The sequence below is a fragment of the Oncorhynchus clarkii genome, unplaced genomic scaffold (assembly GCF_045791955.1).
Source record: "Oncorhynchus clarkii lewisi isolate Uvic-CL-2024 unplaced genomic scaffold, UVic_Ocla_1.0 unplaced_contig_811_pilon_pilon, whole genome shotgun sequence".
Lineage (NCBI taxonomy): Eukaryota > Metazoa > Chordata > Actinopteri > Salmoniformes > Salmonidae > Oncorhynchus > Oncorhynchus clarkii.
The window spans coordinates 13471-85559 of record NW_027260964.1 but is presented as its reverse complement, the minus strand read 5'-3'; the positions used below and the strand labels follow the sequence as shown (position 1 = coordinate 85559).

The 72089-nt window shown below is 44.8% G+C and overlaps 1 protein-coding gene and 1 pseudogene across 1 annotated transcript; one reads left to right on the top strand and one right to left on the bottom strand.

Annotated features, from left to right (window-relative positions):
• Positions 1-24052: 24052 nt before the first annotated feature.
• LOC139402698 (gamma-crystallin S-like) lies at positions 24053-31796 on the top strand (annotated as a pseudogene).
• A 230-nt stretch (positions 31797-32026) lies between these two features.
• On the bottom strand, positions 32027-63844 carry LOC139402699 (voltage-gated delayed rectifier potassium channel KCNH8-like). Its single transcript, XM_071146598.1, has 15 exons — positions 63537-63844; positions 57096-57329; positions 56678-56824; positions 56331-56470; positions 53697-53958; positions 51169-51326; positions 48271-48478; positions 44827-45222; positions 41620-41819; positions 40801-41050; positions 39763-39977; positions 33951-34225; positions 33239-33339; positions 32908-32960; positions 32027-32752 (listed from the first exon to the last, which is right to left on the bottom strand). The coding sequence occupies exons 2-15, from the start codon at positions 57223-57225 to the stop codon at positions 32357-32359; spliced, it is 2931 nt and encodes a 976-aa protein (XP_071002699.1). The 5' UTR covers positions 57226-57329; positions 63537-63844; the 3' UTR covers positions 32027-32356.
• Between the last annotated feature and the right edge of the window lie 8245 nt (positions 63845-72089).

The window sequence follows — 72089 nt, the reverse complement described above, 5'->3', positions numbered from 1 at the left end:
ATGTCATTCTAATGGAATCTGAACAAAACCCTGTCCCTTTCTCTGTGATGTCATTCTAATGAAATATAGAAATGGAATCCAGATAGAACAAAACCCTGTCCCTTTCTCTGTGATGTCATTCTAATGGAATCCAGATAGAACAAAACCCTGTCCCTTTCTCTGTGATGTCATTCTAATGGAATCCAGATAGAACAAAACCCTGTCCCTTTCTCTGTGATGTCATTCTAATGGAATCCAGATAGAACAAAACCCTGTCCCTTTCTCTGTGATGTCATTCTAATGGAATCCATGTCCCTTTCTCTGTGATGTCATTCTAATGGAATCCAGATAGAACAAAACCCTGTCCCTTTCTCTGTGATGTCATTCTAATGGAATCCAGAAAGAACAAAACCCTGTCCCTTTCTCTGTGATGTCATTCTAATGGAATCCAGATAGAACAAAACCCTGTCCCTTTCTCTGTGATGTAATTCTAATGGAATATAGAAAGAACAAAACCCTGTCCCTTTCTCTGTGATGTCATTCTAATGGAATCCAGATAGAACAAAACCCTGTCCCTTTCTCTGTGATGTCATTCTAATGGAATCCAGATAGAACAAAACCCTGTCCCTTTCTCTGTGATGTCATTCTAATGGAATATAGAAAGAACAAAACCCTGTCCCTTTCTCTGTGATGTCATTCTAATGGAATCCAGATAGAACAAAACCCTGTCCCTTTCTCTGTGATGTCATTCTAATGGAATCCAGATAGAACAAAACCCTGTCCCTTTCTCTGTGATGTCATTCTAATGAAATATAGAAAGAACAAAACCCTGTCCCTTTCTCTGTGATGTCATTCTAATGGAATCCAGATAGAACAAAACCCTGTCCCTTTCTCTGTGATGTCATTCTAATGGAATCCAGATAGAACAAAACCCTGTCCCTTTCTCTGTGATGTCATTCTAATGAAATATAGAAAGAACAAAACCCTGTCCCTTTCTCTGTGATGTCATTCTAATGGAATATAGAAAGAACAAAACCCTGTCCCTTTCTCTGTGATGTCATTCTAATGGAATCCAGAAAGAACAAAACCCTGTCCCTTTCTCTGTGATGTCATTCTAATGGAATATAGAAAGAACAAAACCCTGTCCCTTTCTCTGTGATGTCATTCTAATGGAATCCAGATAGAACTAAACCCTGTCCCTTTCTCTGTGATGTCATTCTAATGGAATCCAGATAGAACAAAACCCTGTCCCTTTCTCTGTGATGTCATTCTAATGGAATATAGAAAGAACAAAACCCTGTCCCTTTCTCTGTGATGTCATTCTAATGGAATTCAGATAGAACAAAACCCTGTCCCTTTCTCTGTGATGTCATTCTAACATTCTAATGGAATCCAGATAGAACAGAACCCTGTCCCTTTCTCTGTGATGTCATTCTAATGGAATCCAGATAGAACAAAACCCTGTCCCTTTCTCTGTGATGTCATTCTAATGGAATCCAGATAGAACAAAACCCTGTCCCTTTCTCTGTGATGTCATTCTAATGGAATCCAGATAGAACAAAACCCTGTCCCTTTCTCTGTGATGTCATTCTAATGGAATCCAGATAGAACAAAACCCTGCCCCTTTCTCTGTGATGTCATTCTAATGGAATCCAGATAGAACAAAACCCTGTTCCTTTCTCTGTGATGTCATTCTAATGGAATCCAGATAGAACAAAACCCTGTCCCTTTCTTTGTGATGTCATTCTAATGGAATCCAGATAGAACAAAACCCTGTCCCTTTCTCTGTGATGTCATTCTAATGGAATATAGAAAGAACAAAACCCTGTCCCTTTCTCTGTGATGTCATTCTAATGGAATATAGAAAGAACAAAACCCCGTCCCTTTCTCTTTGATGTCATTCTAATGGAATCCAGATAGAACAAAACCCTGTCCCTTTCTCTGTGATGTCATTCTAATGGAATCCAGATAGAACAAAACCCTGTCCCTTTCTCTGTGATGTCATTCTAATGGAATCCAGATAGAACAAAACCCTGTCCCTTTCTCTGTGATGTCATTCTAATGGAATCCAGATAGAACAAAACCCTGCCCCTTTCTCTGTGATGTCATTCTAATGGAATATAGAAAGAACAAAACCCTGTCCCTTTCTCTGTGATGTCATTCTAATGGAATCCAGATAGAACAAAACCCTGTCCCTTTCTCTGTGATGTCATTCTAATGGAATCCAGATAGAACAAAACCCTGTCCCTTTCTCTGTGATGTCATTCTAATGGAATATAGAAATAACAAAACCCTGTCCCTTTCTCTGTGATGTCATTCTAATGGAATCCAGATAGAACAAAACCCTGCCCCTTTCTCTGTGATGTCATTCTAATGGAATATAGAAAGAACAAAACCCTGTCCCTTTCTCTGTGATGTCATTCTAATGGAATATAGAAAGAACAAAACCCTGTCCCTTTCTCTGTGATGTCATTCTAATGGAATCCAGATAAACAAAACCCTGTCCCTTTCTCTGTGATGTCATTCTAATGGAATCCAGATAGAACAAAACCCTGTCCCTTTCTCTGTGATGTCATTCTAATGAAATATAGAAAGAACAAAACCCTGTCCCTTTCTCTGTGATGTCATTCTAATGGAATATAGAAAGAACAAAACCCTGTCCCTTTCTCTGTGATGTCATTCTAATGGAATCCAGATAGAACAAAACCCTGTCCCTTTCTCTGTGATGTCATTCTAATGGAATATAGAAAGAACAAAACCCTGTCCCTTTCTCTGTGATGTCATTCTAATGGAATCCAGATAGAACAAAACCCTGTCCCTTTCTCTGTGATGTCATTCTAATGGAATATAGAAATAACAAAACCCTGTCCCTTTCTCTGTGATGTCATTCTAATGGAATCCAGATAGAACAAAACCCTGTCCCTTTCTCTGTGATGTCATTCTAATGGAATATAGAAAGAACAAAACCCTGTCCCTTTCTCTGTGATGTCATTCTAATGGAATATAGAAAGAACAAAACCCTGTCCCTTTCTCTGTGATGTCATTCTAATGGAATCCAGATATAACAAAACCCTGTCCCTTTCTCTGTGATGTCATTCTAATGGAATCCAGATAGAACAAAACCCTGTCCCTTTCTCTGTGATGTCATTCTAATGAAATATAGAAAGAACAAAACCCTGTCCCTTTCTCTGTGATGTCATTCTAATGGAATATAGAAAGAACAAAACCCTGTCCCTTTCTCTGTGATGTCATTCTAATGGAATCCAGAAAGAACAAAACCCTGTCCCTTTCTCTGTGATGTCATTCTAATGGAATATAGAAAGAACAAAACCCTGTCCCTTTCTCTGTGATGTCATTCTAATGGAATCCAGATAGAACTAAACCCTGTCCCTTTCTCTGTGATGTCATTCTAATGGAATCCAGATAGAACAAAACCCTGTCCCTTTCTCTGTGATGTCATTCTAATGGAATATAGAAAGAACAAAACCCTGTCCCTTTCTCTGTGATGTCATTCTAATGGAATTCAGATAGAACAAAACCCTGTCCCTTTCTCTGTGATGTCATTCTAACATTCTAATGGAATCCAGATAGAACAAAACCCTGTCCCTTTCTCTGTGATGTCATTCTAATGGAATCCAGATAGAACAAAACCCTGTCCCTTTCTCTGTGATGTCATTCTAATGGAATCCAGATAGAACAAAACCCTGTCCCTTTCTCTGTGATGTCATTCTAATGGAATCCAGATAGAACAAAACCCTGTCCCTTTCTCTGTGATGTCATTCTAATGGAATCCAGATAGAACAAAACCCTGTCCCTTTCTCTGTGATGTCATTCTAATGGAATCCAGATAGAACAAAACCCTGTCCCTTTCTCTGTGATGTCATTCTAATGGAATCCAGATAGAACAAAACCCTGTCCCTTTCTCTGTGATGTCATTCTAATGGAATCCAGATAGAACAAAACCCTGTCCCTTTCTCTGTGATGTCATTCTAATGGAATATAGAAAGAACAAAACCCTGTCCCTTTCTCTGTGATGTCATTCTAATGGAATATAGAAAGAACAAAACCCTGTCCCTTTCTCTGTGATGTCATTCTAATGGAATATAGAAAGAACAAAACCCTGTCCCTTTCTCTGTGATGTCATTCTAATGGAATCCAGATAGAACAAAACCCTGTCCCTTTCTCTGTGATGTCATTCTAATGGAATCCAGAAAGAACAAAACCCTGTCCCTTTCTCTGTGATGTCATTCTAATGGAATCCAGATAGAACAAAACCCTGTCCCTTTCTCTGTGATGTAATTCTAATGGAATATAGAAAGAACAAAACCCTGTCCCTTTCTCTGTGATGTCATTCTAATGGAATCCAGATAGAACAAAACCCTGTCCCTTTCTCTGTGATGTCATTCTAATGGAATCCAGATAGAACAAAACCCTGTCCCTTTCTCTGTGATGTCATTCTAATGGAATATAGAAATAACAAAACCCTGTCCCTTTCTCTGTGATGTCATTCTAATGGAATCCAGATAGAACAAAACCCTGCCCCTTTCTCTGTGATGTCATTCTAATGGAATATAGAAAGAACAAAACCCTGTCCCTTTCTCTGTGATGTCATTCTAATGGAATATAGAAAGAACAAAACCCTGTCCCTTTCTCTGTGATGTCATTCTAATGGAATCCAGATATAACAAAACCCTGTCCCTTTCTCTGTGATGTCATTCTAATGGAATCCAGATAGAACAAAACCCTGTCCCTTTCTCTGTGATGTCATTCTAATGAAATATAGAAAGAACAAAACCCTGTCCCTTTCTCTGTGATGTCATTCTAATGGAATATAGAAAGAACAAAACCCTGTCCCTTTCTCTGTGATGTCATTCTAATGGAATCCAGAAAGAACAAAACCCTGTCCCTTTCTCTGTGATGTCATTCTAATGGAATATAGAAAGAACAAAACCCTGTCCCTTTCTCTGTGATGTCATTCTAATGGAATCCAGATAGAACTAAACCCTGTCCCTTTCTCTGTGATGTCATTCTAATGGAATCCAGATAGAACAAAACCCTGTCCCTTTCTCTGTGATGTCATTCTAATGGAATATAGAAAGAACAAAACCCTGTCCCTTTCTCTGTGATGTCATTCTAATGGAATCCAGATAGAACTAAACCCTGTCCCTTTCTCTGTGATGTCATTCTAATGGAATCCAGATAGAACAAAACCCTGTCCCTTTCTCTGTGATGTCATTCTAATGGAATCCAGATAGAACAAAACCCTGTCCCTTTCTCTGTGATGTCATTCTAATGGAATATAGAAAGAACAAAACCCTGTCCCTTTCTCTGTGATGTCATTCTAATGGAATATAGAAAGAACAAAACCCTGTCCCTTTCTCTTTGATGTCATTCTAATGGAATCCAGATAGAACTAAACCCTGTCCCTTTCTCTGTGATGTCATTCTAATGGAATCCAGATAGAACAAAACCCTGTCCCTTTCTCTGTGATGTCATTCTAATGGAATCCAGATAGAACAAAACCCTGTCCCTTTCTCTGTGATGTCATTTTAATGGAATATAGAAAGAACAAAACCCTGTCCCTTTCTCTGTGATGTCATTCTAATGGAATCCAGATAGAACAAAACCCTGTCCCTTTCTCTGTGATGTCATTCTAATGGAATCCAGATAGAACTAAACCCTGTCCCTTTCTCTGTGATGTCATTCTAATGGAATCCAGATAGAACTAAACCCTGTCCCTTTCTCTGTGATGTCATTCTAATGGAATCCAGATAGAACTAAACCCTGTCCCTTTCTCTGTGATGTCATTCTAATGGAATCCAGATAGAACAAAACCCTGTCCCTTTCTCTGTGATGTCATTCTAATGGAATCCAGATAGAACAAAACCCTGTCCCTTTCTCTGTGATGTCATTCTAATGGAATCCAGATAGAACAAAACCCTGTCCCTTTCTCTGTGATGTCATTCTAATGGAATCCAGATAGAACAAAACCCTGTCCCTTTCTCTGTGATGTCATTCTAATGGAATCCAGATAGAACAAAACCCTGTCCCTTTCTCTGTGATGTCATTCTAATGGAATCCAGATAGAACAAAACCCTGTCCCTTTCTCTGTGATGTCATTCTAATGGAATCCAGATAGAACAAAACCCTGTCCCTTTCTCTGTGATGTCATTCTAATGGAATCCAGATAGAACAAAACCCTGTCCCTTTCTCTGTGATGTCATTCTAATGGAATCCAGATAGAACAGAACCCTGTCTCTTTCTCTGTGATGTCATTCTAAAATCCAGATAGAACTAAACCCTGTCCCTTTCTCTGTGATGTCATTCTAATGGAATCCAGATAGAACAGAACCCTGTCCCTTTCTCTGTGATGTCATTCTAATGGAATCCAGATAGAACAGAACCCTGTCCCTTTCTCTGTGATGTCATTCTAATGGAATCAGATAGAACAAAACCCTGTCCCTTTCTCTGTGATGTCATTCTAATGGAATCCAGATAGAACAGAACCCTGTCCCTTTCTCTATGATGTCATTCTAATGGAATCCAGATAGAACAGAACCCTGTCCCTTTTTCTGTGATGTCATTCTAATGGAATCCAGATAGAACAAAACCCTGTCCCTTTCTCTGTGATGTCATTCTAATGGAATCCAGAAAGAACAAAACCCTGTCCCTTTCTCTGTGATGTCATTCTAATGGAATATAGAAAGAACAAAACCCTGTCCCTTTCTCTGTGATGTCATTCTAATGGAATATAGAAAGAACAAAACCCTTTCCCTTTCTCTGTGATGTCATTCTAATGGAATATAGAAAGAACAAAACCCTGTCCCTTTCTCTGTGATGTCATTCTAATGGAATATAGAAAGAACAAAACCCTGTCCCTTTCTCTGTGATGTCATTCTAATGGAATCCAGATAGAACAAAACCCTGTCCCTTTCTCTGTGATGTCATTCTAATGGGATCCAGAAAGAACAAAACCCTGTCCCTTTCTCTGTGATGTCATTCTAATGGAATATAGAAAGAACAAAACCCTGTCCCTTTCTCTGTGATGTCATTCTAATGGAATATAGAAATAACAAAACCCTGTCCCTTTCTCTGTGATGTCATTCTAATGGAATCCAGATAGAACAAAACCCTGTCCCTTTCTCTGTGATGTCATTCTAATGGAATCCAGATAGAACAAAACCCTGTCCCTTTCTCTGTGATGTCATTCTAATGGAATCCAGATAGAACAAAACCCTGTCCCTTTCTCTGTGATGTCATTCTAATGGAATCCAGATAGAACAAAACCCTGTCCCTTTCTCTGTGATGTCATTCTAATGGAATCCAGATAGAACAAAACCCTGTCCCTTTCTCTGTGATGTCATTCTAATGTAATCCAGATAGAACAAAACCCTGTCCCTTTCTCTATGATGTCATTCTAATGGAATCCAGATAGAACACAACCCTGTCTCTTTCTCTGTGATGTCATTCTAATGGAATCCAGATAGAACAAAACCCTGTCCCTTTCTCTGTGATGTCATTCTAATGGAATCCAGATAGAACAAAACCCTGTCCCTTTCTCTGTGATGTCATTCTAATGGAATCCAGATAGAACAAAACCCTGTCCCTTTCTCTGTGATGTCATTCTAATGGAATATAGAAAGAACAAAACCCTGTCCCTTTCTCTGTGATGTCATTCTAATGGAATATAGAAAGAACAAAACCCTGTCCCTTTCTCTGTGATGTCATTCTAATGGAATCCAGATAGAACAAAACCCTGTCCCTTTCTCTGTGATGTCATTCTAATGAAATATAGAAAGAACAAAACCCTGTCCCTTTCTCTGTGATGTCATTCTAATGGAATCCAGATAGAACAAAACCCTGTCCCTTTCTCTGTGATGTCATTCTAATGGAATCCAGATAGAACAAAACCCTGTCCCTTTCTCTGTGATGTCATTCTAATGGAATCCAGATAGAACAAAACCCTGTCCCTTTCTCTGTGATGTCATTCTAATGGAATCCAGATAGAACAAAACCCTGTCCCTTTCTCTGTGATGTCATTCTAATGGAATCCAGATAGAACAAAACCCTGTCCCTTTCTCTGTGATGTCATTCTAATGGAATCCAGATAGAACTGTCCCTTTCTCTGTGATGTCATTCTAATGGAATCCAGATAGAACAAAACCCTGTCCCTTTCTCTGTGATGTCATTCTAATGGAATCCAGATAGAACAAAACCCTGTCCCTTTCTCTGTGATGTCATTCTAATGGAATCCAGATAGAACAAAACCCTGTCCCTTTCTCTGTGATGTCATTCTAATGGAATCCAGATAGAACAAAACCCTGTCCCTTTCTCTGTGATGTCATTCTAATGGAATCCAGATAGAACAAAACCCTGTCCCTTTCTCTGTGATGTCATTCTAATGGAATATAGAAAGAACAAAACCCTGTCCCTTTCTCTGTGATGTCATTCTAATGGAATATAGAAAGAACAAAACCCTGTCCCTTTCTCTTTGATGTCATTCTAATGGAATCCAGATAGAACTAAACCCTGTCCCTTTCTCTGTGATGTCATTCTAATGGAATCCAGATAGAACAAAACCCTGTCCCTTTCTCTGTGATGTCATTCTAATGGAATCCAGATAGAACAAAACCCTGTCCCTTTCTCTGTGATGTCATTTTAATGGAATATAGAAAGAACAAAACCCTGTCCCTTTCTCTGTGATGTCATTCTAATGGAATCCAGATAGAACAAAACCCTGTCCCTTTCTCTGTGATGTCATTCTAATGGAATCCAGATAGAACAAAACCCTGTCCCTTTCTCTGTGATGTCATTCTAATGGAATCCAGATAGAACAAAACCCTGTCCCTTTCTCTGTGATGTCATTCTAATGGAATCCAGATAGAACAAAACCCTGTCCCTTTCTCTGTGATGTCATTCTAATGGAATCCAGATAGAACAAAACCCTGTCCCTTTCTCTGTGATGTCATTCTAATGGAATCCAGATAGAACAAAACCCTGTCCCTTTCTCTGTGATGTCATTCTAATGGAATCCAGATAGAACAAAACCCTGTCCCTTTCTCTGTGATGTCATTCTAATGGAATCCAGATAGAACAAAACCCTGTCCCTTTCTCTGTGATGTCATTCTAATGGAATCCAGATAGAACAAAACCCTGTCCCTTTCTCTGTGATGTCATTCTAATGGAATCCAGATAGAACAAAACCCTGTCCCTTTCTCTGTGATGTCATTCTAATGGAATCCAGATAGAACAAAACCCTGTCCCTTTCTCTGTGATGTCATTCTAATGGAATCCAGATAGAACAAAACCCTGTCCCTTTCTCTGTGATGTCATTCTAATGGAATCCAGATAGAACAGAACCCTGTCTCTTTCTCTGTGATGTCATTCTAATGGAATCCAGATAGAACTAAACCCTGTCCCTTTCTCTGTGATGTCATTCTAATGGAATCCAGATAGAACAGAACCCTGTCCCTTTCTCTGTGATGTCATTCTAATGGAATCCAGATAGAACAGAACCCTGTCCCTTTCTCTGTGATGTCATTCTAATGGAATCCAGATAGAACAAAACCCTGTCCCTTTCTCTGTGATGTCATTCTAATGGAATCCAGATAGAACAGAACCCTGTCCCTTTCTCTATGATGTCATTCTAATGGAATCCAGATAGAACAGAACCCTGTCCCTTTTTCTGTGATGTCATTCTAATGGAATCCAGATAGAACAAAACCCTGTCCCTTTCTCTGTGATGTCATTCTAATGGAATCCAGAAAGAACAAAACCCTGTCCCTTTCTCTGTGATGTCATTCTAATGGAATATAGAAAGAACAAAACCCTGTCCCTTTCTCTGTGATGTCATTCTAATGGAATATAGAAAGAACAAAACCCTTTCCCTTTCTCTGTGATGTCATTCTAATGGAATATAGAAAGAACAAAACCCTGTCCCTTTCTCTGTGATGTCATTCTAATGGAATATAGAAAGAACAAAACCCTGTCCCTTTCTCTGTGATGTCATTCTAATGGAATCCAGATAGAACAAAACCCTGTCCCTTTCTCTGTGATGTCATTCTAATGGAATCCAGATAGAACAAAACCCTGTCCCTTTCTCTGTGATGTCATTCTAATGGAATCCAGATAGAACAAAACCCTGTCCCTTTCTCTGTGATGTCATTCTAATGGAATCCAGATAGAACAAAACCCTGTCCCTTTCTCTGTGATGTCATTCTAATGGAATCCAGATAGAACAGAACCCTGTCTCTTTCTCTGTGATGTCATTCTAATGGAATCCAGATAGAACAAACCCTGTCCCTTTCTCTGTGATGTCATTCTAATGGAATCCAGATAGAACAGAACCCTGTCCCTTTCTCTGTGATGTCATTCTAATGGAATCCAGATAGAACAGAACCCTGTCCCTTTCTCTGTGATGTCATTCTAATGGAATCCAGATAGAACAAAACCCTGTCCCTTTCTCTGTGATGTCATTCTAATGGAATCCAGATAGAACAGAACCCTGTCCCTTTCTCTATGATGTCATTCTAATGGAATCCAGATAGAACAGAACCCTGTCCCTTTTTCTGTGATGTCATTCTAATGGAATCCAGATAGAACAAAACCCTGTCCCTTTCTCTGTGATGTCATTCTAATGGAATCCAGAAAGAACAAAACCCTGTCCCTTTCTCTGTGATGTCATTCTAATGGAATATAGAAAGAACAAAACCCTGTCCCTTTCTCTGTGATGTCATTCTAATGGAATATAGAAAGAACAAAACCCTTTCCCTTTCTCTGTGATGTCATTCTAATGGAATATAGAAAGAACAAAACCCTGTCCCTTTCTCTGTGATGTCATTCTAATGGAATATAGAAAGAACAAAACCCTGTCCCTTTCTCTGTGATGTCATTCTAATGGAATCCAGATAGAACAAAACCCTGTCCCTTTCTCTGTGATGTCATTCTAATGGGATCCAGAAAGAACAAAACCCTGTCCCTTTCTCTGTGATGTCATTCTAATGGAATATAGAAAGAACAAAACCCTGTCCCTTTCTCTGTGATGTCATTCTAATGGAATATAGAAATAACAAAACCCTGTCCCTTTCTCTGTGATGTCATTCTAATGGAATCCAGATAGAACAAAACCCTGTCCCTTTCTCTGTGATGTCATTCTAATGGAATCCAGATAGAACAAAACCCTGTCCCTTTCTCTGTGATGTCATTCTAATGGAATCCAGATAGAACAAAACCCTGTCCCTTTCTCTGTGATGTCATTCTAATGGAATCCAGATAGAACAAAACCCTGTCCCTTTCTCTGTGATGTCATTCTAATGGAATCCAGATAGAACAAAACCCTGTCCCTTTCTCTGTGATGTCATTCTAATGTAATCCAGATAGAACAAAACCCTGTCCCTTTCTCTATGATGTCATTCTAATGGAATCCAGATAGAACAGAACCCTGTCTCTTTCTCTGTGATGTCATTCTAATGGAATCCAGATAGAACTAAACCCTGTCCCTTTCTCTGTGATGTCATTCTAATGGAATCCAGATAGAACAAAACCCTGTCCCTTTCTCTGTGATGTCATTCTAATGGAATCCAGAAAGAACAAAACCCTGTCCCTTTCTCTGTGATGTCATTCTAATGGAATATAGAAAGAACAAAACCCTGTCCCTTTCTCTGTGATGTCATTCTAATGGAATATAGAAAGAACAAAACCCTGTCCCTTTCTCTGTGATGTCATTCTAATGGAATCCAGATAGAACAAAATCCTGTCCCTTTCTCTGTGATGTCATTCTAATGAAATATAGAAAGAACAAAACCCTGTCCCTTTCTCTGTGATGTCATTCTAATGGAATCCAGATAGAACAAAACCCTGTCCCTTTCTCTGTGATGTCATTCTAATGGAATCCAGATAGAACAGAACCCTGTCCCTTTCTCTGTGATGTCATTCTAATGGAATCCAGATAGAACAAAACCCTGTCCCTTTCTCTGTGATGTCATTATAATGGAATCCAGAAAGAACAAAACCCTGTCCCTTTCTCTGTGATGTCATTCTAATGGAATATAGAAAGAACAAAACCCTGTCCCTTTCTCTGTGATGTCATTCTAATGGAATCCAGAAAGAACAAAACCCTGTCCCTTTCTCTGTGATGTCATTCTAATGGAATCCAGATAGAACAAAACCCTGTCCCTTTCTCTGTGATGTCATTCTAATGAAATATAGAAAGAACAAAACCCTGTCCCTTTCTCTGTGATGTCATTCTAATGGAATCCAGATAGAACAAAACCCTGTCCCTTTCTCTGTGATGTCATTCTAATGGAATCCAGAAAGAACAAAACCCTGTCCCTTTCTCTGTGATGTCATTCTAATGGAATATAGAAAGAACAAAACCCTGTCCCTTTCTCTGTGATGTCATTCTAATGGAATCCAGATAGAACAAAACCCTGTCCCTTTCTCTGTGATGTCATTCTAATGGAATCCAGATAGAACTAAACCCTGTCCCTTTCTCTGTGATGTCATTCTAATGGAATCCAGATAGAACTAAACCCTGTCCCTTTCTCTGTGATGTCATTCTAATGGAATCCAGATAGATCAAAACCCTGTCCCTTTCTCTGTGATGTCATTCTAATGGAATCCAGATAGAACAAAACCCTGTCCCTTTCTCTGTGATGTCATTCTAATGGAATCCAGATAGAACAAAACCCTGTCCCTTTCTCTGTGATGTCATTCTAATGGAATCCAGATAGAACAAAACCCTGTCCCTTTCTCTGTGATGTCATTCTAATGGAATCCAGATAGAACAAAACCCTGTCCCTTTCTCTGTGATGTCATTCTAATGGAATCCAGATAGAACAAAACCCTGTCCCTTTCTCTGTGATGTCATTCTAATGGAATCCAGATAGAACAAAACCCTGTCCCTTTCTCTGTGATGTCATTCTAATGGAATCCAGATAGAACAAAACCCTGTCCCTTTCTCTGTGATGTCATTCTAATGGAATCCAGATAGAACAAAACCCTGTCCCTTTCTCTGTGATGTCATTCTAATGGAATCCAGATAGAACAAAACCCTGTCCCTTTCTCTGTGATGTCATTCTAATGGAATCCAGATAGAACAGAACCCTGTCCCTTTCTCTGTGATGTCATTCTAATGGAATCCAGATAGAACAGAACCCTGTCCCTTTCTCTGTGATGTCATTCTAATGGAATCCAGATAGAACAGAACCCTGTCCCTTTCTCTGTGATGTCATTCTAATGGAATCCAGATAGAACAGAACCCTGTCCCTTTCTCTGTGATGTCATTCTAATGGAATCCAGATAGAACAAAACCCTGTCCCTTTCTCTGTGATGTCATTCTAATGGAATCCAGAAAGAACAAAACCCTGTCCCTTTCTCTGTGATGTCATTCTAATGGAATATAGAAAGAACAAAACCCTGTCCCTTTCTCTGTGATGTCATTCTAATGGAATATAGAAAGAACAAAACCCTTTCCCTTTCTCTGTGATGTCATTCTAATGGAATATAGAAAGAACAAAACCCTGTCCCTTTCTCTGTGATGTCATTCTAATGGAATATAGAAAGAACAAAACCCTGTCCCTTTCTCTGTGATGTCATTCTAATGGAATCCAGATAGAACAAAACCCTGTCCCTTTCTCTGTGATGTCATTCTAATGGGATCCAGAAAGAACAAAACCCTGTCCCTTTCTCTGTGATGTCATTCTAATGGAATATAGAAAGAACAAAACCCTGTCCCTTTCTCTGTGATGTCATTCTAATGGAATATAGAAATAACAAAACCCTGTCCCTTTCTCTGTGATGTCATTCTAATGGAATCCAGATAGAACAAAACCCTGTCCCTTTCTCTGTGATGTCATTCTAATGGAATCCAGATAGAACAAAACCCTGTCCCTTTCTCTGTGATGTCATTCTAATGGAATCCAGATAGAACAAAACCCTGTCCCTTTCTCTGTGATGTCATTCTAATGGAATCCAGATAGAACAAAACCCTGTCCCTTTCTCTGTGATGTCATTCTAATGGAATCCAGATAGAACAAAACCCTGTCCCTTTCTCTGTGATGTCATTCTAATGGAATCCAGATAGTGTCCCTTTCTCTGTGATGTCATTCTAATGGAATCCAGATAGAACAAAACCCTGTCCCTTTCTCTGTGATGTCATTCTAATGGAATCCAGATAGAACAAAACCCTGTCCCTTTCTCTGTGATGTCATTCTAATGGAATCCAGATAGAACAAAACCCTGTCCCTTTCTCTGTGATGTCATTCTAATGGAATCCAGATAGAACAAAACCCTGTCCCTTTCTCTGTGATGTCATTCTAATGGAATCCAGATAGAACAAAACCCTGTCCCTTTCTCTGTGATGTCATTCTAATGGAATCCATAGAAAGAACAAAACCCTGTCCCTTTCTCTGTGATGTCATTCTAATGGAATATAGAAAGAACAAAACCCTGTCCCTTTCTCTGTGATGTCATTCTAATGGAATATAGAAAGAACAAAACCCTGTCCCTTTCTCTGTGATGTCATTCTAATGGAATCCAGTCATAGAACAAAACCCTGTCCCTTTCTCTGTGATGTCATTCTAATGGGAATGTCCCTTTCTCTGTGATGTCAGGAATATAGAACAAAACCCTGTCCCTTTCTCTGTGATGTCATTCTAATGGAATATAGAAATAACAAAACCCTGTCCCTTTCTCTGTGATGTCATTCTAATGGAATCCAGATAGAACAAAACCCTGTCCCTTTCTCTGTGATGTCATTCTAATGGAATCCAGATAGAACAAAACCCTGTCCCTTTCTCTGTGATGTCATTCTAATGGAATCCAGATAGAACAAAACCCTGTCCCTTTCTCTGTGATGTCATTCTAATGGAATCCAGATAGAACAAAACCCTGTCCCTTTCTCTGTGATGTCATTCTAATGGAATCCAGATAGAACAAAACCCTGTCCCTTTCTCTGTGATGTCATTCTAATGGAATCCAGATAGAACAAAACCCTGTCCCTTTCTCTGTGATGTCATTCTAATGGAATCCAGATAGAACAGAACCCTGTCTCTTTCTCTGTGATGTCATTCTAATGGAATCCAGATAGAACTAAACCCTGTCCCTTTCTCTGTGATGTCATTCTAATGGAATCCAGATAGAACAAAACCCTGTCCCTTTCTCTGTGATGTCATTCTAATGGAATCCAGAAAGAACAAAACCCTGTCCCTTTCTCTGTGTTGTCATTCTAATGGAATATAGAAAGAACAAAACCCTGTCCCTTTCTCTGTGATGTCATTCTAATGGAATATAGAAAGAACAAAACCCTGTCCCTTTCTCTGTGATGTCATTCTAATGGAATCCAGATAGAACAAAACCCTGTCCCTTTCTCTGTGATGTCATTCTAATGGAATCCAGATAGAACAAAACCCTGTCCCTTTCTCTGTGATGTCATTCTAATGGAATCCAGAAAGAACAAAACCCTGTCCCTTTCTCTGTGATGTCATTCTAATGGAATATAGAAAGAACAAAACCCTGTCCCTTTCTCTGTGATGTCATTCTAATGGAATCCAGAAAGAACAAAACCCTGTCCCTTTCTCTGTGATGTCATTCTAATGGAATCCAGATAGAACAAAACCCTGTCCCTTTCTCTGTGATGTCATTCTAATGGAATCCAGAAAGAACAAAACCCTGTCCCTTTCTCTGTGATGTCATTCTAATGGAATCCAGAAAGAACAAAACCCTGTCCCTTTCTCTGTGATGTCATTCTAATGGAATATAGAAAGAACAAAACCCTGTCCCTTTCTCTGTGATGTCATTCTAATGGAATCCAGATAGAACAAAACCCTGTCCCTTTCTCTGTGATGTCATTCTAATGGAATCCAGATAGAACAAAACCCTGTCCCTTTCTCTGTGATGTCATTCTAATGGAATCCAGATAGAACAAAACCCTGTCCCTTTCTCTGTGATGTCATTCTAATGGAATATAGAAAGAACAAAACCCTGTCCCTTTCTCTGTGATGTCATTCTAATGGAATCCAGATAGAACAAAACCCTGTCCCTTTCTCTGTGATGTCATTCTAATGGAATCCAGATAGAACAGAACCCTGTCCCTTTCTCTGTGATGTCATTCTAATGGAATCCAGATAGAACAGAACCCTGTCCCTTTCTCTGTGATGTCATTCTAATGGAATCCAGAAAACCCTGTCCTCAAACATCTACATCAAAAGGTGCAGAGTTATGGACAAAGACACAAAACATCCACATCAAATTAAATATTTTTCTTGATCAAATAACATGGAAAACAATTCCTTTTTGTGCAGTATTAATTGACCATCCTTACAAACCACGTAATGTAAATGTACATGACTGTACTGTACATTCGCTGGTCATCTAGGTTAGTACCTGCAGACTTTCTATCACCATAATTAAATGTACATGACTGTACTGTACATTCGCTGGTCATCTAGGTTAGTACCTGCAGACTTTCTATCACCATAACGAACAACAATACACAATACAGTAATTGAGTGCATTGAGACTTCAATTGGTTTGTGATGACAGTGTGTGATGATGTGCCTCCGTTGGTACAGGATGGGGCTTGCAATGCAAGGGTTGTGGGTTCAATTCCCATGGGGGACCAGTATGAACATGTATGCACTCCTTACTGTAAAGTTGCTCCGGATAAGAGAGTTTACTAAAATGTGAAAGGAATGAATAGACCATTTCAGTTGACACAGAAATAAGTTGTATTTCAAGAAACTGGAAAACATAATGTACGTCAAGCAAGTGTTTTTATGTTCCACAAGTATTATCAGATTAACGGTTTTGTACAGATAATTATCAGACTCAAGTTACAAATGCTGGTTAACACTCCAATACATTTAGTTGACTTTTTTTCACAAAAGTAGTGCACTGGGCATTTACGAGTCCTGTATTATCAGACCGATATAGACCCCCCCCCCCCCCCGACTTCCTGCGGCTATGGCAGCATGTTATGGAGGTAGTTGAGTCCAGATTTCTGAGAGAGTTGGTTGTGGGGGAGCGCCCTCTTTCCAGACAGTGTGTGTGAACTTGTGGATGAAGGAAGTTGCCCAGTCTCATTATGGCTCAGCAGACACCTGTAAGGGACAACGTCACACTTAACCTCTTTTCTTGTTGGAACCTCCTCTTTGTCCTGCCTGCCTTTCTCTCTTCCATTCATCCCATCCTCCTTCTCTCTGTGCAGAGCTCCTTAACAGCCAGAGAGCCTGTGTGTGTGTGTGTGTGTGTGTGTGTGTGTGTGTGTGTGTGTGTGTGTATGTTAGCCCTCTCTGCCTGCCCAGCTTCACACTAAGTGCCTCTGACAGCTAACCACACAGTTATTAACCCTTATCCAGGAGAGTGTGTGTATGTGTGCACACGCTTGCATGTCTATGTGAATGTGTGTGCACAAGTTTGTGTGTGTGTGTGTGTGTGTGTGTGGTGATGTAGGGCCACCTCAAAGACGGCCTCCACCAGAACTCAAGGCAAACAATCTTTCTCTCCTTACCTGTAACTGTAAATATTGACATTGTCACATTTGAAACTGAACTAATTGCATGAAAATGTAGTGCAATAGCATGAAACTGACTGAATAAACCCCAACAAGGCACTCCTCTGGGTCTGTTTCACAATCCCCCGTCTGTGAACTTAGAAAGACAATAGCATGAAACTGACTGAATAAACCCCAACAAGGCACTCCTCTGGGTCTGTTTCACAATCCCCCGTCTGTGAACTTAGAAAGACAATAGCATGAAACTGACTGAATAAACCCCAACAAGGCACTCCTCTGGGTCTGTTTCACAATCCCCCGTCTGTGAACTTAGAAAGACAATAGCATGAAACTGACTGAATAAACCCCAACAAGGCACTCCTCTGGGTCTGTTTCACAATCCCCCGTCTGTGAACTTAGAAAGACAATAGCATGAAACTGACTGAATAAACCCCAACAAGGCACTCCTCTGGGTCTGTTTCACAATCCCCCGTCTGTGAACTTAGAAAGACAATAGCATGAAACTGACTGAATAAACCCCAACAAGGCACTCCTCTGGGTCTGTTTCACAATCCCCCGTCTGCGAACTTAGAAAGACAATAGCAATGTCAGCCACAGTCCAAGGGGTTAAGTAAGTTTGTTAGCGAAGTGTGCTGGCTTGCCACCTCATCGCCATGGAGACCATGACTGATGTGGACCCTGTCAACCAACAGAAACCATGGAGACCAGAATGGAAAAATAACCTAACTTCATTTTCAACTGATACATTTTGTAAACACATGATAGGAGGCTTTATACTATGGAGATAATGCACCCTTGTGGCAGCTGCTGGAGGTGCAGGGTGACAGACAGGTGTCGCTGACAGACAGTGGCAAGACAGTTTAGTTAAGTTTGAGTGCTGCACTGGGGTTATTTAAAGTATAGAATTGGACAAGGATTCCGACATTGAACAGTGAGGCTACCCATATACACACCCGCCACAAAAATGTGTTTACTGCAAGACGAATGCCTATTTCAATAGATAGAGGAATGTGCCTCTGTCAGTCTCACCAGGTCAGAGACAGGAAGTCAATCAGTCTAGAACCAGAATTCACCAGACTGATAGAGGTGTCCATGCAGAAGTTACAGTATCAACTCTCTGGTGATTCTCAACTCTCTGCCCAATATAAATAATTATACCATGGCATTGTTGAATACTTGTTTCTGATTGGCTTGAAGGGCATTCTAGAGTGTGCATTATTCCCCAATAGGTACGGTGGTATATTTGCATGGTATAATTCAATGGCTATAGTTCATTCTTACATGTTCTATGTTTGAGGTGCTTTTGAAAGCAAAAGTCGAATTGAAAGCATTATTGGCATTGTTTTCATAATGGCAAGCTAGGTCTGACGGTTTGGTTAGCTAAACTAGTCTGTTTGTTTGGTTACCACGGCAACTATTGTAGCTATCTAGTAAACTTTCTATATCTACTTTAGTGGATACTGAACACATCTCTACCAGAAAATGTGATACATTATATTCAAGGCATGAAAGGGATAATCTACTCGGGGCTCCATGCATTCTCCGGGAAAGGAATGAAGACATTACTGTGTGTTCCATGACGCGCTAGCTGAGTGGAACTGACCTTCCACAGCGTTGTATTATTTTCCAGAAGACATAACCGCTCGTTGATTATCCCACCGTACTTATATTATTGTATTATTTTACTGTATTATGTTACTTTATTGTATTATTGTGTTATATTGTATTCTTGTATTATTGAATTGTATTTTTGTATTGTTGTCTTGTAGTATTGTATTGTAGTATTGTAGTATTTTATTGTATTATTGTCTTGTATTATTGTCTTGTAGTGTATTGTAGTATTGTATTGCATTATTGTATAGTATTGCATTATTGTATAGTATTGCATTACTGTAAAGTGTTGTATTATTGTATTGTGTTGTATTGTTGTACTATTGAATTCTATTTTTGTATTGTATTTTTTAATTGTATTGTATTTTTTAATTGTATTGTATTTTTGTATGGTATTATTGTATTATTTGATTGTATTATTGTACTATATCATTGATGTATTGATGTATTAATTGATTGTATTATTGTCTTGTATTATTGTATTGTATTATCGTATTATATTGTCTTATTGTATTGTAGTATTATATTATTGTATTTGTATTATTGTGTTATATTGTCTTGTTGTATTGTAGTATTGTATTGTATTATATTCTTGTATTATATTGTATTGTAGTATTATATTATTGTATTGTAGTATTGTCTTATTGTATTGTATTATTGTATTGTAGTATTATATTATCGTATTGTAGTATTGTCTTATTGTATTATTGTATTGTAGTATTGTATTATTGTATTATATTGTATTGTCTTATTGTATTGTATTATTGTATTGTAGTATTATATTATCGTATTGTAGTATTGTCTTATTGTATTGTAGTATTATATTATTGTATTGTAGTATTGTCTTATTGTATTGTATTATTGAATTGTAGTATTATATTATCGTATTGTAGTATTGTCTTATTGTATTATTGTATTGTAGTATTGTATTATTGTATTATATTGTATTGTCTTATTGTATTGTAGTATTGTAGTATATTGTTATTATATTGCTTCCTATTTCGCAACATAGCATCCTTCACTCATGCTGCCAAACATACCCTCGTAAAACTGACCATCCTACCGATCCTCGAGTTCGGCGATGTCATTTACAAAATAGCCTCCAATACCCTACTCAATAAATTGGATGCAGTCTATCACAGTGCCATCCGTTTTGTCACCAAAGCCCCATATACTACCCACCACTGCAACCTGTACGCTCTCGTTGGCTGGCCCTCGCTTCATACTCGTCGCCAAACCCACTGGCTCCAGGTCATCTACAAGACCCTGCGAGGTAAAGTCCCCCCTTATCTCAGCTCGCTGGTCACCATAGCAGCACCCACCTGTAGCACGCGCTCCAGCAGGTATATCTCTCTGGTCAGCCCCCAAAACCAATTCTCCCTTTGGCCACCTCTCCTTCCAGTTCTCTGCTGCCAATGACTGGAACGACAAATCTCTGAAACTGGAAACACTTATCTTCCTCACTAGCTTTAAGCACCAGCTGTCAGAGCAGCTCACAGATTACTGCACCTGTACATAGCCCATCTATAATTTAGCCCAAACAACTACCTCTCCCTCTACTGTATTTATTTATTTTGCTCCTTTGCACCCCATTATTTCTATTTCTACTTTGCACATTCTTCCACTGCAAATCTACCATTCCAGTGTTTTACTTGCTATATTGTATTTACTTTGCCACCATGGCCTTTTTCTGCCTTTACCTCCCTTATCTCACCTCATTTGCTCACATCGTATATAGACTTGTTTATACTGTGTTATTGACTGTATGTTTGTTTTACTCCATGTGTAACTCTGTGTCATTGTATGTGTCGAACTGCTTTGCTTTATCTTGGCCAGGTCGCAATTTTAAATTAGAACTTGTTCTCAACTTGCCTACATGGTTAAATAAAGGTGAAATAAAAAAATGAAATAAAAACTTGTATTGTCTTATTGTATTCGTAGGTTTGTATTATTGTATTGTTGTATTGTATTGTATTATTGTAATATTGTATGATATTGTATTGTCTTATTGTATTCAACGTTTTGTATTGCAGTATTGTCTTATTGTAGTGTTGTATTGTAGTATTGTATTGTAGTATTGTATTGTAGTGTTGTATTGTAGTGTTGCATTGTAGTATTGTATTGTAGTATTGTATTGTTGTATTGTATTGTAGTGTTGTATTGTAGTATTGCATTGTAGTATTGTATTGTTGTATTGTATTGTAGTATTGTATTGTAGTGTTGTATTGTAGTATTGTATTGTTGTATTGTATTGTAGTGTTGTATTGTAGTATTGTATTGTAGTATTTTATCGTAGTGTTGTATTGTAGTATTGTATTGTGGTGTAGTATTGTATTGTAGTGTTGTATTGTAGTATTGTATTGTAGTATTGTATTGTAGTATTGTAGTGTTGTATTGTATTGTAGTATTGTATTGTAGTGTTGTATTGTAGTATTGTATTGTAGTATTGTATTGTTGTATTGTATTGTAGTATTGTATTGTAGTGTTGTATTGTAGTGTTGTATTGTAGTGTTGTATTGTAGTGTTGTATTGTAGTAGTGTATTGTAGTATTGTATTGTAGTATTGTATTGTAGTGTTGTATTGTAGTGTTGTATTGTAGTATTGCATTGTTGTATTGTATTGTTGTATTGTAGTGTTGTATTGTAGTATTGTATTGTAGTATTGTATTGTAGTGTTGTATTGTAGTATTGTATTGTTGGGTTGTATTGTAGTATTGTATTGTAGTAGTGTATTGTAGTATTGTATTGTAGTGTTGTATTGTAGTATTGTATTGTTGTATTGTATTGTAGTGGTGTATTGTAGTATTGTATTGTAGTATTGTATTGTAGTATTGTATTGTAGTGTTGTATTGTAGTGTTGTATTGTAGTGTTGTATTGTAGTATTGTATTGTTGTATTGTATTGTAGTATTGTATTGTAGTATTGTATCGTAGTATTGTATTGTAGTATTGTAGTGTTGTATTGTAGTATTGTATTGTTGTATTGTATTGTTGTATTGTATTGTAGTGTTGTATTGTAGTATTGTATTGTAGTGCTGTATTGTGGTGTTGTATTGTAGTATTGTATTGTAGTGTTGTATTGTAGTGTTGTATTGTAGTATTGTATTGCAGTATTGTATTGTAGTATTGTATTGTAGTATTGTATTGTAGTGTTGTATTGTAGTATTGTATTGTAGTAGTGTATTGTAGTGTTGTATTGTAGTGTTGTATTGTAGTATTGTATTGTTGTATTGCATTGTAGTAGTGTAGTGTTGTATTGTAGTATTGTATTGTAGTATTGTATTGTAGTATTGTATTGTAGTGTTGTATTGTAGTATTGTATTGTAGTATTGTATTGTAGTATTGTAGTGTTGTACTGTAGTATTGTATTGTAGTATTGTATTGTAGTATTGTATTGTAGTATTGTATTGTAGTATTGCAGTGTTGTATTGTAGTATTGTATTGTAGTATTGTATCGTAGTATTGTATTGCGGTATTGTGTTGTAGTATTGTATTGTAGTATTGTAGTGTTGTATTGCAGTATTGTATTGTAGTATTGTATTGTAGTATTGTAGTGTTGTATTGTAGTATTGTATTGTAGTAGTGTATTGTAGTATTGTAGTGTTGTATTGTAGTATTGTATTGTTGTATTGTATTGTAGTATTGTATTGTAGTGTTGTATTGCAGTTTTTTATTGCATCCATTCCACACACAAATAAACAGGCCCATAGAGGCCATGTGAACCCTCCCCTCATTGGGCGGGTGCCACGGCTCTGTCACAACCCAGCAGTAGCCTAATGCTGTAATGATTGGTCGTTGACTTGAATGACAGCTGCTTTCCAGCTTGATTATTGGATGAAACGGTGCAGCTATTGATTATGTTGGTATTTTGATAATCAATAGCTGACTCAGCAGTTCTGTTCTCTCAATGTCCTGGAACGCAATAATCCAACTCATCTGGGATCTCACATTTTGGCAGAGGTCTTGGCTGTGGCACTGATATTGTTATTAATGTGTGTGTCGGTATGTGTGTGGCACAGGAGGTTGCCGAGGGGAGGACGGCTCAATGGAATGGCAGTCAATGGAATGGCATCAAACACCTGGAAACCATAGAAACCATGTGTTTGATGTATTTGATACCGTTCCACTGATTCCGCTCCAGTCATTACCACGAGCCCATCCTCCCCAACTATGGTGCTACCAACCTCCTGTGGTGAATGTTTATTAAAACCAGCTGTGTGAAAAGTGATTTGGTGTGTGTGTGTGTCTGTCGGTTAGTTAGTGTCTTGATGTTTATAATATTGGCATGTGTGTGTATCTGTTTGTGTGTTTACCTCAGTGGGGTTATGAGGGGCTGTTCACGGGGTCAGCCCCCCCTGCGTTTTGATGTTGTCAGATAGTGTGGGGAGCGGTTGGTGTAGTAGTCTATGTTTTGATGTTGTCAGATAGTGTGGGGAGCGGTTGGTGCAGTAGTCTATGTTTTGATGTTGTCAGATAGTGTGGTTGGTGCATTTGGTCTGTTATAACCAAGTCAAGGATCATATCACCTCCACCTTACCCAACACCCTAGATCCACTACAATACCACCCAAACAGATTCACGGATGATGCAATCGCCATCGCACTGCACTATCCCATCTGGATAAGAGTAATACCTATGTAAGAATGCTGCTCATCAACTACAGCTCAGCATTCAACACCATAGTGCCCTCCAAGCGCATCACAAAGCTCAGGGCCTTGGGTCTGAACCCCGCTCTGTGCATCTGGGTCCTGGACTTCCCGATGGGCCAACCCCAGGTGGTGAAGGTAGGCAACAACACCTCCACTACGCAGATCCTCAACACTGGTGTCCCATAGGGGTGAATGCTCAGCCCCCTCCTGTACTCCTTGTTCACCCATGACTGCGTGACCACGCACGTCTCCAACTCAGTCACCAAGTTTGCACACAACAGTGGCAGACCTGATTACAAACAATGACGAGAGCCTACAGGGAGGAGGTGAGGGCCCTGGCTGAGTGGTGCCAGGAAAATAACCTCTCCCTCAACGTCAACAAAATGAAGGAGCTGATCATGGATGTCAGGAAACAGCAGAGGGAGCACCCCCGTATCCACATCGACGGGCCGCAGTTGAGAAGGTGAAAATCTGCAAGTTTTTCTGCATACTAACAACTGATAACTGAAATAGTCCATCCACACAGACAGTGTGGTGAAGAAGGAGCAACAGCGCCTCTTCAACCTCAGGAGGCTGAAGAAATTTGGCTTGTCACCTAAGACCCTCACAAACTTTTACAGATGTACAATTGAGAGCATCCTGTCGAGCTGTATCACTGCCTGGTACAGCAACTGCACTGTCCACAACCGAAAGGCTCTTCAGAGGGTGGTGCGGTCAGCCCAACGCATCACCTGGGCCACACTGCCTGCCCTTCAGGACAATTACAGCACCCGGTGTTACAGGAAGGCCAAGAAGATCATCAAGGACCTCAGCCACCCGAGCCACAGCCTGTTCACCCCGCTACCATCTAGAAGGAGGAGACAGTACAGGTGCATCAAAGCTGGGACCGAGAGACTGATTAACAGCTTCTATCTCCAAGCCATCAGATTGTTAAACAGTCACAAACAGTCGGCCTCCGCTCAGTACCCTGCCCTGAACTTAGTCACTGTTACTAGCCGGCTACCACCCGGTACTCAACCCTGTACCTTAGAGACTGCTGCTGTACATAGACATTGAACACTGGTCACTTTAATAATGTTTACATACTGTTTTACCCACTTTATATGTATATACTGTATTCTGGTCAACTACCGCTGTGCACACATTTTCTATTCATATACTGTCCATACCGTCTATACACACCAAAATACACATACTGTATATATTGACAATATATTCCGGACTCTGATATTGCTCATTCTAATATTTTTACATTTGTATTATTATTATTATTATTATTATTATTATTATTATTATTATTATTATTATTATTATTATTATTATTATTATTATTATTATTATTATTATTATGGGGATTTGCGTGTATTGTTTTGTTTTGTTAGGAATTACTGCACTGTTGGAGTCAGGAACATAAGCATTTTGCTGCACAAAATATGTCCACGTGACCAATAAAATGTGATGTGATCAGTAGTAAACACTAGTAGTACCGAGTCAGGATACAAAGTCTTTTAATGGTTCCAAGTGGACATTAGATTTGGCTCAAGGGGACAACAATAGAGGTCAATCTGTTATCAGAATACAGTCTATTGTATTCTGTCTCTCCAGATCGTGTTCTATGAGGACAGGAACTACCAGGGCTGAAGCTATGAGTGTGACAGCGACTGCACAGACTTCCATTCCTACCTGAGCCGCTGCAACTCCATCAGGGTGGAGAGTGGTGTCTGGGTGGCCTATGAGAGACCCAACTACACCGGCTACCAGTATGTACTGACCAGGGGAGAGTACCCCGACTACCAGTATGTACTGACCAGGGGAGAGTACCCCGACTACCAGTATGTACTGACCAGGGGAGAGTACCCCGACTACCAGTATGTACTGACCAGGGGAGAATACCCCGACTACCAGTATGTACTGACCAGGGGAGATTACCCCGACTACCAGTATGTACTGACCAGGGGAGAGTACCCCGACTACCAGTATGTACTGACCAGGGGAGATTACCCCGACTACCAGTATGTACTGACCAGGGGAGAATACCCCGACTACCAGTATGTACTGACCAGGGGAGAGTACCCCGACTACCAGTATGTACTGACCAGGGGAGAGTACCCCGACTACCAGTATGTACTGACCAGGGGAGAGTACCCCGACTACCAGTATGTACTGACCAGGGGAGAATACCCCGACTACCAGTATGTACTGACCAGGGGAGAGTACCCCGACTACCAGTATGTACTGACCAGGGGAGATTACCCCGACTACCAGTATGTACTGACCAGGGGAGAGTACCCCGACTACCAGTATGTACTGACCAGGGGAGAATACCCCGACTACCAGTATGTACTCACCAGGGGAGAGTACCCCGACTACCAGTATGTACTGACCAGGGGAGAATACCCCGACTACCAGTATGTACTGACCAGGGGAGAGTACCCCGACTACCAGTATGTACTGACCAGGCGAGAGTACCCCGACTACCAGTATGTACTGACCAGGGGAGAGTACCCCGACTACCAGTATGTACTGACCAGGGGAGAGTACCCCGACTACCAGTATGTACTGACCAGGGGAGAGTACCCCGACTACCAGTATGTACTGACCAGGGGAGAGTACCCCGACTACCAGTATGTACTGACCAGGGGAGAATACCCCGACTACCAGTATGTACTGACCAGGGGAGAATACCCCGACTACCAGTATGTACTGACCAGGGGAGAGTACCCCGACTACCAGTATGTACTGACCAGGGGAGAGTACCCCGACTACCAGTATGTACTGACCAGGGGAGAGTACCCCGACTACCAGTATGTACTGACCAGGGGAGAGTACCCCGACTACCAGTATGTACTGACCAGGGGAGAATACCCCGACTACCAGTATGTACTGACCAGGGGAGAGTACCCCGACTACCAGTATGTACTGACCAGGGGAGAGTACCCCGACTACCAGTATGTACTGACCAGGGGAGAATACCCCGACTACCAGTATGTACTGACCAGGGGAGAGTACCCCGACTACCAGTATGTACTGACCAGGGGAGAGTACCCCGACTACCAGTATGTACTGACCAGGGGAGAGTACCCCGACTACCAGTATGTACTGACCAGGCGAGAGTACCCCGACTACCAGTATGTACTGACCAGGGGAGAGTACCCCGACTACCAGTATGTACTGACCAGGGGAGAGTACCCCGACTACCAGTATGTACTGACCAGGGGAGAGTACCCCGACTACCAGTATGTACTGACCAGGGGAGAGTACCCCGACTACCAGTATGTACTGACCAGGGGAGAGTACCCCGACTACCAGTATGTACTGACCAGGGGAGAGTACCCCGACTACCAGTATGTACTGACCAGGGGAGAATACCCCGACTACCAGTATGTACTGACCAGGGGAGAGTACCCCGACTACCAGTATGTACTGACCAGGGGAGAGTACCCCGACTACCAGTATGTACTGACCAGGGGAGAGTACCCCGACTACCAGTATGTACTGACCAGGGGAGAGTACCCCGACTACCAGTATGTACTGACCAGGGGAGAGTACCCCGACTACCAGTATGTACTGACCAGGGGAGAATACCCCGACTACCAGTATGTACTGACCAGGGGAGAGTACCCCGACTACCAGTATGTACTGACCAGGGGAGAATACCCCGACTACCAGTATGTACTGACCAGGGGAGAGTACCCCGACTACCAGTATGTACTGACCAGGGGAGATTACCCCGACTACCAGTATGTACTGACCAGGGGAGAGTACCCCGACTACCAGTATGTACTGACCAGGGGAGATTACCCCGACTACCAGTATGTACTGACCAGGGGAGAGTACCCCGACTACCAGTATGTACTGACCAGGGGAGAATACCCCGACTACCAGTATGTACTGACCAGGGGAGATTACCCCGACTACCAGTATGTACTGACCAGGGGAGAGTACCCCGACTACCAGTATGTACTGACCAGGGGAGAGTACCCCGACTACCAGTATGTACTGACCAGGGGAGAATACCCCGACTACCAGTATGTACTGACCAGGGGAGAATACCCCGACTACCAGTATGTACTGACCAGGGGAGAGTACCCCGACTACCAGTATGTACTGACCAGGGGAGAGTACCCCGACTACCAGTATGTACTGACCAGGGGAGAGTACCCCGACTACCAGTATGTACTGACCAGGGGAGAGTACCCCGACTACCAGTATGTACTGACCAGGGGAGAGTACCCCGACTACCAGTATGTACTGACCAGGGGAGAATACCCCGACTACCAGTATGTACTGACCAGGGGAGAGTACCCCGACTACCAGTATGTACTGACCAGGGGAGAGTACCCCGACTACCAGTATGTACTGACCAGGGGAGAGTACCCCGACTACCAGTATGTACTGACCAGGGGAGAATACCCCGACTACCAGTATGTACTGACCAGGGGAGATTACCCCGACTACCAGGGAGAGTACCCCGACTACCAGTATGTACTGACCAGGGGAGATTACCCCGACTACCAGTATGTACTCACCAGGGGAGAATACCCCGACTACCAGTATGTACTGACCAGGCGAGAGTACCCCGACTACCAGTATGTACTGACCAGGGGAGAGTACCCCGACTACCAGTATGTACTGACCAGGGGAGAGTACCCCGACTACCAGTATGTACTGACCAGGGGAGAGTACCCCGACTACCAGTATGTACTGACCAGGGGAGAGTACCCCGACTACCAGTATGTACTGACCAGGGGAGAGTACCCCGACTACCAGTATGTACTGACCAGGGGAGAGTACCCCGACTACCAGTATGTACTGACCAGGGGAGAGTACCCCGACTACCAGCGCTGGATGGGCCTCAACGACCATGTCTGCTCCTGCAAGATGGTTCACTTTGTAAGTGGATGAGCCATTATGGTAAAGAGGTGGTGTAGTGTAGAAGAGAGAAAGGTATTTTCTGTGTCCCTCGTCGAAAGTAGTGCACTATGCCCTATGTCCCCTGGTCTAAAGTAGTGCACTATGTCCTATGGGTCCTGGTTTAAAGTAGTGCACTATGCCCTATGTCCCCTGGTCTAAAGTAGTGCACTATGTCCTATGGGTCCTGGTTTAAAGTAGTGCACTATGCCCTATGTCCCCTGGTCTAAAGTAGTGCACTATGTCCTATGGGTCCTGGTCTAAAGTAGTGCACTATGTCCTATGTCCCCTGGTCTAAAGTAGTGTCCTATGTCCTATGGGTCCTGGTCTAAAGTAGTGCACTATGTCCTATGGGTCCTGGTCTAAAGTAGTGCACTATGTCCTATGTCCTGGTCCTATGTCCTATGTCCCCTGGTCTAAAGTAGTGTCACTATGTCCTATGGGTCCTGGTCTAAAGTAGTGCACTATGTCCTATGTCCCCTGGTCTAAAATAGTGTCCTATGTCCTATGGGTCCTGGTCTAAAGTAGTGCACTATGCCCTATGTCCCCTGGTCTAAGTAGTGCACTATGCCCTATGTCCCCTGGTCTAAACTAGTGCACTATGTCCTATGGGTTCTGGTCTAAAGTAGTGCACTATGTCCTATGGGTCCTGGTCTAAAGTAGTGCACTATGTCCTATGGGTCCTGGTCTAAAGTAGTGCACTATGTCCTATGTCCCCTGGTCTAAAGTAGTGCACTATGTCCTATGGGTCCTGGTTTAAAGTAGTGCACTATGTCCTATGTCCCCTGGTCTAAAGTAGTGTCCTATGTCCTATGGGTCCTGGTCTAAAGTAGTGCACTATGTCCTATGTCCCCTGGTCTAAAGTAGTGTCCTATGTCCTATGGGTCCTGGTCTAAAGTAGTGCACTATGCCCTATGTCCCCTGGTCTAAAGTAGTGTCCTATGTCCTATGGGTCCTGGTCTAAAGTAGTGCACTATGTCCTATGGGTCCTGGTCTAAAGTAGTGCACTATGTCCTATGTCCCCTGGTCTACTGTAGTGCACTATGCCCTATGTCCCCTGGTCTAAAGTAGTGCACTATGTCCTATGGGTCCTGGTCTAAAGTAGTGCACTATGTCCTATGTCCCCTGGTCTAAAGTAGTGTCCTATGTCCTATGGGTCCTGGTCTAAAGTAGTGCACTATGTCCTATGGGTCCTGGTCTAAAGTAGTGCACTATGTCCTATGTCCCCTGGTCTAAAGTAGTGCACTATGTCCTATGGGTCCTGGTCTAAAGTAGTGCACTATGTCCTATGTCCCCTGGTCTAAAATAGTGTCCTATGTCCTATGGGTTCTGGTCTAAAGTAGTGCACTATGTCCTATGGGTTCTGGTCTAAAGTAGTGCACTATGTCCTATGGGTCCTGGTCTAAAGTAGTGCACTATGCCCTATGTCCCCTGGTCTAAACTAGTGCACTATGTCCTATGGGTTCTGGTCTAAAGTAGTGCACTATGTCCTATGGGTTCTGGTCTAAAGTAGTGCACTATGTCCTATGGGTCCTGGTCTAAAGTAGTGCACTATGTCCTATGTCCCCTGGTCTAAAGTAGTGCACTATGTCCTATGGGTCCTGGTCTAAAGTAGTGCACTATGTCCTATGTCCCCTGGTCTAAAATAGTGTCCTATGTCCTATGGGTTCTGGTCTAAAGTAGTGCACTATGTCCTATGGGTCCTGGTCTAAAGTAGTGCACTATGCCCTATGTCCCCTGGTTTAAAGTAGTGCACTATGTCCTATGTCCCCTGGTTTAAAGTAGTGCACTATGCCCTATGTCCCCTGGTCTAAACTAGTGCACTATGTCCTATGGGTCCTGGTCTAAAGTAGTGCACTAAACAGTGAATACAGTTCCATTCACACCTGAGTCAGTGTTCATCAAACTTCTAGATCTGTTTTTTGACTCTAGGGGAATTGTAGATATTATTATTTAGATATTGTTAAATATATATTGTTATATAGATATTGTTATGTAGATATTGTCCCATCTGTGTTATCTGTTTCTATGGTGTCATTTTAGGTCAATGATATTGACCATGTAGACATTACATTGATAGAGTTACATAAATACTGTGTATCTGTTCTAGAAATACACAAATATACAGTATGTACAGTTGTTTTTGTCTTAATCAGAGATAATTACAGGGAGTTATGAAATATCAATGTAATGTAGCAGGAACTTAGATTAGACTTACCCAGCATGCAGCTGGTGTAACATTCAGTATTAATGTAGCAGTAACATAGACTAGACTTACCCAGCATGCAGCTGGTGTAACATTCTATATTAATGTAGCAGTAACATAGACTAGACTTACCCAGCATGCAGCTGGTGTAACATTCTATATTAATGTAGCAGTAACATAGACTAGACTTACCCATTATGCAGCCTGTGTAACATTCTATATTAATGTAGCAGTAACATAGACTAAACTTACCCAGCATGCAGCCTGTGTAACATTCAGTATTAATGTAGCAGTAACATAGACTAGACTTACCCAGAATGCAGCCTGTGTAACATTCAGTATTAATGTAGCAGTAACATAGACTAGACTTACCCAGCATGCAGCTGGTGTAACATTCAGTATTAATGTAGCAGTAACATAGACTAGACTTACCCAGAATGCAGCCTGTGTAACATTCAGTATTAATGTAGCAGTAACATAGACTAGACTTACCCAGCATGCAGCTGGTGTAACATTCTGTATTTAAATCATGTTGATCATCTTGAATTGTAGAGATCTGAGAATGAGATCCAGAATATGTCTGACGTCTTTCTATATGTCTCTGCTTCCTTCTGTTTGACCCATCCTGCCCTCCCCTCTGATGCCCCCTCCTCCAGGCTAGCGGTGTCCCCTACAAGCTGCAGCTGTACGGGAAGGGAGACTTGGCAGGCCAGGCGTTCGAGGCCATTGAGGACTGCCCCTCCATGCTGGAGAAGTTCCACTGGCGCGAGGTGCACTCCTGCAAGGTGCTGGGAGGCTGGTGGGTCTTCTACGAGCACCCCGACTACAAGGGCCGTCAGTATCTCCTGGAGAAGGGCGAGTACCGCAAGCCCACGGACTGGGGCGCGGTGTGTCCCAACGTCCAGTCCTTCAGACGCCTCACTGAGTAACCAGGGTCTAGAGTTGTCCCCCTCTCGCCCAACCAATCCGATCCCTCCTGCCCAATGCTCGATCAAGTCATCTACTACCGTTCTTAGCACCAACCAGTGGGCACAAAGAGATGGACCTAACACTGAGCCACGGCCACCAGCTAAAATAAAACCCTGACTGGCAAGCAGCAGACGAGTTGTGTTTTTATTGTGTGTTTGGTGTAAGTCTGATAATGTCTAATACAGCCGACAACCAATGGACAAGATCCTCTCTGCAGTCACTCTGCGCCAAACCAACTCTAGAGCCTAAACTGTTAAACAAGACTTTTATATTTTTGCTGTGTTTCATTTGGTCATAGCCAGTGATAGATATGGTATAACAACAACTTGTCAGGTCATAACATTTCATATTAGGAATAAATACATTTGGTAATAATAACTTACTTCATGTTATCTTAGTATTAAATAAACAGTAACCCAGGGCAGCCATGTGCCTCATGCAGTGATATGAGGGGTGTCATGCCAGCCATGCCATGATGCCAGTCTCGTCATGCCAGTCCTGTGTTGGTGAATCCTTTCTCTCAGACAGTGGGCCTCTCCTCGTCGATGAAGCTGAGCTGAACAGGGCTAGTTGGGGTCATCTCTGCCCCTGTAGAAGACGAGTGAGGATGGGGCTGGGGGACGGTTGTCAGACCCCCGGAAGGTGTCTGAAAGTGGCGATCCGGGTGTCTCCTCTCCCCCTCTATCTCTGTATCTTCCAACAGCAGTAAGTTGGTGTTGGAAGGAGTTTTGGGAGGTGGAGGGGCGGAGCTACTGAGAGTCTCACTGGTGGGCGGAGTCAGGGCAGCCATAAGGGAGGAGAGGATGGACTGGGAAGAGCCTTGGAGGAGGAGAGGCTGGAGGAGGGGCTTGAGAAGCCGTGTCATTTCCTGGAGGTCCTGGCTGACCTGTGACACCTGCAGGGATAGGCTAGTCATCTGGGAGGGGGCAGGACATGGGCAGGGAGAGAGTAGGGCATAGGGCAGGGAGAAGGGGAGAGGGAGGAACGAATAGGGCAAAGTTAAGAATTGCCATTAAAATCCAGTCTAGGAATGGCAGTTATTCCTCAGTGGTGCTTCCGTATGTCACTCACCTCTTCTGTCAGTTTAGTAATAGTCTGTACAGTCTCTGCATCCTCCTGCATTCCTGTAGAAAGACACAGAGAGAGAGAGAGAGAGAGAGAGAGAGAGAGAGAGAGAGAGAGAGAGAGAGAGAGAGAGAGAGAGAGAGAGAGAGAGGAGAGAGAGAGAGAGAGAGGGGGAGAGAGGAGAGAGAGAGAGGGGGAGAAAGAGAGAGAAAAACACACTTAGCAGCACATTGAAATATCCCAGAACAGTTGTGTGTGTTCATCTAGATCAAATGATATCACTATGCATAGAAATGCTGTACAGTATTGTGTTTAGGAGGTTATGAATGCAGCCTACCTGGACTAGAGCTGGGTGGGATGTTCTGGGTAACACTGGGGCTGAAGTCAAACTTCTGGCCCAAACCACTACCACTGTCTGTTTCAATGCCATCCACAAACCTAGAGATACAGAAAGAGAAAGAGAGATGGGGTGAAGGAGAGAGAGAGAGAGAGAGAGAGAGAGAGAGAGAGAGAGAGAGAGAGAGAGAGAGAGAGAGAGAGAGAGAGAGAGAGAGAGAGAGAGAGAGAGAGAGAGAGAGAGAGAGAGAGAGAGAGAGAGAGAGAGAGAGAGAGAGAGAGAGAGAGAGAAACAGACATGTATATCAGTTTGTATTGTGGCCACCAGATGGCAGAATAACACCAATGAACTGTTGATCCTGATATAAACAGAGAACTGAACTCAACATAAATGAATGGATCTGCACAACGTCAGCTGTGCTTAGGTGTGAAATAGGCTCGTAGCACTACAGCCAGGTGATGAGGTAGTATACAAAGTGGCCATTGTCCCTCTGTGACCTAGCATCAATCTGAAACACTCCCCCACTCTGACTGGTAGAGACGATCTGGAATAGCCTAGAATAAGGTTGTGGAATAATCGCCTGGGCATCCTTGTTAGATAATGTCAGAAAAAGTCCTATATTTCCTTTCTTTGATCCTATAGTATGTCTTCAAAGCCCATTCAGTAGCCTGTGGTACTAGAACCGCTCCCCCCAGCAACGGAGGGTTCCTACCTGGGACTGAGGTCCAGAGGGGCACAACTGAAGCTCACCACAGGAATCTGGAGAGTGGTGGGGCGGTGCCTGCGGTGGTCTGTGGAGGGGCGGGAGGGGCTACGCAGGGGCGAGCGCAGTGGGGAGCGCAGGGGCGAGCCCAGCCCCCATCCCAGACCCAGAGGGGAACGGGGCATTTTGGGGAGGGGCGAGTGTTGAGCCTCCTCAGATCCCTCCTCATCCTCTTTGATAGAGGAAAGCTTCTTCACAATACCACCGTTAGTCACCCAGTCCATCTGTGTTTGTGAGAGAGAGAGAGAGAGAGAGAGAGAGAGAGAGAGAGAGAGAGAGAGAGAGAGAGAGAGAGAGAGAGAAAGAGAAAGAGAGAGAGAGAGAGAGAGAGAGAGAGAGAGAGAAAGAAAGAGAGAGAAGAAGGAGAGAAAAGTGGAAGGATTGAGTGTTGATGTTTAAGTTTGATCAGCAGAGGACTCATTGATATAACATAAAGACTAGCATTGACAACACTGCTGCATTCCAGGTATCATCATAAATACACTTCCATTCACAATACTAGGATATCATCATAAATACACTACCATTCACAATACTAGGATATCATCATAAATACACTTCCATTCACAATACTAGGATATCAAGATATATACACTTCCATTCACAATACTAGGATATCATCATAAATACACTACCATTCACAATACTAGGATATCAAGATATATACACTTCCATTCACAATACTAGGATATCAAGATATATACACTTCCATTCGCAATACTAGGATATCATCATAAATACACTACCATTCACAATACTAGGATATCATCATAAATACACTACCATTCACAATACTAGGATATCATCATAAATACACTTCCATTCGCAATACTAGGATATCATCATAAATACACTTCCATTCACAATACTAGGATATCAAGATATATACACTTCCATTCACAATACTAGGATATCAAGATATATACACTTCCATTCACAATACTAGGATATCAAGATATATACACTACCATTCACAATATATAAGAAGCCTAAAATCCTTCATAATAGCAATCCTGGTCGTGTAAAACAGACTGTTCTGCTTTATCTGTTTCCTTTCATTATTTATTCTGCCCCCCCCTACCTTTCTTTAATAAAAAATTAATCCTGCATGGGAGGGAGACAAGATCCTGTTGATGTACTGTAATTAGCTTATTAATTGTTCATCGGGTAACTGTGAACGCATCTCTCTCCCTCTCCCTCCAACCCCTTCTCTCCCATTTCCCTTCATCTGAACCTCTCTCTCTCTCCCCTTGTTCACCCCCCCCTCCTCCAGCTCTTGTTTACTTTCCTCTCCTCCTCTTGCCTCTATACCAGTGTAACGTGCCCCTATTAGAGACCTATATTTAGATCAGAGGGTCTCTCCTCTCCCCCTCTTGCCTCTATACCAGCCCAACGTGCCCATAGCAGAGACCTATATTTAGATCAGAGGGTCTCTCCTCTCCCCCTCTTGCCTCTATACCAGCCCATCGTCCCAATAGCAGAGACCTATATTTAGATCAGAGGGTCTCTCCTCTCCCCCTCTTGCCTCTATACCAGCCCAACGTGCCCCTATTAGAGACCTATATTTAGATCAGAGGGTCTCTCCTCTCCTCCTCTTGCCTCTATACCAGCCCATCGTCCCAATAGCAGAGACCTATATTTAGATCAGAGGGTCTCTCCTCTCCTCCTCTTGGCTCTATACCAGCCCAACGTGCCCATAGCGAGACCTATATTTAGATCAGAGGGTCTCTCCTCTCCTCCTCTTGCCTCTATACCAGCCCATCGTCCCAATAGCAGGGACCTATATTTAGATCAGAGGGTCTCTCCTCTCCTCCTCTTGCCTCTATACCAGCCCAACGTGCCCATAGCGAGACCTATATTTAGATCAGAGGGTCTCTCCTCTCCTCCTCTTGCCTCTATACCAGCCCATCGTCCCAATAGCAGGGACCTATATTTAGATCAGAGGGTCTCTCCTCTCCTCCTCTTGCCTCTATACCAGCCCAACGTGCCCATAGCGAGACCTATATTTAGATCAGAGGGTCTCTCCTCTCCTCCTCTTGCCTCTATACCAGCCCAACGTGCCCATAGCAGAGACCTATATTTAGATCAGAGGGTCTCTCCTCTCCTCCTCTTGCCTCTATACCAGCCCAACGTCCCCATTGCAGAGACCTTATTTAGATCAGAGGGTCTCTCCTCTCCTCCTCTTGCCTCTATACCATCCCAACGTCCCAATAGCAGGGACCTATATTTAGATCAGAGGGTCTCTCCTCTCCTCCTCTTGCCTCTATACCAGCCCAACGTCCCCATTGCAGAGACCTATATTTAGATCAGAGGGTCTATATTTAGCAGTGGGATGCCTGGGGAGAACAGCACTGAGGAGGGAATGTTCTGTCCTGACTGTTCTCTGACTCAGAGAGTGTGTGTGTGTGTGTGTGTGTGTGTGTGTGTGTGTGTGTGTGTGTGTGTGTGTGTGTGTGTGTGTGCACGTGCCACCATTCATGTGCAGCATGCCACAGAAAGGGAAAGCGTACTCTCAGACTGCAACACAAAAAGAACACAGTGTGTGACCCTCAGGTGTCTGTGTGTTTGCATGTGTGTGTGTCTTTGCATGTGTGTGCGGGTGTGTATGTGTCTTTGCATGTGTGTGTGTGTGTGTGTGTGTGTGTGTGTGTATGAGATATCCATACAGATCCAGAGAATTCCAGCTGGGCTCCAGCTCTGACGTCATCAGGAGATCTCCCCTCTACACCCTCACTACTGATCTACTACAAACCTGACGTCATCAGGAGATCTCCCCTCTACATCCTTCACTACTGATCTACTACAAACCTGACGTCATCAGGAGATCTCCCCTCTACACCCTTCACTACTGATCTACTGCAGCCCTGAAGTTATCAGGAGATCTCCCCTCTACATCCTTCACTACTGATCTACGGCAGCTCTGAAGTCATCAGGAGATCTCCCCTCTACATCCTTCACTACTGATCTACTGCAGCCCTGACGTCATCAGGAGATCTCCCCTCTACATCCTTCACTACTGATCTACTGCAGCCATCAGGAGATCTCCCCCCTACATCCTTCACTACTGATCTACTACAGCCCTGACGTCATCAGGAGATCTCCCCTCTACATCCTTCACTACTGATCTACGGCAGCTCTGAAGTCATCAGGAGATCTCCCCTCTACATCCTTCACTACTGATCTACTACAGCCCTGACGTCATCAGGAGATCTCCCCTCTACATCCTTCACTACTGATCTACTGCAGCTCTGAAGTCATCAGGAGATCTCCCCTCTACATCTTTCACTACTGATCTACTACAGCTCTGAAGTCATCAGGAGATCTCCCCTCTACATCCTTCACTACTGATCTACTACAGCCCTGACGTCATCAGGAGATCTCCCCTCTACATCCTTCACTACTGATCTACTGCAGCTCTGAAGTCATCAGGAGATCTCCCCTCTACATCTTTCACTACTGATCTACTACAGCCCTGACGTCATCAGGAGATCTCCCCTCTACATCCTTCACTACTGATCTACTACAGCCATCAGGAGATCTCCCCTCTACATCCTTTACTACTGATCTACTGCAGCCCTGAAGTTCAGGAGATCTCCCCTCTACATCCTTCACTACTGATCTACTACAGCCCTGACGTCATCAGGAGATCTCAACTCTACATCCTTCACTACTGATCTACGGCAGCCCTGACGTCATCAGGAGATCTCCCCTCTACATCCTTCACTACTGATCTACTGCAGCCATCAGGAGATCTCCCCCCTACATCCTTCACTACTGATCTACTACAGCCCTGACGTCATCAGGAGATCTCCCCCTACATCCTTCACTACTGATCTACTACAGCCCTGACGTCATCAGGAGATCTCCCATCTACATCCTTCACTACTGATCTACTACAGCCCTGAAGTTCAGGAGATCTCAACTCTACATCCTTCACTACTGATCTACTGCAGCCCTGACGTCATCAGGAGATATCCCCTCTACATCCTTCACTACTGATCTACTACAGCCCTGACGTCATCAGGAGATCTCCCCTCTACATCCTTCACTACTGATCTACTACAGCCCTGAAGTTCAGGAGATCTCCCCCCAACATCCTTCACTACTGATCTACTGCAGCCCTGAAGTCATCATGAGATCTCCCCCCACATCCTTCACTACTGATCTACTGCAGCCCTGACGTCATCAGGAGATCTCCCCTCTACATCCTTCACTACTGATCTACTGCAGCCATCAGGAGATCTCCCCCTTACATCCTTCACTACTGATCTACTGCAGCCATCAGGAGATCTCCCCTCTACATCCTTCACTACTGATCTACTACAGCCATCAGGAGATCTCCCCTCTACATCATTATCTACTGATCTACTACAGCCCTGAAGTCATCAGGAGATCTCCCCTCTACATCCTTCACTACTGATCTACTACAGCCCTGACGTCATCAGGAGATCTCCCCTCTACATCCTTCACTACTGATCTACTGCAGCCATCAGGAGATCTCCCCCTTACATCATTCACTACTGATCTACTGCAGCCATCAGGAGATCTCCCCTCTACATCCTTCACTACTGATCTACTACAGCCATCAGGAGATCTCCCCCTTACATCCTTCACTACTGATCTACTACAGCCCTGAAGTTCAGGAGATCTCAACTCTACATCCTTCACTACTGATCTACTGCAGCCCTGAAGTCATCAGGAGATCTCCCCTCTACATCCTTCACTACTGATCTACTACAGCCCTGACGTCATCAGGAGATCTCCCCTCTACATCCTTCACTACTGATCTACTGCAGCCATCAGGAGATCTCCCCTCTACATCCTTCACTACTGATCTACTACAGCCATCAGGAGATCTCCCCTCTACATCCTTCACTACTGATCTACTGCAGCCCTGAAGTCATCAGGAGATCTCCCCTCTACATCCTTCACTACTGATCTACTACAGCCCTGACGTCATCAGGAGATCTCCCCTCTACATCCTTCACTACTGATCTACTGCAGCCATCAGGAGATCTCCCCCTTACATCCTTCACTACTGATCTACTGCAGCCATCAGGAGATCTCCCCTCTACATCCTTCACTACTGATCTACTACAGCCATCAGGAGATCTCCCCTCTACATCCTTCACTACTGATCTACTACAGCCCTGAAGTTCAGGAGATCTCAACTCTACATCCTTCACTACTGATCTACTGCAGCCCTGAAGTCATCAGGAGATCTCCCCTCTACATCCTTCACTACTGATCTACTACAGCCCTGACGTCATCAGGAGATCTCCCCTCTACATCCTTCACTACTGATCTACTGCAGCCATCAGGAGATCTCCCCCTTACATCCTTCACTACTGATCTACTACAGCCCTGAAGTTCAGGAGATCTCAACTCTACATCCTTCACTACTGATCTACTGCAGCCCTGAAGTCATCAGGAGATCTCCCCTCTACATCCTTCACTACTGATCTACTACAGCCCTGACGTCATCAGGAGATCTCCCCTCTACATCCTTCACTACTGATCTACCCATCTGTTTGTTGTGGATCTATATTAATCCGGGGGCTTTGTGCTGTAGGCAGAGGGGGACACAGGCCTTCAGGGACAACCACCTCCTCTCTCGCATGCTATTTTTAGATGCACACTCTGAGAAACTGCTGCTATTTCTAATCCAGACAGAGAGAGAGAGAGAGAGAGAGAGAGAGAGAGAGAGAGAGAGAGAGAGAGTCCCAGTGAATGCGTTCTGTTCTGTGTGTCTACTAATCACCTCAGCCGTATGCCCCTCTCTCAGATTGTAAGTCAGATCATGTTGTATCTCAGTGATGAACTTCTGGGCGTACTCTGGGTAAAGCCAGAGCACCTCTCTGAGCCCCTTCAGACTGATGTACTGCAGGTCACAGTAGGTCAGGGCCTTCACATTGGCATTGGTCTTGATCACCTGCTCCTTGGTCAGGAAGTCAGAGCCGATCAGGTCCCCACGACCTGGGGATACATAGGAAACACAACCAGGGAGTCAGAGCCAATCAGGTCTCCACAGCCTGGGGATACATAGGAAACACACACAGGAAGTCAGAGCCAATCAGGTCTCCACAACCTGGGGATACATAGGAAACACACACAGGAAGTCAGAGCCAACCAGGTCTCCACAACCTGGGGATACATAGGAAACACACACAGGGAGTCAGAGCCGATCAGGTCTCCACAACCTGGGGATACATAGGAAACACAACCAGGAAGTCAGAGCCAATCAGGTCTCCACAACCTGGGGATACATAGGAAACACACACAGGAAGTCAGAGCCAATCAGGTCTCCACAACCTGGGGATACATAGGAAACACACACAGGGAGTCAGAGCCGATCAGGTCACCATGAAGTGATGCAACACACAGACATAAAGACACCCACCCCACACAGATACATGCTAATTTTAGCTCCTTATGTAACGTGTGTACTTGTCTCAACCAAGCATGTGTTGTGTACTGGCCTCCCCAAGGTAAACACGTTCCTGTACTGAACTCTCCATATTAATAACCAACACATCATCTATAATACAGGCCTCCTTCATAATGAATCACAGAGAGACATGTTCCTGTGAAGACAGTGAAGTCTACACACACACACACACACACACACAATGATAGCTAAATGGTAAAGACTGGCAGTGAAGGCTGCACAGATGTTTTAGAAGGTTTATAGTCCTACCACCACCTCCAACACCATGACAAAGTAGACATACACAGACGCACCCCCCCCCCCCCCCCCCCCCCCACACACACACACACACACACACTGCCAGTCCCCTACCCAGTATAGCCAGCACCGTGTTGTCCTTCAGCACCTCCATGGACCCAGAGCATACAAAGTAGATGGCCTGCAGGGCGTCTCCCTGGCGGATGAGATACTCCCCCGGGGCGCAGAACGATGTCTTGATGATGAGGGACAGGGAGCGCAGACACCCCCTACTGGCCGACTCAAACAGAGACAGCTGCAGGAGATCCTTGTTCAGCTGCATGGCGATGTCTGCCCTCAGCTCATCTGGGAAGTCTTTCAACAGCTACGGTAGAGGAGAGGAGAGGAGAGGAGAGGAGAGGAGAGGAGAGGAGAGGAGAGGAGAGGAGAGGAGAGGAAAGAGGGGAGGAAAGGAGAGACAGTTAGAGAAAAGAGGGGAGGAGAGAGAGTGTAGAGGAGCGAGAGGAGAGGAGAGAGTGGAGGAGAGAAGAAAAGAGGAGAGAAGAGGAGAGGAGAGGAGAGAAAAGGGGAGGAGACGAGAGGAGAGGAGAGGAGAGGAGAGGAGAGAAGAGGAGAGGAGAGAAGAGGAAAGAAGAGGAGAGGAAAGGAGAGATGAATAAAGAACACATTCCACATCTGTCTACTATTCTATCCATCAAAGTTTAACAAATGTAAACTTTTTCACTTCCTCATTCAATGTATTAACCTCATAAGAGTAACCATTGGCTACATCTACTTTAATAAGTAAGTTAGCATTGTGTGAGCCAGAACGGCCTATCGGAAATCTATTTTGGATACAAACTCTGTATGGCCGTAACCTAAAATGACAGAGACAGATTGTAACCTTTGACCTGTTCACAGCCTGAGGTCAGATCATAAAACCTGGTAGCTCACCTCGCTGACGTCGATGCCGTTGTTGACGGACCAGGTGGTCTGGAAGCACTCCATCATGCGTTGCTCCAGGGCCTTGGGCAGCCCGTGGACCCGGATAAAGTCCTTCAGGTCCTTGGTACGTGTGTGGTAGAGGGAGCGCCGAGAGTACATCCTCTGGATGATGGCTGTCACGTTACCGAATACCACAGCATGCATCAGGGCTGGGGGAGAGGTGGAAGGGTGGAGAAGGAGAGAGCGAGGGGTGGAGAGGGAGGGGGAGAGAGCGAGGGGGAGAGGTGGAGAAGGAGCGGGAGAGGGAGGGGTGGAGGGGTGGAGAAGGAGAGGAGAAGGAGAGGTGGAGGGGTGGAGAGGGAGGGGTGGAGAGGGAGGGGTGGAGGGGTGGAGAGGGAGGGGTGGAGAAGGAGGGGTGGAGAAGGAGCAGGAGAGGGAGGGGTGGAGAGGTGGAGGGGTGGAGAGGGAGGGGGAGAGGGAGGGGTGGAGAGGTGGAGGGGTGGAGAAGGAGGGGGAGAGGGAGGGGGAGAGGTGGAAGGGTGGAGAAGGAGAGGTGGAGGGGTGGAGAGGGAGGGGGAGATGTGGAAGGGTGGAGAAGGAGAGGTGGAGGGGTGGAGAGGGAGAGGGGTGGAGGGGTTGAGAGGGAGAGGGGTGGAGGGGTTGAGAGGGAGAGGGGTAGAGGGTTGGAGAGAGAAGAGGTATAGGGGTGGAGGGGTTGAAAGGGAGAGGGAGAGGGGTGGAGAGGGAGAGGGAGAGGTGGAAGAGTGGTTGATTGTCTTCACTGGTTCAGCACAGTGCTAATTTGATGGAATTGTTGTTGATCAATTACTGGACAATTGATATTGGTGAACAGTTAGTGGATTCATTCATACAGCCATCCACCCTCCTACCCTCCCTCTATCCATCCACCCTCCTACCCTCCCTCCATCCATCCACCCTCCTGCCCTCCCTCTATCCATTCCTCAATCCCACCCTCCATCCCTCCTTCATCCCACCCACCCTCCCTCCCTCCCTCCTTTATCTTACCCTCCCTCCATCCATCCACCCTCCCTCCTTCATCCCACCCTCCATCCATCCTCCCTCCCTTCCTCCCGCCGTCCATCCCACCCTCCCTCCCTCCCTCCCTCCCTCCCTCCCTCCCTCCCTCCTTCATCCCACCCTCCCTCCCTCCCTTCCTCCATCCATCCATCCCTCCATCCATCCATCCATTCCCCTCCATCCCACCCTCCATCCATCCATCCATCCATCCCACCCTCCCTCCCTCCCTCCCTCCCTACCTCCCTCCCTCCCTCCCTCCATCCATCCATTCCCCTCCATCCATCCATTCTTGTTTTCTACAGTAATCTCTAAGGATGTGGTCTGAGTTGCAACCCTTTCCAGGGCTCAGACTGGCACAATCTTGGCATCAAAGTGCTTCCTAACTGGCATCCTGCTCTGCCCAGCTGCCTCCGTTGCCATAGCGACATGTCACGGTGTGTCCCTGACACTAGACTGTTTTGGGAGGCAGTCCTCAGTTAATCAAAGAGCAAGCCGAGCACGAGAGGCTTCTAACTCTCAACATATTTATTTTGCTGTCAGACCTCTTCCAATCTGTCGTCTGTGTGTGGACCACTGGCCTCCTACTAGCTACAGACCTGAAGTCAACATCACATCAACATCACATCAACATCAGTGTGTCTGACCTAACAGTGAGTCAGTGTGTCTCACCTCCTAACAGTGAGTCAGTGTCTCACCTCCTAACACTGAGTCAGTGTGTCAGACCTCTTCCAATCTGTCGTCTGTGTGTGGACCACTGGCCTCCTACTAGCTACAGACCTGAAGTCAACATCACATCAACATCAGTGTGTCTGACCTAACAGTGAGTCAGTGTGTCTCACCTCCTAACAGTGAGTCAGTGTCTCACCTCCTAACACTGAGTCAGTGTGTCAGACCTCTTCCAATCTGTCGTCTGTGTGTGGACCACTGGCCTCCTACTAGCTACAGACCTGAAGTCAACATCACATCAACATCAGTGTGTCTGACCTAACAGTGAGTCAGTGTGTCTCACCTCCTAACAGTGAGTCAGTGTCTCACCTCCTAACAGAGAGTCAGTGTGTCAGACCTCTTCCAATCTGTCGTCTGTGTGTGGACCACTGGCCTCCTACTAGCTACAGACCTGAAGTCAACATCACATCAACATCAGTGTGTCTGATCTCCTAACACTGAGTCAGTGTGTCTCACCTCCTAACAGTGAGTCAGTGTCTCACCTCCTAACACTGAGTCAGTGTGTCTGACCTCCTAACAGTGAGTCAGTGTCTCACCTCCTAACACTGAGTCAGTGTGTCTGACCTCCTAACACTGAGTCAGTGTGTCTGACCTCCTAACACTGAGTCAGTGTGTCTGACCTCCTAACACTGAGTCAGTGTGTCAGACCTCTTCCAATCTGTCGTCTGTGTGTGGACCACTGGCCTCCTACTAGCTACAGACCTGAAGTCAACATCACATCAACATCAGTGTGTCTGACCTAACAGTGAGTCAGTGTCTCACCTCCTAACACTGAGTCAGTGTGTCTCACCTCCTAACACTGAGTCAGTGTGTCTGACCTCCTAACACTGAGTAAGTGTCTCACCTCCTAACAGTGAGTCAGTGTGTCTGACCTCCTAACACTGAGTCAGTGTGTCTGACCTCCTAACACTGAGTCAGTGTGTCTGACCTCCTAACACTGAGTCAGTGTGTCTGACCTAACACTGAGTCAGTGTGTCTGACCTCCTAACACTGAGTAAGTGTCTGACCTCCTAACACTGAGTCAGTGTGTCTCACCTCCTAACACTGAGTCAGTGTGTCTCACCTCCTAACACTGAGTCAGTGTGTCTGACCTCCTAACACTGAGTCAGTGTGTCTGACCTAATACTGAGTCAGTGTGTCTGACCTCCTAACACTGAGTCAGCGTGTCTCACCTCCTAACAGTGAGTCAGCGTGTCTCATCTCCTAACACCGAGTCAGCGTGTCTCACCTCCTAACTGTGAGTCAGTGTGTCTCACCTTCTAACAATGAGTCAGTGTGTCTCACCTCCTAATACTGAGTCGGCGTGGCTCACCTCCTAACACTGAGTCAGCGTGTCTCACCACTTAACAGTGAGTCAGCGTGTCTCACCTCCTAACAGTGAGTCAGCGTGTCTCACCTCCTAACAGTGAGTCAGCGTGTCTCACCTCCTAACAGTGAGTCAGCGTGTCTCACCTCCTATGAGCATGGTGCAGATGGAGAAGATCTTCTCTGAGTCGGTGTTGGCTGAGACGTTTCCGAAGCCCACGCTGGTCAGACTGCTCAGAGCGAAGTACAGAGACGTCACGTAGGAGCTCCTCACTGACGGCCCGCCTCCTAGCGCCGCCCCCGAGACCCCTGAGCCATTCACCTGGCTCCGCCCCGCCTCGCTGACGTTCCATTGGCCGGAGCTGAAGGAGGAGGAGAAATCCTGTCCAATCGGCTCTGACCCTGATGTGTTCCAGTGATTGTAATTGGCTGCCAACCCATTCGTTCTAGAAGTGTGCAGCGAATCAGTGACTCCGAGGAACGAGGTTAAAGGTGACAGGAAGTAAGGGGTGTCGAGACGTTTTGCCAGTTCATGAAGCCAGCCTGGGGAGATTAGAGAACAGTGTTAATATTTATATAACTTAGTAGAAATGTCACAGTAATGCAAATTCTCCTGCAGTTACTTAAAGACTTTTAAGTAGATTGCTGCATTAACATGTAAACCAGACACCACGGACCCAAAGGACACAGTGATTATTTGTGTGTGTGTGTGTGTGTGTGAGTATGTGTGTGTGTGTGTGTGTGTTTGTATGTGTGTGTGTGTGTGTGTGTTTGTATGTGTGTGTGTGTGTGTGTGTGTGTGTGTGTGTGTGTGTGTGTGTGTGTGTGTGTGTGTGTGTGTGTGTGTGCGCATCCGTGCCTTGAGTGCAGTGGTCAGTTGATACTGACTTCTTATTCAGTGTTAATTTATCCTGTACATGCAGAGCCAGACAGCACTGTCTCTCTAGTCCCTGGCGTTGTATATGGTGCTGCAGTATGTTCTGTATGCAGACCCTGTCCATGGTACTGAAGTATGTTCTGTATGCAGACCCTGTCCATGGTACTGAAGTATGTTCTGTATGCAGACCCAGTCCATGGTGTTGAAGTATGTTCTGAATGCAGACCCTGTCCATGGTGTTGAAGTATGTTCTGTATGACACTTGAATCTCACAGAGCTTTGATTATCATGTAGAGACAGAGAGAGAGAGACAGAGAGAGAGAGAGAGAGAGAGAGACAGAGAGAGGGAGAGAGAGAGAGACAGAGAGACAGAGAGAGAGAGAGAGAGACAGAGAGAGAGAGAGAGAGAGAGAGAGAGAGAGAGAGACAGAGAGAGGGAGAGAGAGAGAGACAGAGAGACAGAGAGAGAGAGAGAGAGACAGAGAGAGAGAGAGAGAGAGAGAACATGGTCTGCTGTCTCTCCCAGCCCTTCATCTTCTCTCTCATGTAATCTACCTTCCAATAAACCCCTCAGACACCCTGTCTGCATCCCAATTCTCTAGCCCTTTGACTAGTGTGCACTGTTCCTTGGTTTCAAATACTATTTGAAATCATTTAAAATACTTTGGCTGAGCTTGCCAGGTGCAACAGAACCAATAGAATAGTCACAAAAGTGCAAACTCCATTCATCTGACACTCCAGCCAGGCTAAAGCAAATGCTCAAAGTAAATGAACGATATCAAATACTATTTGAGCCCACGTCTGAAATCCTGGTGTCTGAGAGTCTGAGGTGATATTAAGGTACATGTAGCCTCGGGGTGATTGAGGAGAGTATTGCAGACACACACACACACACAGGGAATACAGAGGTTGGCTAATAACTGACAGGCAGGGGACCAGCTAACTGACAGACAGAGGACCAGCTAACTGACAGACAGAGAACCAGCTAACTGACAGACAGAGGACCAGCTAACTGAGAGACAGAGGACCAGTTTACTGACAGACAGAGGACCAGCTAACTGAGAGACAACTGACACACAGAGGACCAGCTAACTGACACACAGAGGACCAGCTAACTGACACACAGAGAACCAGCTAACTGAGAGACAACTGACACACAGAGGACCAGCTAACTGACAGACAGAGGACCAGCTAACTGAGAGACAGAGGACCAGCCAACTATGGAAGAGCACAAACTGATCATTGTTTGTTACAAGGTCATGTTGCTGGCTACGTGATGCTAATATATAACTGTAGAAAATAGAAAAGCGCTATCCAAAGTCTTGTGGTTGGATATTGTCATTCTGGAATCAGGGCTGGACAAACAGCTCAACACTGCTGGAGTTACCATCAAGGAGTAACTGTGTCTTTCCATGTGTGGAGTTACCATGAAGGAGTCACTGTGTCTTTACATGTGAGGAGTTACCATCAAGGAGTCACTGTGTCTTTACATGTGAGGAGTTACCATCAAAGAGTCACTGTGTCTTTACATGTGTGGAGTTACCATCAAGGAGTCACTGTGTCTTTACATGTGAGAAGTTACCATCAAGGAGTCACTGTGTCTTTACATGTGAGAAGTTACCATCAAGGAGTCACTGTGTCTTTACATGTGTGGAGTTACCATCAAGGAGTCACTGTGTCTTTACATGTGAGGAGTTACCATCAAGGAGTCACTGTGTCTTTACATGTGTGGAGTTACCATCAAAGAGTCACTGTGTCTTTACATGTGTGGAGTTACCATCAAGGAGTCACTGTGTCTTTACATGTGTGGAGTTACCATCAAAGAGTCACTGTGTCTTTACATGTGTGGAGTTACCATCAAGGAGTCACTGTGTCTTTACATGTGAGAAGTTACCATCAAGGAGTCACTGTGTCTTTACATGTGTGGAGTTACCATCAAGGAGTCACTGTGTCTTTACATGTGTGGAGTTACCATCAAGGAGTCACTGTGTCTTTACATGTGTGGAGTTACCATCAAGGAGTCACTGTGTCTTTACATGTGAGGAGTTACCATCAAGGAGTCACTGTGTCTTTACATGTGTGGAGTTACCATCAAGGAGTCACTGTGTCTTTACATGTGTGGAGTTACCATCAAGGAGTCACTGTGTCTTTACATGTGAGGAGTTACCATCAAAGAGTCACTGTGTCTTTACATGTGAGGAGTTACCATCAAGGAGTCACTGTGTCTTTACATGTGTGGAGTTACCATCAAAGAGTAACTGTGTCTTTACATGTGTGGAGTTACCATCAAGGAGTCACTGTGTCTTTACATGTGAGGAGTTACCATCAAGGAGTCACTGTGTCTTTACATGTGTGGAGTTACCATCAAAGAGTCACTGTGTCTTTACATGTGTGGAGTTACCATCAAGGAGTCACTGTGTCTTTACATGTGTGGAGTTACCATCAAAGAGTCACTGTGTCTTTACATGTGTGGAGTTACCATCAAGGAGTCACTGTGTCTTTACATGTGTGGAGTTACCATCAAGGAGTCACTGTGTCTTTACATGTGTGGAGTTACCATCAAAGAGTCACTGTGTCTTTACATGTGTGGGAAGTTGCTAACTATCCAATGTCCCAATAGCTCTTCATTATCATTGAACTAATAACTCAATAAAATACCATTTAATTTAGTGTGTGTGTGTGTGTGTGTTTATTTTGTTGCCAGGTTTACTCACCATTATCCCAGGAGCTCAGGCTGTTGCTCTCGATCTCCTTGCGTCCGATGAAGTACCAGACGCAGGCCATCCAGTGGGCCAGCAGGGCGAAAGTAGACATGAGCAGGGTGAGAACCACGGCGCTGTACTCAGAGTAACGCTCCAGCTTCTGGAGCAGCCTCAGGAGACGCAGTAACCGCACTGTCTTCAGCAGGTGGACCCCAAAGTACTGCACAGGGGAAGAGGAGGGGAGGGAGGGGACATGAAAGCAGAGGTCAATAGTCATTGGTATTGACAGAGTGCGTGTGTGTGATGTGTGTGTGTGTCGATAGGTGTGTGTGTGTGTGTTCTTGAAAGTTGGAAAGTTTGACAGTTGAGTGATGCCTTTGAGGTGTTGTTGTGAGAAATGTTCTTGGTTCGGGGATCGATGACACAGCAGGAGGCTGGTATTGATACATCACGGGACACCATTAACGCCTGGGGAGACTCGGTGTGACTGACGACTCAATACGTCTCACACAAACATGACCTATCCTCACACACAGACAGACACGCCCCAGTCCCTGGCTGGCTGCACCCCCATGTCTCTATGAAGCCCTTTGGCCAAAGAACAAAGTGATCAGTCACCATTCTGCGTGTGTGTTTCTATGTACAGAACCAGTCAAATGTTTGGACACACCCACTCATTCAAGTGTTTTTCTTTATTTTTACTAATCTCTTCTTTGTAGAATAATAGTGAAGACATCAAAACTATGAAATAACACATATGGAATTATGTAGTAACCAAAAAAGTGTAAAACAAATCCAGATATATTTTATATTTGAGATTCTTCAAATAGCCACCCTTTGCCTTGATGACAGCTTTGCACACTCTTGGCATTCTCTCAACCAGCTTCATGAGGTAGTCACCTGGAATGCATTTCAATTAACAGGTGTGTCTTGTTAAAAGTTAATTTGTGGAATTTCTTTCCATCTTACTGTGTTTACTGTATACAGAATATAGCCCTATTTAGTGACCAAGTCCATATTATGGCAAGAACAGCTCAAATAAGCAAAGAGAAATGACAGTCCATCATTACTTTAAGACATGAAGGTCAGTCAATGTGGAAAATGACAAGAACTTTTAAAGTTTCTTCAAGTGATGTTGCAAAAACCATCAAGCTATATGATGAAACTGGCTCTCATGAGGACCGCCACAGGAAAGGAAGACCCAGAGTTACCTCTGCTATGATGAAACTGGCTCTCATGAGGACCGCCACAGGAAAGGAAGACCCAGAGTTACCTCTGCTGCAGAGGGTAAGTTTCATTAGAGTTCCATCTGCTGCAGAGGATAAGTTCATCAGAGTTAACTGGCTCTCATGAAGACCGCCACAGGAAAGGAAGACACAGAGTTACCTCTGCTGCAGAGGGTAAGTTCATCAGAGTTAACTGGCTCTCATGAAGACCGCCACAGGAAAGGAAGACACAGAGTTACCTCTGCTGCAGAGGGTAAGTTTCATTAGAGTTCCCTCTGCTGCAGAGGATACGTTTCATTAGAGTTCCCTCTGCTGCAGAGGGTAAGTTTCATTAGAGTTCCCTCTGCTGCAGAGGGTAAGTTTCATTAGAGTTCCCTCTGCTGCAGAGGGTAAGTTTCATTAGAGTTCCCTCTGCTGCAGAGGGTAAGTTTCATTAGAGTTCCCTCTGCTGCAGAGGGTAAGTTTCATTAGAGTTCCCTCTGCTGCAGAGGGTAAGTTTCATTAGAGTTCCCTCTGCTGCAGAGGGTAAGTTTCATTAGAGTTCCCTCTGCTGCAGAGGGTAAGTTTCATCAGCACCTCAGATTGCAGACCAAATAAATGCTTCACAGAGTTCAAGTAACAGACACATCTCAACATCAACTGTTGAGAGGAGACTGTTTGAATCAGGCCTTCATGGTCGAATTGCTGCAAAGAAACCACTGCTAAAGGACACCAACTAGAAGAAGAGACTTGATTGAGCCAAACAACACAAGCAATGGACATTAGACCAATGGAAATCTGTCCTTTGTTCGCATGAGTCCAAATTTGAGAATTTTGGTTCAATCCGCCAAGTTTTTTTGAGATGCAGGGTAGGTGAACGGATGACCTCCGTATGTGTATTTCCCACTGTGAAGCATGGAGGAGGAGGTGGGAGGGTGCTTTGCTGGTGACCCTGCCTGTGATTTATTTAGAATTCAAGGCACACTTAACCAGCATGGCTACCACAGCATTCTGCAGTGATACGCCATCCCATCTGGTTTGGGCTTAGTGGGACTATCATTTGTTTTTCAACAGGATAATGACCCAACACACCTCCAGGCTGTGTAAGGGCTATTTGACCAGAAGGAGAGTGATGGAGTGCTGCATCAGATGACCTGGCCTCCACAATCACCCGACCTCAACCCAATTGAGATGGTTTGGGATGAGTTGGACTGCAGAGTGAAGGAAAAGCCACCAACAAGTGCTCAGCAAATGTGGGAACTCCTTCAAGACTGTTGGAAAAGCATTCCAGGAGAAGCTGGTTGAGAGAAGGCCGAGAGTGTGCAAAGCTGTCATCAAGGCAAAGGGGTGGCTACTTTAAATAATCTCTAAAATATGTTAATTTGTTTAACATCATGTTGTTGGTTACAACAGGATGCCATATGTGTTATTTCATAGTTTTCATAGTCTTCACTACTACAATGTAGAAAATAGTCAAACTAAAGAAAAACCCTTGAATGAGTACGTGTGTCCAAACTTTTGACTGGTACTGTATGTGTGTGTGTGTGTGTGTGTGTGTGTGTGTGTGTGTGTGTGTGTGTGTGTGTGTGTGTGTGTGTGTGTGTGTGTGTGTGTGTGTGTGTGTAAAGTATGTATGCGTGTGTATGTGTGTGTCTTCTCATATGTCTGTGCATGCCTGCGTTGCGGGAACGTGCCGCACACCCACCACGCTGATATTGAAGGCGTAGAGCAGGTCAAAGGGCAGGGCGGCGATCAGGTCAACAAACAGCCAGGAGGTGGCGTAGTGTACAAAGATAGAGCGGGCTTCATAAACCACCTGACCCGTCGTACTCACATAGGTGGTGCGGAAGTTCAGTGCAATGTCTGTCACAGAAAACACATGGTGAGATAGAATAGGACAAAGGGGACATTTGATTGGACCAGCCAACACGTAGAGCACCAATAAAAACACAACAGAGGACACACAGACAGCAGTTAAAAAGGATCGCTCCTAGGTGGGATCATTCAACCATCATTCAATCCTCATTCAACCCAGCAAGCAACATTTGGCATGGGACGTCCTAATGACGTTGTTCCTGGTCATAAATCGGTTGTAGAGATGTCAGATTACAACCAGGTTAAGACAGTTATTTTCATGTCAACATCAATATGTCTGGGAAGGAGGGCTCATAATAATGTCTGGAACGGAGCCAATGGAATGGAGTCAACCAAATCAAAGACGTGGTTTCCATGTGGTTGATTCCATTCCATCGACTCCGTTCCAGACATTATTATGAGCCCTCCTTCCCTCAGCCTCCACTGTTGAAAACATCATTTACAGTTTTTTTTCTGGTAATTCCCAAAATCCACAGCTTTCCATAAATCCTGGCTGGAAGACTCCTCGACGCGGAAAGGAATAAGCAGGAAATCTGGAATCCTTCAACCCAGACTTCTGGAAAGATCTGGGAATTTGGGGAAAGTTTGCTGAATTTTTCAACTCGAAACGGGACATCAAAAACAACGGAAACAATCAGTATACAACAAACCATGACGTGACATTGCAACCAGTTGTGCCTGCTGGGTAACAGAGGAAGCTTTTTGTTATTGATCTTAGTTATTAGAACCATAATCCCTCACAGTAAACAGTCTGGAAACAAGAGGTGGAAATGTAATCAGTCTGTTTAATAAAATACAGAAGTGCTCATTGATCTCCTCAAACGATTGGCTGGATGTTAATTAGATGAGGAAGTGCCTTGGATGTTAATGGGATGTGGATTAATATTGGCTGTTATGATGATCGCGAAGTGAATGATGCAATTATTTATTAAATCAATGGGTGTGTGAGCGACTGAGGGGTTGAACCCATGTCTCCAGGGCCACAAGAGTGTGTTAGCCTGCCCAGAATGTTACCCCGGTTGTAATCTGAATGTTAAATCCTAGGCATTATCTCTGGGAGCTAACGGAAGTCTTCAGCTTAATCATCGCTCCGTTATAGGAGGGGTAACATTCTGGGGTGTGGGAGGGGTAACATTCTGGGGTGTGGGAGGGGTAACATTCTGGGGTGTGGGAGGAGTAACATTCTGGGGTGTGGGAGGGGTAACATTCTGGGGTGTGGGAGGGGTAACATTCTGGGGTGTGGGAGGGGTAACATTCTGGGGTGTGGGAGGGGTAACATTCTGGGGTGTGAAGGGGTAAAATTCTGGGGTGTGGGAGGGGTAACATTCTGGTGTGTGGGAGGGTTAACATTCTGGGGTGTGGGAGGGGTAACATTCTGGGTTGTGGGTGGGATAACATTCTGTGGTGTGGGAGGGGTAACATACTGGGGGGTGGAGTAACATACTGGGGTAGGGTGAGGGTGGGGTAACATACTGGGGTAGGGTGAGGGTGGGGTAACATACTGGGGGGGTGGGGTAACATACTGGGGGGTGAGGGTGGGGTAACGTTCTGGGGTGGGGGTGAGGGTGGGGTAACATACTGGGGTAGGGTGAGGGTGAGGTAACATACTGGGGTAGGGTGAGGGTGGGGTAACATACTGGGGGGGGGGGTGGGGTAACATACTGGGGGGGTGAGGGTGGGGTAACGTTCTGGGGTGGGGGTGTGGGTGGGGTAACATTCTGGGGGGGTGGGGTAACATACTGGGGGGGTGAGGGTGGGGTAACATTCTGGGTAGGGTGAGGGTGGGGTAACATTCTGGGGTAGGGTGAGGGTGGGGTAACGTTCTGGGGTAGGGGTGAGGGAGGGTAACGTTCTGGGGGGGTAAAATACTGGGTAGGGTGAGGGTGGGGTAACATACTGGGGGGTGGGGTAACATACTGGGGTAGGGTGAGGGTGGGGTAACATACTGGGGGGTGGAGTAACATACTGGGGTAGGGTGAGGGTGGGGAAAACATACTGGGGTAGGGTGAGGGCGGGGTAACATTCTGGGGTAGGGGTGAGGGTGGGGTAACATAATGGGGGGGTGAGGGTGGGGTAACGTTCTGGAGTAGGGGTGAGGGTGGGGTAACATACTGGGGGGGTGAGGGTGGGGTGACGTTCTGGGGTGGGGGTGGGGTAACATACTGGGGGGGGGGGTAACATACTGGGGTAGGGTGAGTGTGGGGTAACATTCTGGGGTAGGGTGAGGGTGGGGTAACGTTCTTGGGTGGGGGTGAGGGAGGGTAACGTTCTGGGGTGGGGGTGAGGGAGGGTAACGTTCTGGGGTGGGGGTGAGGGAGGGTAACGTTCTGGGGTGGGGGAGGGTTTTTTCACTCTTACCAATGATGAACAGAATCTCCACCAAGATGTCGCTGTAACTGGGGGGGTTGCGAGCCCCGGAGCCGCCCCCCTCGTCCCGCCCCTCCACCACGGTGAAGCAAACGTTATAGGGCACGGTGATGGCCACATAGAAAGTGGCCAGGAGGATCAGCCAATCCCAGCCCGCCTTGAAGGTCCCATAGTGTAGCAGGATGAAGCGAGACTTTGGGGTGGCAGCCACCTTGTACTCAGGGATGGGGTTGGTGGTCGCCCCAAACATACTCTGGAGAAAATAATGACACATCATAACAACACGAAGGCAAACACCAAGACATTATAATAGAGGTAAATAAAAATGATACACTGAATGAATAAAGTCCATGTGGGATCTTGAGACAGATACAGAAAGAACCGGTATAGGATGGAAGGATCTGGAGAAGACGGCCAAGAACAGAAAGAACCGGTATAGAATGGAAGGATCTGGAGAAGACGGCCAAGAACAGAAAGAACCGGTATAGGATGGAAGGATCTGGAGAAGACGGCCAAGAACAGAAAGAACCGGTATAGGATGGAAGGATCTGGAGAAGACGGCCAAGAACAGAGTGAGATGGACAGAAGCCCTGATGACCTCTGCTCCCAACGGAGGGATGGGCCTATGTAATTAAGTAAGTCCATGACTGAAGGGTTTATCCTTACGAACAAGACTGATCCCAGAGCCCTTGATGCCGTCTTAGTCACCCAACGGCCAGATAATGACCATAGGAGTTAGATATACAGCACAAACAGATCTTGAACCACGGCTACTAACAAAAGGGTTATTATGATCCCATTCAACCTCTCTTTCGTATCGTCTGAGATCCCCAAAGACTGGAAAGTTGCCGCGGTCATCCCCCTCTTCAAAGGGGGTGACACTCTAGACCCAAACTGCTACAGACCTATATCTATCCCAGAATGTTACTGGAAAGCTGCCGCGGTCATCCCCCTCTTCAAAGGGGGTGACACTCTAGACCCAAACTGCTACAGACCTATATCTATCCCAGAATGTTACTGGAAAGCTGCCGCGGTCATCCCCCTCTTCAAAGGGGGTGACACTCTAGACCCAAACTGCTACAGACCTATATCTATCCTACCCTATATCTATCTTTCTAAGGTCTTCAAAAGCCAAGTTAACAAACAGATTACAGACCATTTAGAATCCCACCGTACCTTCTCTGCTATGCAATCGGGTTTCAGAGCTGGTCATGGGTGCACCTCAGCCATGCTCAAGGTCCTAAACGATATCTTAACCGCCATCGATAAGAGACCTTACTGTGCAGCCGTATTCATCGACCTGGCCAAGGCTTTCGACTCTGTCAATCACCACATTCTTACTGGCAGACATGACAGCCTTGGTTTCTCAAATGATTGCCTCGCCTGGTTTACCAACTACTTCTCTGATAGAATTCAGTGTGTCAAATCGGAGCGCCTGATGTCCGGACCTCTGGCAGTCTCTATGGGGGTGCCACAGGGTTCAATTCTCGGGCCGAATCTCTTCTCTGTATACATCAATAATGTTGCTCTTGCTGCTGGTGATTCTCTGATCCACCTCTACGCAGACGACACCATTCTGTATACTTCTGGCCCCTCTTTGGACACTGTGTTAACTAACCTCCAGACAAGCTTCAATGCCATACAACTCTCCTTCCGTGGCCTCCAATTGCTCTTAAATGCAAGTAAAACTAAATGCAACTAAATGATATTCAATCGATCACTGCCCGCACCTGCCCGCCCGTCCAGCATTAAAGTAAATTGTGCTGATTTACTGGCACATTGAACCATATGGGGCACCGTAGTTTAAGAACTCTGTGGGTAGTGCTAAAAACAATGACGTCATTGTCTGAATTCCTACATCTTTATGCACCTTCGCCATTGAAATGTTGAGGAAGTGATTACCCATAGGAGTGGTGGTTTGATGTTTACAGGTGCTTATATGGGCTGTATTGGAGAATATAAGAGTGTTGATAGGATGAGATATGGGCTGTATTGGACAATATAAGAGTGTTGATAGGGTGAGATATGGGCTGTATTGGTCAATATAAGTGTTGACAGGATGAGATATGGGCTGTATTGGTCAATATAAGAGTGATGATAGGATGAGATATGGGCTGTATTGGAAAAAATAAGAGTGTTGATAGGGTGAGATATGGGCTGTATTGGACAATATAAAAGTGATGATAGGATGAGATATGGGCTGTATTGGACAATATAAGAGTGATGATAGGATGAGATATGGGCTGTATTGGACAATATAAGAGTGTTGATAGGTTGAGATATGGGCTGTATTGGACAATATAAGAGTGATGATAGGATGACGTGAGATGTATTGGACAATATAAGAGTGATGATAGGTTGAGATATGGGCTGTATTGGACAATATAAGAGTGATGATAGGTTGAGATATGGGCTGTATTGGACAATATAAGAGTGATGATAGGATGACGTGAGATGTATTGGACAAACATGTTGCTAACTGGGTGATATGGGGACGTGTCTTGCGACGCAGAGCTCTAACAGACCCCCCATAATGCATCGCTCTTTACAGCTCTATATAATTCCAGTAGCTAACTGCATAGATGTTTTCTGTAACTGTCCCTCCATGTGTTACAGTGTACTCACGTTGTTGATCTTGAGCTTGCTCTTGTCCTGTTTCTGCAAGTGGCCAGACAACTGGTAGAGTACGGCTCGACTACGCCGGCGGTTGTGGTCAAAGCCTGGGGGGCGGGTGATCTGGTGCACCTCCAGACCTGTCTCCTCGTCTGGGGACCGGCAGGCCGAGGGGTGGGGGTGGAGGGAGAGACAAGGCCGAGGGGTGGGGGTGGAGGGAGACAAGATCCTTTTGATGTACTGTAATTAGCTTATTCATTGTTCATCAGGTAACTGTCAATCCCTCTCCCTCCAACCCCTCTCTCCCATTTTCCCTTCATCTGAGCCTCCCTCCCTCACCCCCTCCCTCCCTCCCTCACCAGTGTCTGAGTCTTGTCCATGGTCCCCCTGGTCCTGCTGGGTCTTCCTGGTCTCTGTGATGTCCTTGTGGGAGACCAGGAACAGCACCACCTCTCCCTTCTCATTCTTGATGGGCACTATGTCCAGCAGACACCAGAACTGCTCTCCTGAGATACAGACAGACACACAGACAACCAGGTCAGAGAGGAGTAAAACATATAGTCTCTGTCTCAACGGCCTTGATCATCTGTCCTCTCCTTCATCTGCAATTATCTGAAACAACTGAGCAAGTGAAAACTAGACTAATGACTATGATGAAGGGGAAGAGATGCATTTGAGAAAGAGCCATAGAAACCCCTTGAGGGACCTGTGAAGAAAGTCTTACCAGACCACGGACTAATCTCTGTCAACTAGAACCAAGATGGTTCCCTTCCTTACCCCCCTTCTTGTACAGGATGCACTCAGTCTTAAATTCCTGCCGCTCGTCTAGGGCCTTTTGGATCTGAGTGGTTAGGCTCTCGCTGGTGTCCGAGCCGTACAGGAAGTGACACCTGCAGCTCTTTTGCATCAGCTCACCGCGGGCGAAGCCGGTCAGCTCGCAGAAGCCGTCTGAGCAGTAGACGATGGGGTAGAGCGACTGCACCTGGGCGTTACCCAGGACAAAGTTACTGTCTGAGAGAGAGAGAGAGAGAGAGAGAGAGAGAGAGAGAGAGAGAGCGAAAGAAAGACAGACGGGATGAGTTTCAAATGCTATTTGGGATAAAGAACATCAAAGAGACCTCCTTTGAACTTTGTATAAAAGTTTAATCATATTTTTCTCTGGATTACTTGCAAGACTTTGTGAGTCTTTGTGATGGTAAGGGCGATGAGGCTGTGTTTTTGCCCCAAGCCGGGTCTCTGGCTGAGTATGGGAACGAAAGAGCAAACCTAACAAATCACATAGCTTGGCTTAAATTAAGGGCATCAGGGGCCAAAGGCAACAAACAGAACTGTGTTAGTTCATGCATGAATGAAGTCAAGACATCAATTACATATAAATGCAGTTCCTGTTTGAGTCAAGGGTGGTAGGGGGATTTGAGTGGTGCTGCCTGGCGCTTGACGGAGATACGGCCTCTTGAATATTTCTATGGGTAATTTAGTTGTTTGATTAGTAGGCTTTAGGGGCTCTACAGGAGAACAATTCACTCTGCAGGAGATGTTGAGTCCTTTACAGAAATAGGATCTGTAGGACTGGGGCACTCACTGTGAAGAATGTGTATAATATAGAGAGGGAGGGAGGGAGGGAGGGAGGGAGGGAGGGAGGGAGGGAGGGAGGGAGGGAGGGAGAGAGGGAGAGAAAGAAATGGCCAAAAATGTAATGCTTTTAATCTCTGATGGGGATAAAAACAATGACTACCCCACCTCAGCTACAATGAAAAGAGGTGATCCTAGTAATATCTAAAGTTGCTGCACAGCTGTGGTTCCCATCTGATCTCATCCATACTCAATGACTACCCCACCTTAGTAACCATGACAACATGTGATCCTAGTAATGTCCACACTCAATGAGATGGACAGGACGCTACAAGATAATCTGCTATAATCCATTCCTATCTCTGCACATGAATGGATTATCACAGATTATTTCTGTGGTATCCATCTCATTTGCCTTGGACTTGAACACCAAGACCTAGAGATCTGTCATCTCCAGGAGCCACCAACAGTAAGGTATCACAGGAAGAGAGGAGAGGAAGAGGCTGTGCTGTGCTTATAGACAGCCATTCAGAAGCCCTGGTACACTGAGGCACGTGGCTCCTGATTTGAAGTCAATGGAAGAGATTATTATGCTTGATATTACAATGCTGCCTCATCCAGAAGTTGGAAGCACGAGAGCGAGAGAGGGAGATGACATAAAGAATATATAGATGTCCTGGATGGCAGGGAGCTCAGCCCCAGTGATGTACTGGGCTGTCCACACCAACCTCTGTAGTGCTTTGCGGTGCATTTGCCATACCAAGCGGTGATGCAGCCAATCAAGATGCTCTCGGTGGTGCAGCTGTATAACTTTTTGGAGGATCCGAGGGCCCATGCCAAATGTTTTCATGCTCCTGAGGGGGAAGAGGAGCTGTCGTGCCCTCTTCACGACTGTGTGGGTGTGAGTGGACCATGTTACGTCCTTAGTGATGTAGACGCCAAGGAACTTGAAGCTCTCGACCCGCTCCAGCTTTTGTCAATGTGGATGGGGGCGTGCTCTCCCCTCTTTCTCTTGTAGTCTACGATCAGCTCCTTGGTCTTACAGATGTTGAGGGACAGATTGTTGTCCTAGCACCACACTGACAGGTCTCTGAGTCTCTCTGTCTTACTCTCTCTACCTCTCTTATTCTGTTTTAGCTCTCTGAGACACACACACACACACAGCCTCCCGGCCGCACATGTGAGGAACAGCAAGTACAACGTCAACCCTTCCGCAGCATGTGCAGTGTTGTGGAAAGCTGTCTCAGTGCTGCCATTACACTGGGCTTGGTAACCATCCTGAGACTGTCTCAGTGCTGCCATTACACTGGGCTTTGTAACCATCCTGAGACTGTCTCAGTGCTGCCATTACACTGGGCTTTGTAACCGTCCTGAGACTGTCTCAGTGCTGCCATTACACTGGGCTTTGTACTGTCTCAGTGCTGCCATTACACTGGGCTTTGTAACCATCCTGAGACTGTCTCAGTGCTGCCATTACACTGGGCTTGGTAACCATCCTGAGACTGTCTCAGTGCTGCCATTACACTGGGCTTTGTAACCATCCTGAGACTGTCTCAGTGCTGCCATTACACTGGGCTTTGTAACCATCCTGAGACACTGGGCTTTGTAACCGTCCTGAGACTGTCTCAGTGCTGCCATTACACTGGGCTTTGTAACCGTCCTGAGACTGTCTCAGTGCTTCCATTACACTGGGCTTTGTAACCGTCCTGAGACTGTCTCAGTGCTGCCATTACACTGGGCTTTGTAACCTGGGCTTTGTAACCATCCTGAGACTGTCTCAGTGCTGCCATTACACTGGGCTTTGTAACCATCCTGAGACTGTCTCAGTGCTGCCATTACACTGGGCTTTGTAACCGTCCTGAGACTGTCTCAGTGCTGCCATTACACTGGGCTTTGTAACCGTCCTGAGACTGTCTCAGTGCTGCCATTACACTGGGCTTTGTAACCGTCCTGACTGTCTCAGTGCTGCCATTACACTGGGCTTTGTAACCGTCCTGAGACTGTCTCAGTGCTGCCATTACACTGGGCTTTGTAACCGTCCTGAGACTGTCTCAGTGCTGCCATTACACTGGGCTTTGTAACCGTCCTGAGACTGTCTCAGTGCTGCCATTACACTGGGCTTTGTAACCGTCCTGAGACTGTCTCAGTGCTGCCATTACACTGGGCTTGGTAACCATCCTGAGACTGTCTCAGTGCTGCCATTACACTGGGCTTTGGGCTTGGTAACCATCCTGAGACTGTCTCAACCTGGGCTTTGTATCCTGAGACTGTCTCAGTGCTGCCATTACACTGGGCTTTGTAACCGTCCTGAGACTGTCTCAGTGCTGCCATTACACTGGGCTTTGAAACCATCCTGAGACTGTCTCAGTGCTGCCATTACACTGGGCTTTGTAACCGTCCTGAGACTGTCTCAGTGCTGCCATTACACTGGGCTTGGTAACCATCCTGAGACTGTCTCAGTGCTGCCATTACACTGGGCTTTGAAACCATCCTGAGACTGTCTCAGTGCTGCCATTACACTGGGCTTTGTAACCATCCTGAGACTGTCTCAGTGCTGCCATTACACTGGGCTTTGTAACCATCCTGAGACTGTCTCAGTGCTGCCATTACACTGGGCTTTGTAACCATCCTGAGACTGTCTCAGTGCTGCCATTACACTGGGCTTTGAAACCATCCTGAGACTGTCTCAGTGCTGCCATTACACTGGGCTTTGTAACCGTCCTGAGACTGTCTCAGTGCTGCCATTACACTGGGCTTTGTAACCATCCTGAGACTGTCTCAGTGCTGCCATTACACTGGGCTTTGTAACCGTCCTGAGACTGTCTCAGTGCTGCCATTACACTGGGCTTTGTAACCGTCCTGAGACTGTCTCAGTGCTGCCATTACACTGGGCTTTGTAACCGTCCTGAGACTGTCTCAGTGCTGCCATTACACTGGGCTTTAAAACCATCCTGAGACTGTCTCAGTGCTGCCATTACACTGGGCTTTGTAACCATCCTGAGACTGTCTCAGTGCTGCCATTACACTGGGCTTTGAAACCATCCTGAGACTGTCTCAGTGCTGCCATTACACTGGGCTTTGTAACCATTCTGAGACTGTCTCAGTGCTGCCATTACACTGGGCTTTGTAACCGTCCTGAGACTGTCTCAGTGCTGCCATTACACTGGGCTTTGTAACCGTCCTGAGACTGTCTCAGTGCTGCCATTACACTGGGCTTTGAAACCATCCTGAGACTGTCTCAGTGCTGCCATTACACTGGGCTTTGTAACCGTCCTGAGACTGTCTCAGTGCTGCCATTACACTGGGCTTTGAAACCATCCTGAGACTGTCTCAGTGCTGCCATTACACTGGGCTTTGTAACCATCCTGAGACTGTCTCAGTGCTGCCATTACACTGGGCTTTGTAACCGTCCTGAGACTGTCTCAGTGCTGCCATTACACTGGGCTTTGTAACCATCCTGAGACTGTCTCAGTGCTGCCATTACACTGGGCTTTGTAACCATCCTGAGACTGTCTCAGTGCCATTACACTGGGCTTTGTAACCGTCCTGAGACTGTCTCAGTGCTGCCATTACACTGGGCTTTTAAACCATCCTGAGACTGTCATTTTATGTCAACACCTACCTACCTACACCACCCCCTCACCTGTCACACACTAATCACCCATAGACCAAAGGCCACACTTTGACACAAAGGAGTTATGGGAAATCAATCTTTCAATCTCAGTGTTAGGCTGCAATATGGAGTTGATGGTGATGTTACCATGCAGTCATATAAGAGACTGCAAGGGAGGGGTACACACACACACACACACACACACACACACACACACACACACACACACACACACACACACACACACACACACACACACACACACACACACACACACACACCCTGTAATATTATGGAGTTTGAAAGCCATGGGGAAATCCAGTACACGCGACTTTGCTAATTAATTTACTGCAGTGGACTAAACCAGGGTCACAAAGAGTGCTTCTTGGTCGTCTTAAACTAATCTACTTTGTAACAAAAGTATCCACCTCACACACATGGTTATGGGTTTAACAACAGTATCCACCTCACACACATGGTTATGGGTTTAACAACAGTATCCACCTCACACACATGGTTATGGGTTTAACAACAGTATCCACCTCACACACATGGTTATGGGCTTAACAACAGTATCCCTCACACACATGGTTATGGGTTTAACAACAGTATCCACCTCACACACATGGTTATGGGTTTAACAACAGTATGTATCCACCTCACACACATGGTTATGGGTTTAACAACAGTATGTATCCACCTCACACACATGGTTATGGGCTTAACAACAGTATCCCTCACACACATGGTTATGGGTTTAACAACAGTATCCACCTCACACACATGGTTATGGGTTTAACAACAGTATCCACCTCACACACATGGTTATGGGTTTAACAACAGTATCCACCTCACACACATGGTTATGGGCTTAACAACAGTATCCCTCACACACATGGTTATGGGTTTAACAACAGTATGTATCCACCTCACACACATGGTTATGGGTTTAACAACAGTATCCACCTCACACACATGGTTATGGGCTTAACAACAGTATCCACCTCACACACATGGTTATGGGTTTAACAACAGTATCCCTCACACACATGGTTATGGGTTTAACAACAGTATCCCTCACACACATGGTTATGGGTTTAACAACAGTATAACAAATGGGCTTAGAAGACACCTGTATCATGTCAGATATAGAGTTGAAATGTCTTACATTTTGAGTTTGTATCCCAATATTACACTTTATATACATCACACAACACTGAAATATAACAAACCGTTTAACACAAAAACACCGTATTTTAGGTGTTTAAAAAAACGAAAATGTATTGATTAATTATAAAAATGATGAATAATATTCCACCCATGAGGCCACTAGAAGGCGATTTGGTCATCTGACTGCAAGACAGGGCTACCTGGGAGACTGCAAGACAGGGCTACCTGGGAGACTGCAAGACAGGGCTACCTGGGAGACTGCAAGACAGGGCTACCTGGGAGACTGCAAGACAGGGCTACCTGGGAGACTGCAAGACAGGGCTACCTGGGAGACTGCAAGACAGGGCTACCTGGGAGACTGCAAGACAGGGCTACCTGGGAGACTGCATCTGTCTTAATGTATGTTGGAGTTCATTTAGCCTATATGCACATCCCAGGTAATCTATCTTCAATTCACCCCGTTCAGCTAGTCATCTATCTGATTAGTTTTGGTAAGACATTTATATGAGGATTAAGAGGAGCATGCCTCCTGGGATGTAATACATGGCCCTGTAAAACTACAGTCATGTCAAAGGAACATCGAAAAACGTCTAACTATGTTACTCATATAACTATGAGAACTCATGTAACTCATGTAACTATGAGAGCCCTGTCCTAGATAAACATCAACGCATCAGGACACCTCAGGTCCTTGAGACACGTTCTTATAATATAATGCTACATAAGGGTTGCATATTCTTATTTTATTTTTTATTTTTTTACAATAAAATGTGTTTGAAAACATTTCCTAGACTTGACGCGCATAGCGTTGTGTGGGTATGCGCGTCACCTGGCAGAAAGGCGCAAGTGGAGTGGTTACTTACGGGTCCCATCAAACCGGTTTGCAATTGTGTCTAGGAAGGTGTTTTGTGGCGCCAGACGACCCCTCGTCGCTGGCGTTCTAGACCGTTGAGACCCTCTCCGGTCTCGGCGATTCGAGGCATCGGTCTCCGCTGCGACGAAACCGGGCAAAAATCTGGAAGCCCCGGGCGCGCCTCCGAGCCCCTGTAGGAGCGCGCCGATCCGAGATCCTCGGGGCTCCACTTTTAGACCGCGGGGTTGACCACTCAAATGGTCACAAACAAAGAGAAGAAGGAAAGTAATATCCGATTGTTGTGGGTGGTTGCCAGATGATGAATGGTAGGCAGTGTTTGACTACATTTGTGAACTAGAACACACGAGGAATGTTAACGGCTGCAACGTGCGCATCACTGCATAAGTGCTGCTGCGCTCTGCTCCTCAATGTTACATACCTAGCCTAGGTAGGCTTCTCTCTCTCTCGCTCTCGTTCTCTCTCTCTCTCTCTCTCTCTCTCTCTCCTCTTATATCATGTACTCTCTCTCTCTTTCTCTCTCTCTCTCGCTCTCTCTCTCTCTCTCTCTCCTCTTATATCATGTACTCTTTCTCTCTCTTCAGACACACAGGCAGGTATGAGGATAAGACCAATGGGTAATGTCCTGTCCGGTAGCCTGTGTGTCTGAAGAGAGAGAAAGGAGGATAAGACCAATGGGTAATGTCCTGTCCGGTAGCCTGTGTGTCTGAAGAGAGAGAAAGGAGGATAAGACCAATGGGTAATGTCCTGTCCGGTAGCCTGTGTGTCTGAAGAGAGAGAAAGGAGGATAAGACCAATGGGTAATGTCCTGTCCGGTAGCCTGTGTGTCTGAAGAGAGAGAAAGGAGGATAAGACCAATGGGTAATGTCCTGTCCGGTAGCCTGTGTGTCTGAAGAGAGAGAAAGGAGGATAAGACCAATGGGTAATGTCCTGTCCGGTAGCCTGTGTGTCTGAAGAGAGAGAAAGGAGGATAAGACCAATGGGTAATGTCCTGTCCGGTAGCCTGTGTGTCTGAAGAGAGAGAAAGGAGGATAAGACCAATGGGTAATGTCCTGTCCGGTAGCCTGTGTGTCTGAAGAGAGAGAAAGGAGGATAAGACCAATGGGTAATGTCCTGTCCGGTAGCCTGTGTGTCTGAAGAGAGAGAAAGGAGGATAAGACCAATGGGTAATGTCCTGTCCGGTAGCCTGTGTGTCTGAAGAGAGAGAAAGGAGGATAAGACCAATGGGTAATGTCCTGTCCGGTAGCCTGTGTGTCTGAAGAGAGAGAAAGGAGGATAAGACCAATGGGTAATGTCCTGTCCGGTAGCCTGTGTGTCTGAAGAGAGAGAAAGGAGGATAAGACCAATGGGTAATGTCCTGTCCGGTAGCCTGTGTGTCTGAAGAGAGAGAAAGGAGGATAAGACCAATGGGTAATGTCCTGTCCGGTAGCCTGTGTGTCTGAAGAGAGAGAAAGGAGGATAAGACCAATGGGTAATGTCCTGTCCGGTAGCCTGTGTGTCTGAAGAGAGAGAAAGGAGGATAAGACCAATGGGTAATGTCCTGTCCGGTAGCCTGTGTGTCTGAAGAGAGAGAAAGGAGGATAAGACCAATGGGTAATGTCCTGTCCGGTAGCCTGTGTGTCTGAAGAGAGAGAAAGGAGGATAAGACCAATGGGTAATGTCCTGTCCGGTAGCCTGTGTGTCTGAAGAGAGAGAAAGGAGGATAAGACCAATGGGTAATGCAGTTCTCCATCAAAACATATGTGACTTTGGAGAAAGTTTCATTTACATTTTCACATTTAGTTGTTTCTCTTTCAAAAGCAAATTACAGTCAATTCATGTACAATCATATACAATGAAAGGCTATGAAGGCTTATCCGATTGTTTTTCCATGAGCATAAATAATTTCTAGACAACTGAACGTTCATAACCCTGTGTCACTGTGTCTGCATTTCTGTCATCTTATTATTCTTTAGATGGAGTGGAGCGCCCTCTAGTGACTGTTGTTTGAAAGACCGTAGATCTCGATGGCGCTTTATCAAGCACTGGCTCTATTTACAGCTACATAGAGCCCAGATCGAGTCTATGTTCTGTGTATTTCCTGATAGAATGAGTTGTGCCAAAAGCTTGTATAAAGCGGAAGGGTTCAATATCCCGCTTCATGTATGGCTCTCAAAAAGGTTATATATAGAACTGCAAAGAGCCCTTATTTTTGTTGCAGTGTACTGTATTTGTTACACTTTACTTATATCAGATCATGCTATTGAATAGTAGCATGTTTAAAATATATATTTTGTAGATAATTTGTTATAAAATAAATCTAAGACTGTGTCTGTCTGACTGTGTCTGCTACTGGAGGTGTCGACAACTGATGGGGAATAAGGAGAAGGGTAAGTCTGCCATCTAGTGGTGAAGATAAACCATACATGGATGATTAAACTAGCTGTCGAAGAAAACTATAAATGGATGATTCAACTAGCGGCAGAATAAAACTGTAAATGGGCAGCATAGTCAAATAACAGTCAGACTCAACTCATTGTACCTTAATTCCTCGCATTCCAGCTCCCCGCCTCCTGCTCGAGCGTATCCGAGGAGGGCCTCCCCCCGTTCAGACTTTCTCCGATACGTTTTGAGAAGGGTGCGAGGAGAGAGGACACAAAAAAGCGAGGGAAGATTCATTGAGAAAGTGACTCAGTGATTCACAGTTTGATGAAACGAGCTGAATAAAATCTGATAGACAAAGAATTGAACAAACAGTAGTTAGTCTTTCTTCATTTAAAAAAAGTGAACTGCACTAACAGATATGTTTCAACTTAACAAGTGTTTAAAGTTGATTAGTTGAATATGACGAATTATTACTGGGTTGGAACAAGAGTAGCAGCTGACTACAGGACCGCCTCTGAGAGCAGTTCTTTCGGAACATTCTGAATAGCCAACAACTGACAGTTTTGGAGTGGTAGATTATTGACCCGTGTGCTGTGTGTCCACTTTAATACCACACGGTGGAGCTGTTTGTTCATAGTCAGATCCATAGCCATCACAGGGCATTGACAGCGGAAACTAGACGATTTAAAAAGCAGGAGAAAGGACTACATGAGACAATATGTGTGTATATGTAACTATTACAGTATTTAGTTATGCAAAGTACAACGTAACTGCAAACTGGCCCTCTTAAATATTTCTGTGTGTTAATTAACTTACTACTAAATACCTTATACTCTTTTACCACATTAACAAATGTGTTACTCTGATACAATAAACATCCAGCACATCCTTACAAATCCCAAGGAGCTTGTGGTTGGATTGTATTGTCTGTTACTCATGTGTGTGTGTGGTTGTGTATTGTCTGTTACTCATGTGTGTGTGGTTGGATTGTATTGTCTGTTACTCATGTGTGTGTGTGTGTGTGTGTGTGTGTGTGTGTGTGTGTGTGTCGGTGTTGCATTCGGCTTGCATTGTCTTGTAACTCATGCATGTGTGTGTGTGTTAGTGTGTGCATGTGTGCGTGTGTGTGTGTGTGCATCTTCAGTCAGGAACAGAGGAGGTTCCTGCACCTGTTTCTATGGAGACCCCTTTACAATTGGTGTACTCATCAAAACCAACCCAGAGGTGAGGTAGAGGAGCCTTTGTGCTGAAGAGCACAGAACATAAAAACACTGGACAGATGAAAGACTAGCCAGCCTACAAACAACACTAATGTAGACAGTGGAGGTGGGCAGAATGAAAGACTAGGGGGAGCAGAGAGAGAGAGACAGTGTACACTACCCACCCTACCAACACCCCTCTCAACCTCAGTGTCCACTACCCACCCCACCAACACCCCTACCAACCTCAGTGTACACTACCCACCCTACCAACACCCCTCTCAACCTCAGTGTCCACTACCCACCCCACCAACACCCCTACCAACCTCAGTGTCCACTACCCACCCCACCAACACCCCTACCAACCTCAGTGTACACTACCCACCCTACCAACACCCCTCTCAACCTCAGTGTCCACTACCCACCCTACCAACACCCCTCTCAACCTCAGTGTACACTACCCACCCTACCAACACCCCTCTCAACCTCAGTGTCCACTACCCACCCTACCAACACCCCTACCAACCTCAGTGTCCACTACCCACCCCACCAACACCCCTACCAACCTCAGTGTCCACTACCCACCCCACCAACACCCCTCGCAACCTCTTGATTGTCATTGACAGTCAATACAAAAGAACCTTGTTTTAGCCCAATAGATTTGCATGTCATCCCCATTCACACGTATGTCCCCTGCAGGCTCTACAGCTGGAGCCCAGGCAGCCGTTACAATACCAACAATACCCCCGGAGAGGAACTGAATTGGGGCTGAATCCCACCTATTAGCCCCTCATTAGAGACAGCTTTTCTTAAACACACCAAGACAATGAGAGTGGCGGAGGAGGGGGAGATGATTCTTGTATTGCTACTGTTTAGTTGTGTGTCGGTCTTCTCAAGCAGAAACCAGGGGGGCTTATGTTTCTCCTGGTGGTCAGTGAGCCCACACAAAAAAACAATCACTGTTGAAAAATGCTAGCCTCTCTCTCAATTCAATTCAAGGGGCTTTATTGGCATGGGAATCATGTGTTAACATTGCCAAAGCAAGTGAGGTAGATAATATACAAAAGTGAAATAAACAATACAAATTAACAGTAAACATTACACTCACAGAAATTTCAAAACAATAAAGACATTACAAATGTCATATATATATATATATATATATATATATATATACAGTGTTGTAACAATGTGCAAATGGTTAAAGAACACAGGGGGAAATAAATAAGCATAAATATGGGTTGTATTTACAATGGTGTTTGTTCTTCACTGGTTGCCCTTTTCTCGTGGCAACAGGTCACAAATCTTGTTGCTGTGATGGCACACTGTGGTATTTCACCCTGTAGATATGGGAGTTTATCAAAATTGGATTTGTTTTTGAATTCTTTGTGGATCTGTGTAATCTGAGGGAAATATGTCTCTCTAATATGGTCATTCATTGGACAGGAGGTTAGGAAGTGCAGCTCAGTTTCCACCTCATTTTGTGGGCAGTGAGCACATAGCCTGTCTTCTCTTGAGAGCCATGTCTGCCTACGGCAGCCTTTCTCAATAGCAAGGCTATGCTCACTAAGTCTGTACATAGTCAAAGCTTTCCTTAAGTTTGGGTCAGTCACAGTGGACAGGTATTCTGCCACTGTGTACTCTCTGTTTAGGGCCAAATAGCATTCTAGTTTGCTCTGTTTTTTTGTTAATTCTTTCCAATGTGTCAAGTAATTATCTTTTTGTTTTCTCATGATTTGGTTGGGTCTAATTGTGCTGTTGTCCTGGGGCTCTGTGGGGTGTGTTTGTGAACAGAGCCCCAGGACCAGCTTGCTTAGGGGACTCTTCTCCAGGTTCATCTCTCTGTAGGTGATGGCTTTGTTATGGAAGGTTTGTGAATCGCTTCCTTTTAGGTGGTTGTAGAATTTAACAGCTCTTTTCTGGATTTTGATAATTAGTGGGTATCGGCCTAATTCTGCTCTGCATACATTATTTGGTGTCCTACGTTGTACACAGAGGATATTTTTGCAGAATTCTGCATGCAGAGTCTCAATTTGGTGTTTGTCCCACTTTGTGAAGTCTTGGTTGGTGAGCGGACCCCAGACCTCACAACCATAAAGGGCAATGGGCTCTATGACTGATTCAAGTATTTTTAGCCAGGTCCTAGATCCTGTCCTGTCCTGTCCTGGTAGCCTGTGTGTCTGAAGAGAGAGAAAGGAGGATAAGACCAATGGGTAATGTCCTGTCCGGTAGCCTGTGTGTCTGAAGAGAGAGAAAGGAGGATAAGACCAATGGGTAATGTCCTGTCCGGTAGCCTGTGTGTCTGAAGAGAGAGAAAGGAGGATAAGACCAATGGGTAATGTCCTGTCCGGTAGCCTGTGTGTCTGAAGAGAGAGAAAGGAGGATAAGACCAATGGGTAATGTCCTGTCCGGTAGCCTGTGTGTCTGAAGAGAGAGAAAGGAGGATAAGACCAATGGGTAATGTCCTGTCCGGTAGCCTGTGTGTCTGAAGAGAGAGAAAGGAGGATAAGACCAATGGGTAATGTCCTGTCCGGTAGCCTGTGTGTCTGAAGAGAGAGAAAGGAGGATAAGACCAATGGGTAATGTCCTGTCCGGTAGCCTGTGTGTCTGAAGAGAGAGAAAGGAGGATAAGACCAATGGGTAATGTCCTGTCCGGTAGCCTGTGTGTCTGAAGAGAGAGAAAGGAGGATAAGACCAATGGGTAATGTCCTGTCCGGTAGCCTGTGTGTCTGAAGAGAGAGAAAGGAGGATAAGACCAATGGGTAATGTCCTGTCCGGTAGCCTGTGTGTCTGAAGAGAGAGAAAGGAGGATAAGACCAATGGGTAATGTCCTGTCCGGTAGCCTGTGTGTCTGAAGAGAGAGAAAGGAGGATAAGACCAATGGGTAATGTCCTGTCCGGTAGCCTGTGTGTCTGAAGAGAGAGAAAGGAGGATAAGACCAATGGGTAATGTCCTGTCCGGTAGCCTGTGTGTCTGAAGAGAGAGAAAGGAGGATAAGACCAATGGGTAATGTCCTGTCCGGTAGCCTGTGTGTCTGAAGAGAGAGAAAGGAGGATAAGACCAATGGGTAATGTCCTGTCCGGTAGCCTGTGTGTCTGAAGAGAGAGAAAGGAGGATAAGACCAATGGGTAATGTCCTGTCCGGTAGCCTGTGTGTCTGAAGAGAGAGAAAGGAGGATAAGACCAATGGGTAATGTCCTGTCCGGTAGCCTGTGTGTCTGAAGAGAGAGAAAGGAGGATAAGACCAATGGGTAATGTCCTGTCCGGTAGCCTGTGTGTCTGAAGAGAGAGAAAGGAGGATAAGACCAATGGGTAATGTCCTGTCCGGTAGCCTGTGTGTCTGAAGAGAGAGAAAGGAGGATAAGACCAATGGGTAATGTCCTGTCCGGTAGCCTGTGTGTCTGAAGAGAGAGAAAGGAGGATAAGACCAATGGGTAATGTCCTGTCCGGTAGCCTGTGTGTCTGAAGAGAGAGAAAGGAGGATAAGACCAATGGGTAATGTCCTGTCCGGTAGCCTGTGTGTCTGAAGAGAGAGAAAGGAGGATAAGACCAATGGGTAATGTCCTGTCCGGTAGCCTGTGTGTCTGAAGAGAGAGAAAGGAGGATAAGACCAATGGGTAATGTCCTGTCCGGTAGCCTGTGTGTCTGAAGAGAGAGAAAGGAGGATAAGACCAATGGGTAATGTCCTGTCCGGTAGCCTGTGTGTCTGAAGAGAGAGAAAGGAGGATAAGACCAATGGGTAATGTCCTGTCCGGTAGCCTGTGTGTCTGAAGAGAGAGAAAGGAGGATAAGACCAATGGGTAATGTCCTGTCCGGTAGCCTGTGTGTCTGAAGAGAGAGAAAGGAGGATAAGACCAATGGGTAATGTCCTGTCCGGTAGCCTGTGTGTCTGAAGAGAGAGAAAGGAGGATAAGACCAATGGGTAATGTCCTGTCCGGTAGCCTGTGTGTCTGAAGAGAGAGAAAGGAGGATAAGACCAATGGGTAATGTCCTGTCCGGTAGCCTGTGTGTCTGAAGAGAGAGAAAGGAGGATAAGACCAATGGGTAATGTCCTGTCCGGTAGCCTGTGTGTCTGAAGAGAGAGAAAGGAGGATAAGACCAATGGGTAATGTCCTGTCCGGTAGCCTGTGTGTCTGAAGAGAGAGAAAGGAGGATAAGACCAATGGGTAATGTCCTGTCCGGTAGCCTGTGTGTCTGAAGAGAGAGAAAGGAGGATAAGACCAATGGGTAATGTCCTGTCCGGTAGCCTGTGTGTCTGAAGAGAGAGAAAGGAGGATAAGACCAATGGGTAATGTCCTGTCCGGTAGCCTGTGTGTCTGAAGAGAGAGAAAGGAGGATAAGACCAATGGGTAATGTCCTGTCCGGTAGCCTGTGTGTCTGAAGAGAGAGAAAGGAGGATAAGACCAATGGGTAATGTCCTGTCCGGTAGCCTGTGTGTCTGAAGAGAGAGAAAGGAGGATAAGACCAATGGGTAATGTCCTGTCCGGTAGCCTGTGTGTCTGAAGAGAGAGAAAGGAGGATAAGACCAATGGGTAATGTCCTGTCCGGTAGCCTGTGTGTCTGAAGAGAGAGAAAGGAGGATAAGACCAATGGGTAATGTCCTGTCCGGTAGCCTGTGTGTCTGAAGAGAGAGAAAGGAGGATAAGACCAATGGGTAATGTCCTGTCCGGTAGCCTGTGTGTCTGAAGAGAGAGAAAGGAGGATAAGACCAATGTGTAATGCAGTTCTCCATCAAAACATATGTGACTTTGGAGAAAGTTTCATTTACATTTTCACATTTAGTCGTTTCTCTTTCAAAAGCAAATTACAGTCAATTCATGTACAATCATATACAATGAAAGGCTATGAAGGCTTATCCGATTGTTTTTCCATGAGCATAAATCATTTCTAGATAGCTGAATATTCGTAGTGTGTAGTGTATGTATTTAATATTTTCTTTTTTATACTGAACTAAAATATTAACGCAACATTTAGCGTGTTGGT

Bases quoted from the DNA above. Each gene is read 5' to 3' on its own strand.
- LOC139402699 (XM_071146598.1), bottom strand. From the start codon at position 57,225: ATGCAAAAGAGCTGCAGGTGTCACTTCCTGTACGGCTCGGACACCAGC. The intron at 34,226-39,762 runs GTGATTAGTAGA...TCACAAACACAG, and splicing joins GAGAGGGGCATACGGCTGAG to ATGGACTGGGTGACTAACGG. The intron at 32,753-32,907 runs GTGAGTGACATA...GCCCCCTCCCAG, and splicing joins TTACTAAACTGACAGAAGAG to ATGACTAGCCTATCCCTGCA.